Source organism: Astatotilapia calliptera, chromosome 5 (assembly GCF_964374335.1).
Source record: "Astatotilapia calliptera chromosome 5, fAstCal68.1, whole genome shotgun sequence".
NCBI lineage: Eukaryota > Metazoa > Chordata > Actinopteri > Cichliformes > Cichlidae > Astatotilapia > Astatotilapia calliptera.
The window spans coordinates 17555992-17612462 of record NC_137426.1 but is presented as its reverse complement, the minus strand read 5'-3'; the positions used below and the strand labels follow the sequence as shown (position 1 = coordinate 17612462).

The window sequence follows — 56471 nt, the reverse complement described above, 5'->3', positions numbered from 1 at the left end:
TGTTCTGTGGTTCTGACCAATAAAATTGTAAAAATGTGACGATTGTTTGGGCTAAGAAGAAGAGGGACCATCCACAGGGCTGACTTCACATTTTCCAAGCCAGCAAATCTGATTGTGTGAGTAACTTTCACATCTGTGAGGGTACCATTTCTACTACATATACATACTTTTACACCTTCCTTTTGAAGAAGCTCTTGCTTACTTCACCAAGATACTGCCAAACAACAGTCTGCATGTATTCATACAGCATGACCCAGTAGTATGAGAGTATAAGCGCAAACCTGGCCTGTCTGAGGTCCAGACCTGAAACCCTTTCTCACACTTTCACAGTTTTTTTGGAACTTTTTTCTTCTATACTTTTTCTCGTGGAAACCTGATTGTCTGTTACATCAATTAACCATATTTGAATTTACTTCTCTATCTGTATATATCTATCTATTAAGTAGTGTGTGGAAAGCTTTGTGATTTGATGACAGGATGATAGAGAACTTTACCTTATCTTGACCCTGCTGCTGGTATCGCTTGAGTGCTGTGAACACAGAAAGAGAAAAAAAACTTTCCCATCTGGTTTGCCATCACTCCAACTGCTGCTGTTATACGAGTGGGAACTTACAGTGGTCTCCACTGGACACAGAAAATGAAGAAAGGAGGAGGAATAATTGGAAAGAGGGACGGATTCAGTTGAAAGATCCAGCTGCTGGGCCATCTGAAGCCTGGGAAAGTCTGATATTGTTTTTAATGTATGTGTGATCACCTCACATCAGTCTGACTTACAAAGCCTCCCTAAAAAATGTAGGGAACAGGTGGAGCGGGAAGTTGGCAAAGAGTGAAAAAGAATGCTGGGTCACTTGTGCCAACATTATGTGCTGCGCTGAGCCCTATTTTTCCTCCTGCAATGCAGTAAATCACATTTATCTGCTTAATTTTCCCACAGTCTCCCATTAAAATGCAATCTTTTGAAAATAATTTCCCGACATTTTATCAGTGTCTTATATTTAGTAGTTTGTTTCAGTTTAAGCAGGTAAATGTGAGAAGAGAAGAAGAGAAGAAAACTTGTTCTATAGCATTAATGTGGTGCAATGCGGGTGCCGACTGTACAGATTTGTGTATACTGACTTCTCTGTTTTTGTAATGTTTCATTGAATAAAACAAACAGCCAGCCCCACAATCCAGTTTTATCCATAACCTCTGAAATGAGACTTTATGTTTCATACAAACTGCATCTCGGTTACATCAATAATCCTGCAAATGAAATCGATTTCCCCTCCCGCTCTTCCAATTCTGATCACAGCTGGGTTCCCCATATGGAGTATTAATGGGGTGGAGCACCCTGAGCCTGATCTAAAGCTGGAGAATTCTGGGCACACCACAACATCAAATCCCACTGTAATTACCTTCATGCAAACACAGGGGCCCTCTCCAACACAATATGGGTTGGAGAAATGGGATTTATGTGCATTGTTTTTGACGCTGGAATTGATCTTGAAAATTGTTTGGTGCAATTTACCGAGATGCTTAAGAAAATTGCAGAGCACCGAGTGCGTGCCATACAAATGTCATTTTGCAATGAGCTCAATATACCAGCTCTGCATTGCTCATCTACATTTTTGACAGCAATGACTCCGGTACAATGCAACAATAGCTAATCATTGTGTTTTTCCCCATAAATTCACATTACTGAGATGATGGATCTTGACAATCGTCACTCATCTTTTTCAGTTAACGAGAAATTTTCCAAATGGAAGATGAAACCAATTTTAGCCATGCAGATGGCTAAGTCTCCGTTTCTCCTCAATTAGCTTACACATGTATTCGAGCCCACAGGAAATAAAATGCCATTTTGTCATGAGATTATACTATCTGACATAAGGCTATTGTCTTAATTCCCTTAGGCTGTGGTGTTGAGAAATCACTAAACATATAGAGGGCCAGGCTATATCCTGTCTTACAGACGTCCCTATCCCATCATGCACACCCCAGCCTTCTCTCTCCAGCAGGTGGGGGTGGTCATGCACCACGCAACACAGTTATGGGTTTAAGTCTGAAATCTACATACTGAAATGACTTCAGCTCCCTCTCACAATGCCAAACTTGCTGGAAGTCTGATGAGTTTATTTCATCAATTTCAGAAATGCTGCAGAGAGAGAGAGATAGAGAGAGTGAAGGAGAGATGCACAGAGTGAGGGGAGAGAGTCTATTTCTATATACAATAGCCTGTGTCCATCATCCTCAGAGTATGTGTGTGCATGCGCTCTCATACCCCTCTGCATACATATATGTGTGGAAGTAAGTTTGATGTGAATCCTCTCTGCCCTCTGAGTAGCACAGTGACTGCTGTCCATCTGCTCCAGGGTCTCAGGTGTGTGTTATCTATTCCCATGCCCCTGGGAACTTTCAACAGATATGCCAGTCAGCCCGGGCCGAACTGCTCTTGTAAATTACTCACTAAACAGCCCTGCCCTGGATTCTGCATTCGGGGGAAAATCAATTATTTGACCCCCCCTTACATTTCACAGTCCATTTTCAGCATGCTGGGGCCAATTACACCCAGCAGAAAGACTACTCTTTATGTCATTCCCACGATGACCTCCATCTTGCAGCTCCACACGGAGCACTGTTAATGCACCAACTACAAGCACTTGTGCCACGAAGGAGCGTGCTAATGCACTGGTTACCCACACTTTAGCCACACCAAGCACACAAATACAGCAGCTGAGAGGCAGCACTACAGCTGCACACAGTCAGCTGTAGTGTCTCCCAACTGGGAGGTGATCATCCCGTGTCCAGTGCACTGAGCGAATGCCACTGACGGTTTGACAGCCCTAATGAAAGCTGATTACCAGGAGGCATCTATTAATTTGTCCTTAATCATGACAAAGAGAGTCTGTGGCTAACAGCTGTGAAATGGCAGCCGCCGCGCGGAAATGAGGCTCAGGGAAAGGCCGGGGACAAGGGGTTAGGCCTTGTGCTGTCATTAACTGCCTGCCATTGTGTGTGCTCGCTCAGAGCTTAGCTACAGGTAACTCAATAAGATAACACGGAGTGTCGCTCAGCCCTGGTCTTTGTGAAGAGCTACTGCTGCGAATCCTGGGCGGCTGTGCAAAGAATAGGAGGATATTGGTTTGCATGCTCCGAGCAGGAGTTCTTATGATCCAGGTGAGAAGCTGACAGTAACAGGTTTAAGCTCTCTTCCTTTATCTGCTGTGGGGTTGCTGAGGGAAAAGTCAATCACTGAGAGAACAGGCCTGCTGAATGAGGAACTGAGCTGGCTATTCAAAGTAACACTATAACAGATGTATGCTCAATTAAGGCCTGATTTTAGATTTCTAGAACGTGAGCAAATAAATGACAGCTCTGCTTTGTGATTGTGGCTGACATTTAAAATAAAGACAAACAACCAACTCCAGTAATCCACAGATTTCATGCAGCGAGGGCACATCGTAATGAAATCATCATATTTTAATATTTACAGCTGTGTCAAATCCTGGATGTAGCTACTTTGGCGGATTGCTGTAGTGATGTTCAGAGGAGGAGGTCCTCGTTGAACGATCTGCCAGCCTAGAGTGGCTAATGTGGTTTATAGGACCCTTGGGAAGCATTGGGAGGGGAGATAATTGTGGTGGCTGTCACAGGGTCTGTGATATAACAACACCACTGAGTGTTTAACCCGTACAATGATTTACCATGAGGCTAATTGATCTCTGTGTTTCTATTGTGTTTGCAACACAAACACACACCCCAATGGCACACGTGTAGCCTGTGATAGGTGTTTTTAGGAGCGTGCTTTACAGGCTGATTAGAGCCCATGTTCAGATTACAAGCCATGTTTCTGTCAAGTACAAGTACAGCTCAGAACACTTGGCACATTTTAGCAGTACAAGGACACAGTTTGTCCAGTCTTAAAGAGAAACACGATTAACCAAATTGCCACTTCATCTCTTCGGCTTTCAAGTGGAAGTTTCTGTTGTACCGGCCTGTTGTTGTATAAGTCAGTTTTCACAGGAAGCCACAGTTATAGCTGTGTCCAATCCAGAGAACATTCGGCACAAATGTTCATGTCCGATCCACCCTCCCACTCCGAGTTTCTCCTTGACTACTGATCAAACTTAACAATAGGAGCTTGATTCATCTCCCTTGTAGCAGAAATGCAGGTGAATCATGTGGTTAGTCTACATTGTCTTACCACTTTGACCACTAGAGCCTTTAAATGATCTATGCTAATATTTAATAGTTTAATAATTTGATGCACATTATCTGTGTTATCTATGTATCTAAACTAGGCTGAAGCCAAGACGCACCTGTTCTGCATGCAAGTGTGTATAATATGCTTTGTGATGTTTCACTACTCTTTCTTTTTTCATCGCAAGTAGCAACGAGTCTTGTTTAGTGTTTACAGGTAAATCGTTTCACTTCTTGAGATCTTTTCATTTGCCTTACAATTTTACAGCCTGGGGTGTATTTGATGATATGCATCCTCACATATAACAGTGGAGCATGTAGATGCTACTGCTGTAAACTTCATGAAATATTATGTAGGGATATTTGTTATACATTATCCTGACAGTATACTAGATTGTTTAATTGTTAATAATAGAACAAATAATTCAAAAAATAAAAATTTTTGTGGGGAAAAACTGCATAACTTCTTGCAATCTAAGTATCACTCTTATGTATACATATATATATGTGTATATATATATATGTGTATATATATATATATGTGTATATATATATATATATATATATATATATATATATATATATATATATATATATATATATATATATATATATATATATATATATGACTTTCCATTGCTTTTGCTCTCCCCCTAAATACATTCATTCTGATAAGGGACTGACTGCAGGAACACTGCAGGGCTTGGATTTAACATGATAAACAAGGCAGAACATTTTGTTTGGCTTCGTATGAATTAATCAGTGGAAATGGGCAGACATGTTGAGCAAACAGTCATTTAAGACTCTGCTGAGACACTGATGGAAGTCATGATTCAATTAGACCCTGAGCTCTTGAAGATGCAACAAGTATTTCAGCTTGGGAGAAATAACACAGCCACAGCTGACTGACGCTGGTGTTTCTGCAAAGCTCCCAAGAGCTGGTTAAAGCATTTGATTGATGAGAAATGATAAAAGTTTAAAAATTTAAATAAGATGGGTTAGGGATTAGTATATTCCTAAGTTATTCTGTACAACAATAAATACTTTGGGAAATAATGAAATTGTTTGTACTGTTGGGTTTATCATATAGCAAATCCAGGTGGAGTAGACCTCAGACACACATCAAAGTCTGTGTGCATTAAAAACATGTGGACCCCCCCCCCCCCTTAGATTTCACATTTTGTATCTCTAAAGATTAAGTCGTAGCTCATTTGCACTGCATCAAAGAGCTGCATTAAATCTGTACAAAGAAAACCTTATCTCTTTAATTATCTGTAACATCACATTTTCGTACAACATAGTTAACATCTATCCAGCTAACGATATAATCTGTTTGGACCAGGGCAGCTGTTGTCTCGTCCTGCAGAAAGGATCTTTTTTTTTTTGATTACGTGTCCTTAATCACAAAAATAACGACAGAATTCTTAACTCTGTAAATATGAGAGCCATAACTGAAGAGTCGGTTTAACTCTGACATTTGTTTTTATATGCATTTAGTATTTGCAACTTCTTAGAACTCAGTTCATCAATTAATCTGTTTATTTTCCCCAATGTTATCTCCAGATGTGCAAAATAGTCTACCTAATGAATGCATGCACAATCCTGCAGAGCCAAATGTACTACATCCCAGAAACAGCTGCTGTTTGATTTTGATTCTTTGAACTATCGCAAGTGTCATAATATTTTTAAAGATAATAAAGGTGAAAATGCTTTTTTAAAAAATCCGTTTTTAAATAATATAGCAAGCTCAAGATTTCAGGGAAATGAATGGGTGATGCTTTTGCAGGAATAGAGCTGAGATGTCATCAAAGACAGTTTGTTACTGTGGGAGCTTTAGCTTCTTCATCCAGACCTCCTCCTGTCAGTCAAGCTTTATGTCTGCATTTGCTGACATTAATCAGATGAATACAAAAGCATTCTGTCTAGTTACTGGTTAAATGCTGCCATCAGGCTTATTTGCATAGTCTATGAACCTAGGGCTGGTGATCCGGTGACACATTATGAGTGTCAAAAGAGAAGTCACGTCTCAAGTGAAACACAGTGTAACCTTAAGGTGAATAAAAGGCACTCAGGGTGTCTTTTATTAGCATTTTTATTATTACAGCATTTACATGGAGGAGACTTAATGATGGCATGCATCATGGAGAGATTTCACTGTATTTTTGTTTAGCATTTAGTTGGCCGTTGTCAGTTTAGGGTTTGGGGCAGCAGGGGAGTCGAGAAGGACCCCGCACCTCATGCTGAGTCTCCCGGTGCTGCCCCCTCTCATCTATGTGAAGAGTCTCTTCTCCCCTGCTAAGTTTGCAAAGTCCAATTTTCAGCTAATATGAAGGTCGCAACAGCAGGCGCAGAGGGCGTAGTAGGACATAATGGCTATGGGATTGTAAATATTGGTTTTAGAGAGACACAATTGGAGGGCAAGCGGAGAGAAATTTCCATAGAGTATGTGCTAGCGCCATTGGAGGCCTTGGTGCAGCAGAATAGATTTTCCATTCTAGTGTGTCACATTAGATTTTCGGAGGTGCTCAGTGGCAGGTACATGTCATTAGTAACACTTTAGCACAGTAATGAACCTTTTTATTTATCCGGTGCTTCTCTCATGAATGAATAAGGAGCTGCTCCCCAACTGTGCCTAGCCGTGAGAAGCAGACAGAAGAGGCAAAGGGAGAGAGAGAGGGAGAGCGAGAGAGAGCGAGAGCCTGGAGCACTATGAAGTCGAAAGGGGAACGTGGAGCCCTGGGGAATGCTGAGGAGGGTTAAATGATCATTATTGTGACACTCACATGCACACTCGCTAACACACACATGCACCGCCGAACAAAAGAGCATACACATGCACAGACACACATGCACGCTCCCCACCTCCACTCCCTGGGGTCCTGATCTGACACTCTATTTACACACACATTTACACAGTCTACTCCCTCCTTTATAAAGCTGACAGGTACTTAAGCGGTACATTACTCTGAGGAGCTCAAGCCTCATGGCGGTGTAACCAAACTGTCCATTCACTGCTAGCCTTGTCTCAGTGTTCATTCAATAATGGCTTCTGAGAAATCTACCGGTAATGAGTGCTTGTAACTGGGCGGGCAGGCCGGGAGTCTGACGGCAAACATCAGGGCGAGCATCGGGGCCCGGGCTCATTGGTGGAAAAGAACAATATGCTGGGGTTCAGTAGCTCGTACGACTGTGACAACAGAGAGTTCTCGTAGGAATTTCAGATGCATAGGAGCTCATCTCTCCAGTTCTGGAGATGCTAGTGGAGTTACTTCATGTGCGTCTTCTTCTGTCGTCTGACTAGTTCCTTCGTTGCACCAGAAATCAACAGTGCAACTAAGTTTTATCGCTGCTGAGAAAAAAGAAAAACAATCGGTGCATATCTAGTCTAGGTCGGTGGCTTCGCCTATTGTTATACAGGTGGCAAACCTCAATCTCAGCACCTCTTCTTGGACTCACCTCAGATTCCAGCCCGGTGCAGTGAAGCGGTTAGAGTGGCAATGGCCAAAGTGGTCAGGGCCCCATGTCACCCCCCACCCCACCCCAGCATCCTCAGTGTTCATTTCCCTTTCATCTTGAGTGTGAAATCGCTGCCGGTGCAGCACTGACCTCAGCATTAAGAGGTCAACTATTGAAATCTGATGTGCGCCTCTCTGGCTGAGGGACTTCAACAGATGGAGGGCAAAAGAGGGAATGGAAGAAATGGAAGGAAAAAAGAGGCATTTAAGATTAGTAAACTGTATAATAGCTCTGAGTCTTGTACTTACATTGCTTTGCTTAGGGAATGAGCATATATATTGGTGTAGTAGTTTAAAATGTTCGCTCCCTACTGCACATGTTGTTAAGTGTTTCTAAGGGGAGGTGAACATGTTTTGAAGCCCTGCAAAAAGATTGCCATTGGACTATTTTAGATTGTAGTGGACAAAAGAAACCCACTGCTAGTATTAGACACTTTTTAACTGCATTTCTGTACCACCGCATTAAAAATTTGCTTTCCTGTGATTCCTCCTAGTTAAGGGCATTAATATCTGCGAGAAGAGAAACTCCCCAAAACTCCAAACTTAGCAGCTTTTGGCAGCTTTCTACAAAATACCTGCCAGAACTTCCTGTCTCCATGTGTTTCCAGCATAAGGTTCTGCATTTAAAGTCAATTCGACACCTCATCTCAGTATGAATCCCCTCTGAAAGCATATGTGATATGAAGAGTAAGAGAAGTTTGAGGTCTTGTCTCATATTTCCCATCGGCTACACTTTCATCCCTCTCTCTGCAGCAGACCACCCCCAGCAACCCTGCCCAAATAAGGTGTTCTGCCTTCAATACTCTCCTCTCTGAAGAATCTCAGGAGTTCAGAATCTGCGAAAACTTTGGATCTCAAACACAAACATCTTTTATTCAAAGGGTGTCTGTAATCACAAATAAATAGCTTTTCTGGCGATGAGCACAAGGCACAAGAGAGAGAGAGGAGCCTATCTCAGGAGCAGATAACTAGTAGATATGATTCCTTAGATAAGTAGCAGTAATTTGGCTTTTAGAGATAGCTCCAGGGGCGCTGTGCCGAGTTGCGCTGATTTACTGTGTGTATGGGAGGTTGTTTTTTTTTTCCCCCTACATTTTTATCTCTCCTGTTGAAGAGCTTTTCATCTCTGATGATTTTCTCTCTTTTTTATGTATTTCCCCCAGAAGGTGAGATCACAAACCCACAGAAGGCAGAGTGGCATGTTTTAAAGCGATGGACAAAATACAAATATTTGAAAATGTATTTCATGGTAATTATGTCAGGTTTCATGGCCTTGGCACAGTACTGAGGCACAGCCTGGATGCCTTAATTTGTATAGAAATTGTAATCATTTGTTCATTTCAAGGTGAAAATTGCATTTTTTAATTTAAATTGTATCCTGCGTGATAGGCTATTATCTAGAAAAATTGTCTCTGTGTATGGCGGTCTATGCCCTGCCGTCACGCCTGTTTAGAGCCCACTTCTCCTGAGAAAGGGCTTGTATATGAATCTCCTGACTGAATGCACCCAGTTTGTTCTTCACTTATGGGCCTCCACTGCACTCATTTCCATTTTTGTTATTAATATTAATTAGTTTGAGAACACAGCTCAGATTTTAAATGTAAATCAAGCTTGGCTTCACAGTGATTTTTATCTAGCTCCGATTTCTTAGATTTACAACTTTACTTGGACTTTTTTTTGTCTTTGTTTAAAAAAAATGAATTAAGGGAGGTGTGCATGGATGTGCATATATGTGCACATGTGCATTTCAAGTATTGCAATCTGAATTGGTTCTATATGAATAAAATGTAATGAATTGAAGATTGATCTTACTTAGCTGATTAAATGTAATATAGCTGGTGAAAGATTCTATAATTTTGGTTCCTGGTAAATCAGACAATCCCCTATTTGAGCTCCTGATTTTTTCTTTTTTTTTTTTTACTTATACATGACAGATTATCTATCTATAATACCTGAGAGGGGTAACCATGAAATTCAAAATACCTAAAATGTTCTGAAAATAAGATTTTCTCCCTATGCAAAATACATGGTTGGGAAGGAGATATGTGCATGGCAAGCTGTGCGTCTGTGTCTGTGTCAGTGGGATCCTTGAGGTGACGAGCACAAAGCTGAGGCTCAGGTACACAGCGTATGCTGGCATAATTACAGGATTTGGGGGATTATTATACTGTAAGTGCTTTCATGGCGACAGCTGGGAGCTTTTTTACTCCCTATGACACATAATCTCAAAGAATAAAACCAAGACCCCAGAGCATCTCTTAATCATTTCTTAGCATACCTGCACACGGATCTGAACTCTTTCTGAAGACAAATTTGAAAAATTAGAATATAATTATCATATCTGGTTTAAATCATTCTAAAGTCATATTTTCAAACACACATTTTCTTTAAATCTGAGACTTTTTGGCTTGTTGTTGTTTTTTTTTTCCTAACTGGCTGTTTGCGTTCTTCCTCTTCACGGCTTTCCTGAGTCTTCAGCAGAAGGTTATTTATCACAGCATGGCCAGGTTCAGGAGCTGGGTCCTAAATAAGATCTGAATCAGAGCCTCTATTCCATGGCTCATTTTGAAAGTATGACCAGGCTGACGCTGTGAATTCTCTATCACTGCTGCATGAGTGATAGGGCCTCCTGGTCTCTACAGCAAGGCTCAGGAGTTTCATTTCCATCCCTGTGATCTAAACAACCCCATTACTGGCAGCCATTTATGCACAGGGGCAGTAGGCAAGCACTGGGCCTGAGGACACAGCCCACAGCTAAGCTACCATGGCATAGAGCTACCTTCAATGGCCGTATGTCCATATAGAGGAGGGGAGAGGAGGAATGGAGCGCTCGGGCCTCTACACTTTATCTAAACCACTCCAGAGAGGCGAGTGGAATCGGCTCTTGTGGGCTCTGTTTATCCTCTGCTCCTGTAGTCAATCAATTAGGGGATCAAAGCAGGAGATGAGGGAAATGTCATAAAGCTCTCCCACACACCACTGCCTGAGCTGCCACCTCGTCCAGTCTGAGTGACAGCAGACCCGAGGGAGACAAAACTCCCAGGCCGGCACCTCAGGAGACAAGCTGGAGCAAAGGGGACAACCGTAGCACATGCCAAGGTCTAATCTGGACAACCAGAACACAAACTTTTAGAGGAATATATGAAGGATGACACGCAGCAGGCAAAGAGCCACAATGCATATTTGATATGTTCAGAGGATCCATTGAAAGCCCCCCAGTCTCCTCAGAATGACCTCATATCAAAAACTTGCTTTGAAATCGATTAACTAATTGACCTGCCTCATTGGCATGCTAATCCAGCACCCAAGAACACTATTTTTCCCCCCCACAATATATGTTTTGTAATTAGATATTCAAGAGAATTAACATTTGCATCAAATTTAACTGAGCCTTGATGATATAACGTGGCGATAACGCTGCATTTCAGTGCTGATTTGAATCTGTGAAGGGAATCCTAAACGTTATGTATCAGTTTATACTCACTGAGTATGAAAATATGAAATAGGAATGATAGGTACCCCTTGATAACACAAGCAGTACTGACTTCATTTAGCTTCAGATTTATCTGCTAATACAATTTGATGGTGATGATGTTAATAATTTTGATTAGTGATGCCTTTAATTAGTTCACATTTAATTGCAAATAAAATGCAAAGTATTTGTTGTCAATTTGTGGCGTACAGAAAGTAAATATACATCTCTCACGGTGCATCTTGGCATGATTTACTAGTTTAGACAAGACTATGTACGAAGATTTTCTTGCTGCGGCGACTGCACACATATCCAGCATGTTTGAGATTTGTTAAATGAATGAATGAACGTACCTAAGGCGGGTTTGACATACCTCCAGCAGTGCCTGATGGCTACAAGTGAATGAGCTCCACTGTTTTGACGTGTAATATAAAGCACAGCGGATGCTTCCACACTACACCGGTTAGTTCCCCTACATTCACACCATACCGCAGAGATTTGCAGACTGCATTCCCCGGCAAGCGGAGGGAGAGGCGAGCGCTGCTGGTCAGCGGGTAGAATGAATTACTTCCTACAGCTGCAGCTAGACACACTTTCAGTCTGCGTCTCCTCGTCTGGGACATTTGAGCTCTCATCACTCTCTAATCATATCGCTGGAACAGTCACTGGTGACCCCCGCAAATGTGCTTGAACTTACATGCTCAGACTACAAGCATGCGGTTAGGGCTGATTTAAGATTTTGCAGATGCACACAGATTTACACCAGGCCTGTAATTAATCTGTCTGAAATATATTTTCCATCAATTTATTTTTATTTTATTAGCCCTTTTAAATCTTAGAAAATACTAAAAAGGCTTGCCACAATTTCCAAGAGCCCAAGGTCACAATTTAAATGGCTTGTCTTACCTAATCAAAGTCAGTCAGTCAGTCCAAAATTATATAAATGGGAGAAAGGCTGGAAAAACCAGATAGTTGATTGGCTGGATAAAATGGTTATTGTCTATACTGAATATGTATGTACATATGTAGTACATGTAAAAACTGAAAGAAGCAATGGATAAATAAAAAGGCTCATTACTGACTCGTCTCATAATAAACGTTAAAATAACCTGCACAGGACAGAAATAAGAGACAAAAGGCTCAACTCTGTTTTGGATCTTTAATTGATAACAGTTACGCCAGTGTTACAGTAAACACACCAACAGGCTGAAGGTAGTAAATACCAATACAAGTTTCCCACTACTCTAATACTTCATACAGCAGAATAAATTATACCATGATAATATACACACATGCGGAACAGAAAAAGGAGTAAAGCAAAGCACAGATGTCAAAAAGCAACTAAACAGGTTAAGGGTCAAACAGACGGGAGGAGGAAGGGGGAGGGCTGGGAGGGAAGGAGTTGTATGCCTTAAATACCCGAATGTTTATTGATGCGAGTGTTAGAAATGGGTTTGATACACTAAAGACAATTCTAAAACTCTTCCTTTTTAAAATATACACATGAGTGAGGCGTCTAAGTGAAGCAGTTGGAGCAGCAACTGCTGCGGTTCAGTGCGGAGTCAGCATTACTTTGACGTTTTCTCCTGAAGTCTTATTGGTCCACAAATCCAACAAATTCCCAGAGTAGAAAGCCTGTTGTCTCTGGCATTATTATCATCATCATCATTATCATCATCATCACGCTGGTCCATTGGCAGAGTCACACACCGAAGGCTCAGGTGTGTTAGGTCCTTGGTCCAGTGATAGCTGGCCTGCTTTTATACTCAGTCTGTAAAACAGGCGGTCAAAAACACCCTGAAGATGTTTAATTCAGCCAACTTTTAAATATACAGCGGTCCTGTGGTTCAGGGGGAGTCTGTCTGTGACACCAAGCTTTCATTTTCCTTCAAGCTCAGTTTTACCCTCTTAAATGTCATTTTAATTGGAACATTTTCAGTGGAATTTATATTTTACTAATTTATACAAATCAATTCTTACCTGGGTCAGAAAAAAAAACAGACTCAAAACTTTTGGTTGAAACAAGTAAACCAATTAAATACATTAAAAAGGAAACAGAAAAAGAAAACCAAAACATTTCCTTCCACAGATCCCTTGCTTACCTACCACTCAACATAGTGTTGTTTTAGTATAAAACATACTCTTTATAAAGAAACGATACACAATCTGCTCCAGCTACTGTACATTTTTTCAGATTTTAAAGGCGACGAAGGACCAGATCCTTTCTTGAGCATTAACTGTCATAATAATCACACTGATGTCAATGAAAAATATCACATTCATCTCAAGGGAACAGCTGGTCCTGGATCAAGTCAACAACGCGTGCTACACAAATGTCTCATATCCACTATTATTAAACTTTTTTTTTCGTCTTTTTTGTACATTTGGGTGAGTATGTGAAAGTGGAGGATTAGACGTGGCTCTGGTCCAAACCAGAGAAGGGGGCCAATCAGCGGAGTTACCTGTGCCCTTTCACAACTGACTGGATTATATGATTTTCCAGAGTGCATGTGAATGGCACAGCTTGTCTACTTTTTAATCTCATAACAGAGAATGCTGGAATGCCTATAGTATGTTGGAGATGGAGGCTGAGGAATGTTCTGAAGGAATTTAGTCGAAAGGTGGAAAGCCAACACAGTGTGCATTTACAAAATGTGCTAATTATGCTATAAAAAAAACTGAAATACTGGCTAGTGATGAGAAGGGTCACTGTGAATTAGCTTTGACATTATATTCGTGTGATTTAATCTGCTTCACACTGTTTAAGTCACACAGGATTCCCTGGCAGATGGGATTTGGGAGGAATGGGGAGGTGTGTGTGTGTGTGTGTGTGTGTGTGTGTGTGTGTGTGTGTGTGTGTGTGTGTGTGTTCGTATGAGGGGGTGGTTGAGCTTGGCAAGGTCCATATTTCAAAATACATTAATTTCCCCAATCCTGTTTTTGCAAACAATGCCCTCCTCCCTATGGACCACCACTAAGGATGGGATGGAGGTTACAAGGGGAAAGCTATTGGCCGCCAAAACGCTGCTTTAATTCCCTGCAGAATCCAGCCAGCCAGACTTCCCACAGTATGGCCAAGTTCTTTAGGAATGTCAAGACGAATATGAAAGTGGGAAGGTCAAATCGCTCACGAATATTTGAGCTCAGGGAACAGGCAGAGGAACAGCAGCTTGGAAAACAATCATCCTCTTTTGTGTGACTGTGTGTCGACACGCAAACATGCATCGCTCCCAGATCATCTCAGTCATTCTCTGTGTTTTACACACCGACATCTAACGGAGAAAAGAGATACGAATGGAATCAAAGAACAACAGAAATCACATTAACCATAATCATATAACAGCAACAATAGTCTTAACAATATCAAAAAAGAACAAGAAGAAGAGTCGTTCAAATGATATTGGCTTTGTTAACTACTATGAACAGCAAGGTCAAAAGTACATGTTGTTGATGGCTCTAAATGTGTGCTGGACTGCAGCCATGAAAAGGAGGAATCTGGGCCAATGAAGTTGACCATCCTTTGGTCATCTGGGGGTCCTTTTTGGCCCACTGAGTAAAACAAACAGGTCTGAGGCTGGGACATGAGTACAAGGAGCGGGCAATTATGCCCAAAGGGTGGGGAGAAAGGGTGCAGAGCCGCCTGGTGGTGTGAAAAGTTTAGCTCCATTCCCAAAAAGGGACTTTTCACTCTCTCACAAGCGTCACTTTCTCTGGTACAGAGTGAGGGTGCGCGTCTGTTCACTGATGTCATGGCCGAGCTGCAGATAGACGAGCTGGAGTTGCAGTCCAGACTTGATGGAGCATGGAGGAGGGTGGCAGAGGGCGAAATAGAGAGAGGTGCAGGGTTTGTCCCGAGTGGCTTCAGTAAGCCTGTCCCGTCTCCACCTGCAGCAGCCCCAGTACTGCCGAGTGGTCTCCAAGCTTCATCCTCCTCTGGGTGGACAAGCTCACATTTTTAGCCAGGTAGTCTACAGCAGCTATACACACAGACAAACAAACAAAAGAATACAGAAAGGAAAAACAAACAAACATTAGACAGGTGGTAGATTCCTGGGACATATGTCCTATTCACTCTCATTTCATTCCTCTGATTAAGGCTGAAACAAGTTGTGGCAGAAGAGAATGAGTCAAATGAAAAACAATTCACACAGAGAGAGTGAAAGATAAAAACCCCTCCCCTGTCCCTTGTCTGAGGTTGGCATGCTGCTGGCACAGAGCATGTGCATCCTGGTAAAGTCTCCATGCTGTCACTCAGACAGTTCCCCGTGTGTGTTCTGTGTGCCAGTCTTCATTACACTTGGCATCTCTGATTTCATGCCCTCCACACTCCACATGGCCGATCATTTTCATCCTCAGACAGCAGCTCCTCTCCTCTCTCTTCCATTCATTACCCATCCACTGTGCTCAATCACCATCTTAATTAACCTCACATCAGCTCACATCCGCACTGCCATCAGTTTCTTGCTGCTGACAAAAACACTGGTGCGCACACATAAAAACGTGACAGATTGGCACGCGCTCGCCCGCACTCACGCATAACACAAACACATTTCGGAAAAGAAAATCACCAGATGCACAAAAGCATCAGATCACCACCAGAACCTGAAAATAAATACAAACAAATGTCAGCTAGCCAATGCTGCATTGGTTTGTTCAGGAAGTGGGCTTCATTTTACCTCTTGTGAATGGCTGTGACAGCATCAGTCAATTATGCTAATCTAATAAAGCAAACTCTTTCCTGCCCTGAGGGTGTGTGCATGTGTGATCAAAATAGGAGAAAGAGGGAAAGAGAGGTGGGCAAGAGGACACTGTGGCCCCTGAGGGTGTGCCGTTCTTTGAAGTGGCCCTCTTCTCTTTCCCATCCAAGTGGAGTGGGGTGTGACTAAGGCAGCTCTGTAAATGGATGGTTGTGGTGTGGAGGTGGTGGTGGGGTCTTTATCAAGAGCACGTGTCTGCCTCCACCGACCAGGGTGCAAAGGTCAGGAGGCTCTCCTGCCTGGGAACTGGGCATCACTTCATAGGCTTTTTAAATTTAGTCAGCTTAAGAGGGGGTCGGAGAAGAACGACCAGCTTTTGTCACAAAAACATGAAAGTATTTGCTTATGCAACAACAACAGTATACACATAAACGGTCTACTTACTCTGGCCATACTGGCTATACTGGTAGCCTGCAGTGACGGGGTCCACACTGTAGCTGGTGGCGCTGTATGTAGGAGGGCAGTATGACTGCGAGGAAGCCAGGCTGTCCACACTCTTGATGGTGTCAGAGCGCTGGCTGCAGCTGGCTGAGATGGGGTTGGAGCTCTCCAGGCTGCTGTGCAGGGGGGAAATGGAAAAGTCGTGCTGGGGCTGGGAGGGTACAGCACTAGGGTTACTCAGGATACTCATCACCTGGAGGGGAGGGGGGGGGGGGGAAAGGATGTTAGAAACTTGGAAAATTGAGGATCAAAGCATTGACAGAGTTGAGGGAAAGTACTTTTTTTTTTTGCAAGTATAGTGCCATCCCAGCACTTCACGGTAAAGATGCCAATAGAAATACACCATTTCAACTTTGAAATAGGAAAGGGGAGAAACTTCCCCATCTTTTTTTAAAGAGCAGAGGGGAGGGAGGATACCAGGAGGGTGATGAGGTTAAAAAAAGGAGAAAGGGAACAAGAGACACAGTTTCCATTAGCTGGCGCTGCCAGTAAGTGTTCTGCTGTGGGACAGACGGGTCCCAGGGTGATAATAGACCCACCATCCTTGCCAGACAGCCCCTGTCCTGGAGCCTGAGGCCTGAGCCCGAGCCTACAGCACAACAAGCACCAAGGGAGTCCCTAATCCCTCGCCCCTAGCCTACCCATCTCATGAATAGTAATGGGGTTGGAACTGGTAAACGATCCCCTCAGATCCCCACACAAAGTAGGCTCCACAAACCATACTGAGCGGGCCGCTGATAGTGCAGGTTGAGGCTTGCCTGAATATTACAGTGTGTATATTATTCACAGTGCATAAAGGCTTCCAATTCAATATTCTAGATTAATGTAATAGCATGTGACATTCGTCAGAAGAAGGCCTCACAATATGTTAAAATGTAAGAGATTACTTCTGGTGCTCCTCTAGTCTGAAGCACAGTGGCCCAGAACGCTGTGAAAAATTTTGTTTTCGCATGCTGTGAGTTTCGTTAAGTGAAAAAGCCTAAGTGTAGAGTGTGCGTGTGTGGTAAAAAAAAAAAAAAAAGCAATTGTCCCACACATGCTTCCCTCCTATAGCAGCGAAGCCTTCCTTTCAACATCAGGTTCATGTTAAGTTTTGCTATGCTGCACTGGCCTTTGGCCCCTTGGCTGCTAAACCAATTAGCCCATCATAGAGGTGGTTACACAGGGGTGATACAGAGGCAGACATATGTTTGCATGCATGCACAAACGGACGCATGCATACACATTTGTAGCAACCACACACCCAACGCAGGAGCTAGCCAAAACAGTCCACAAATGATGCTGCACGCCAGGATTATCCCTCAGAGGGAAAATTAACTATATTCTGCAAATTAATCATATCTTTAGAAAGGGGCCTCCCTAGAAATACGAAACACTCGAAGCACATTAGAAACATAAAGGCTGGTTAGTCATTTCCACATGTTAATTCTATCAGTAAGGAAACCCCCACCGTCCCCTCCACATCTGCGAACAAAGCATGTGACATGTATCCATAAGAGGGAGATTCATAGCCCTCTTCATGCTGGACACATGTGATGCTCCCTCCCATATGGAGATGAAGTGCACAATGTGAGGAAGATGAAGGGTTATGTTTGGATGGGTTCCTTAAAGTAAAAGGAAAAAAAAGGGAGCTAGTAAAATGTCCTGAGAGAGACAGCTGGAGGGCATGAGCCCATTTTAGTTATTGGTTAATTGAAGCTTGATTACATTGCTTCCTTATGAAATAGGACAGCCAACAACTGGCTCTATTATTATTCACGCTCATAAAAGCTCTTCAAAAGGAAATGACTTCTTATCGCGACACGTTGCGGCATTGCTATTTTAGCAGGATATTTTAGATGGGTCGGCCACTTTAGAGGCTGACAAGTGTTGGCATCTGTGAGGATCTCAAGCACAGTTTTCAGTTATAATTTAAGTGTTCTTAGTGGGGAAAGGTATGTTCAGAGTGGCTTCTTCCACCCACACCTACAGCATTTTATGTGACACACGGTTCAGTTTTAATTGGTGGGTTTTGCTACTTTGATGTTCCCATAAAGTTTTTTCCCCCCTAAGTGTTCAAGTGTTAAACGATACTTTGTCACATAAACTCGTAAATGCCATTTGTGGCTGGATACATTGACATATTTCTGTTTCTGTGTGGCTCGTGAAACAGCCTCTGCAGATATTAAGTTCTAGCCAATGAATGAACTCTAAGAAAGCGGGGGGATCTGCTTTTTGTCTTGAATTAAAAAAACAAAAAAAAAAAGGCAGGAAGCTGATGGTTGTCACTAAACACGTGGGCGTATTAATAAAGAGTTGAAAAGGACTTTGGATTCCTGTCAAATTTTAGAGTTGAGGAAAGGCCATTATATTTATCATCCATACATACAGCATGCTCTTGCAGAGCAGAGTTTCTCCCTGTTTCTCTGCACCCGCCCCCCCCCCCCCCCCCCCAACTCCCTGTTTCGCCTTGCATACGGCGTCCTCAGCAGCCCAGAGTTCGTTTGTTGTTTAATGTTGTGTGAGTGCTGGTTTGGGAGATAATGTGAGCCAGGACCCAGTTTAAAGGACAATGCTCCAGGGCGTTCCCTGCCTCTTGCGCACAACACCCCTCCCTTCACACCCGCCCCCCTCCTTTTCTGCTCTCTCTCTACAGATAGATTACTTTATAAATAATAATAAAAAAGTAATTAATTCTCTCAACTTCTGAGCCCTCCAGCCTGTGGCAAAGTGAGTGCGGGAAGTGTAAATGGATACAATGTGCATCCTTTCAGATAAATAAATAGCACACTTGAGACAAAAAGAGGCCCTTTCAAACCCCCCTCCCCTCCCCTAATTTCTTCAACAGCCAAATTACATTTTTTTGTAACATTTTTTTGTTTGCGCGAATGTTTGACGAGTTGTTCTTTGTTGGATTTCACTCTGGAATAAAACAACGTGACAGAGACGGAGCTGAAACACTGCAAGTGATACAAGAAAAAAACACAATGAGAGAAAAGAAACACAGTAAAGAAAGAGAATGGGAATGTGCCGGAAGAGCTGAGTTTTCTTTCAGCCATTATAATCATTACGAGATCATAAAAGTCAACATTATTCCACTTCGACTATTTAATTTTTTACATTGTGTTAGGCAGTGAAATGGAGCTCATTCGTGTCTCCTTATAGGAGCAGTCGTCCCTGCTGCACCTGATAATAAGAAGAATGCACCCTTGCACTGGATTAAAACAACACCAATTCACAAGTGTAAAGTGAGGAAATGGAGTGCTGAGAATATGATAGCCTATAGAAAGAAGGCGAGGGGGGCAGCAGAGAGAGTGATATAGCGTGAGCGAGAGGAGAGTGGAGGCTTTGGGAAGTACAAAGACTCCTGTAGGACTGCACTGGCCTGAGGGCTAGCCTGCCTGGAGAGCTGATAGGAGCCCCTTCTGTTCCATTCCCAGCGCCAGCGCCAACACACCCCGCTCCACAAATACTCTTAATCTGCGCAATACTGGATTAGTTCCTCTGTCACCGATACCTCCCCGTTCTGCCCAAATCAAAATGCCCCCAAGATGTACCTTTAAGTTAGGCAGAGGTCACTGGGGCAGACAGGGAAAAATGAGCACTCCAAATGTCTGTAAGTTATCTGAGTAGTGCAGAATAACATTGTGCACCTTAGCAGATCTGCCTGGCTGATACTCGCTCCAGCAAAGAACGATTAAAGATCCACAGTGATGACACTGAATTTCAGATCAATATTTGAAGGCCAGTCCTCGGGGTGTGATTACAGGAAGAGAATAGTGTTTATTTCTGTAGCCCAGAAGTCTGGAAAGTGTCTGACTTTGGAAACAGTCATAATATGAAATAAAACCTTAACTATATAGAAATGTGTGTATTTAATACATAGAAAGACACAAAGAACAGACAGACTTCTTATGTTAGGTCATTAAATGTTACATGAAAACTTGATTTAAATCTTTTAAAATCCTAATCAAACACTTAACATGAAACCAAACAAAAAAAATGAAGGAAATAAATAACAAATGAAAATATCAGTGACTCCCCCCTCCAAGTCAGACGACTCCTGCTCACACAGCGTCCCGCCCTTCCCCCCATCCCTCACATGAGAAGGCCGGCCCAGCGGGCAGTAAGGCCCCTCATCTGAGCAGACAAAATGACTATTTAAAAATAACAGTGATTGCATAAATTGAATTAAAGCGTTTTGGTCACGGTGGAGGTGGCGCGAGGGGTGGTGTGGGGCCGCAGCAGAAAGCCAGGATGGTGGCAGGCAGCAGATGACGGGCTCAGGCCTGCATGCCACTGCGTTAATTGGCCGCGGCACATTCATAAAAACTGAAAAGTGTCTTCCACTAGTGCCACAGGATGAAGAGACAGAAGCAGAGTGAGAGGTAGAATGGTGGTGGTGGTGGTGGGGGGGTTGGTGCTGGAGGGAGAGAAATGGGCCTTTGAAGAATGTAATGCAAATGGGGGGTTGTGGTGGGGTGCTAATTGTGTTCAATTAAGTGGCTGATTGGCACTGACAGAATGTGGGCATTGACATGTCAGGCACAGATGAGGACGATTAGCGGGCACTGGAACAAGCTGTCACTCCTCACAACATGTTAGCCATTCTGCGCCTGTGCGTCTCCCCTCTGCGCTCCATGAAGCTGTTCACACGTACCAAAGGAAGCTTAAATGAGCGGAAGTGGAATAAAATTCATATTTATTTTAAAGGCTAGACACGCTCCCTCTCTGTTACTGCAAATTTCCATTAAGCTAAATGCTCATAGCGGCCTTAGCGTTCCAGAAAGCACAGCTGCTCAAGTTGGAAAAAGGACCCCCATCCCACTCCCCTCTTAAACATCCCACAGCATAAGCTATAAACTTGGCCCCGCACTAACCAGAGGTTAATATACCGTCTATTGGGCTGCAATTGGAGAACGTGTGGGGAGCAATCCTCTATTCTCTGCTAGTGATATGCTTGAGTAACTATGGGATGGATTCAGCCACTGGGAACAAGAGAGGCCCCTTCTAAGCGGGCACACACATGCACACCGACTTCAGCTCGCCGCACCTTGCTCCAACGCCTCTTCTAAATTAAACGGCAGATTTTCTGATTCCAGGAGAGTGGTTTCAGCAAGGCAGGGCCTGGTGTGTGTGTGTGTGAGAGAAGCAAGAAGCAAGGCTGATCGAGGGAGAAAGGAGAAAAACGAAGAGGGAGGAAGAAGAAGAGGAGGGGGGAGGAGTGGGGGTTGTTTGCTGAAAACAGCAGGGGCCAGGTCTAGTGAAAAATGTCAGGTCAAATTGTTCTTGACAGTGTTAATATCTGCACCTCATAGCCATAATTACATGTAAATAAATAGTGAAATAGCTCTCAGCTGGAGACTGGAAGGGGCGAGCTGCTGCATGAGACAACCAGCTGAGGACCCAACTACCTCCCATATTCTCATCTTATTGTCTGGATGTAGAAGGGAGTGAGAGACAGAGATGCACACGCAATGAAGCTTATTTTTAGTAAGTTTTTCCTTTTCTTTGCGATCCCCCCTTGTGAAAGCTGGAAGCACGGTATAAACTCTGCAAAGGGGTCACGAGAATGAGCCCACGACGATGAAGGTTAGAGGACAGAGAGAGAGAGTGAGAGAGAGCCAATAAACCAATGAGGGACAGGGAGAAAGAAACAGAAAGAAGGACGGACAGAATGGGTGAGAGGGAAAAAAAAGTCAGCTAGTATTAATCACAGCCATGCACCTGTCAGAGTGGCATCTGGAACTAAAAGGAACCACATGCAGCTAGACAACATCCCAAACCTCTGGCTAGCGGGGCAGGTTCACAGCAAACTAGCCTTCCTTCTTCTCAAGCCATCCCATGACCCCCTGAACCCTGACCCTTCACCCCGAAGAGACAGGTCACCCAGCATATGCCTCACAGACACTTCACCTGTGAAGCAGGCTGTTACTGCAGACATTATTACATTATGACTATTATTATCATTATGATGATACAAGTAACCTTCAAATTGTCTGTGTATGAGGAAGGAAATCCCCGCCAGATGAGCATGTGACACTGCGTACACCCGTGTGCAATAGCTATTTTAGATAGGATCGATATTTGTGCCTATACTTTCATAAAGGCAGTGCCGCTCTCCACCTTATAGGCATTTCAACTGCGTGGGACACACAGCATGTGAATCAGTCTCAGTCATTTTTCCTCCTTAAATCCCCATCTTCTAGGATTTACTGAAATTCATATTGGCTGCCTCTGCAAGATAAATGTAAATCACATTCCCTTATATTTACTATTTATCAGGATGCAGCAGCTCACTTTCAGCAGGAAATATCTCTCACCCGCACACAAACACCCTTGCATTTAAATAGCATTTTTATTGTCCGCCATAGCCTTTCATCTGGGCATAGGGAGAAGAGCTGCCTCTCCAGGGGAGAGAGTTGGAGCAAGAGCGGAAGGTGGGGAGAGAGAAAGAGAGAGGGAGAGGGAGAGAGCAAAGCACTATTGGCAAGGCATCGTTGGATGACAAAAAGCCAAGCGGAGAGAAGGAAGGTTGGTAGGTGAAAAATAGATTATGAATACACCAAGCTCCAACCAAAGATATTTTGGAACGTAAGAGAAAATGGCAGCACATGGCTGCTCAAGAGACTGAAAGATGGAGAGAGCAACAAATGGCTCAGATAAACAGGGGCTAGAGAGCTAAAGCACTGTCTCTGCTGCAAGGGGGAAAAAAACGAGGTTTGCATGCATGCTGCAAAGGTGGCTCCTTATACAGCATTTTTTTTTTTTTGTCACAAAGCATCAAGTTTAAGCTGAGCAAGAAAATTATTAGTCACGTCACACTCGTCTGCAAGCGGCGAAAACAAAAACAAGATGTATTGTCACAAAGCAGAAGGCCAGCGCACGCAGAGGTACGTCTTCGGTGTCGCAGACAGAAAATCTTTCCTCAGAGTTCAAAAGTGTTGCAAAACAACAGCAAACACTAATAATCTGTGCAGAAACAGTATAGCCAGTGGATATGATTTACAGTCCCTGGATTTTCTTGGCAACTGCCGACAGCAGGTCTCTTTTTTCTGAAAGCCTCTTACATCTTTTTTTATACTTGCCAAATTGAAACAGTATTTGTTTTAATGGGAGTTCTAATTAACCAGTATGTATTCCCCCACTTGCTCTGCGAGTGGCTGAGCTATGAATGCAGGCTATGTGCTCATCCCCTTTGATTTGTTGTCAGTGGAGCCTGCCAGCTGACACAGTGCCCGGTGAGAGGCTTAATGCCCAAGTTTTAATAATGTGGGGGACTACATGAATCTCCCCCTCTCATTGGTATTCAGGTGCAGAATGTCTTGTTAGAAGTCAGGGAGGGAGGCGGAATGAAGCCAGAGCTCCAGATTGTTCCGTACATTTTCCCCTCTCCATTTTTTTTTTTTTTGGCAACGGCAGAGCTTGCTTCTTAAAAATAATTCATCCCATTTTTAAAAGAAGCGTCTGCGCTAGCTAATGGAAGAGCAGCAGCACAGTTTGGAGTCTCCCCTGGCTTATCTCTCTCAGACAGTTGTGGGGAGTCGCTGGTGAGCATGGTGTCAGCGTGCGTGGTACGGTGCAGCGCCGCGCGGGCAGGCAGGCCTGGGGACACAGATCAAAGGGAGGCAGGGGTGAGAGCCGCTCTGCCTCTGATCCCATGTACGTGTGTGTGTGCGTGTGTGGAGGCCCGGCCCACTCACACAGCCCAAAGGCCCTCAAATACACACAGACACACATCCTTGTCATTCCAAAACACACAACACTTTCATAAAACTGCAAAACAGAAAAAAAAAGTTCCTCACAAAACTTTGTGAACTTCCTTCATCAAAACAGCAATAAAATCTCTATCCACCATACCTATCCAGCTCACAGACTTCCCACTTTCCCTATCACGTCTCCTTATCATAAGGACACCCTACAACAGAACCTGCATGCATTTCCCACTTTGATTCAACAAGAGAAATGCTTCCCGTTCCCCTTTTTCCCCCTCCTCCTCTATATTTCTAGAAATTCTGCCACTGAGCTCCTTTCGCTGGGCTTCAGCAAGTGCCGTTGTTTTCTTTCCTCTCCCAGCAGGTGTCCCTGTCATGCAATAATGAGGAATTCAGCCCAAATGGTTTCACGCAAATGCAATGGCCATGAATGCTGCTTCAAAGAATCATTTGAAAAGTATCTTGCAGCATCATATTACTGGGATTTGTTGAAAATGTGCTGCGTGCTTGAGAGATGATTGCCTGTTAAAGTGCACCTCTTCAGCTGAAAGAATGCCAATTTGCTCGTTTGTTTGTTTTTTACATGTGCAAAATTCATCGTGGCGATGAAAGGTCAAGAGGTCTACTTCAAATGGAATATTAAAAATGAAAAAAAGACCAGAGAGAAAAAGCAGGCGTCAAGCTTAAATCTTCAGGTAAGGATGGCTGAAATGCCTAACCTCGATGCCCTTGCCTGTACCTTTTTCCAACACCTGCTGTGCTGCTAAATGAAACAAGGCCAACAACAAAACACACTTCTGGTTTCATACCTATTGCCCAGCCATGCACAGCTTCACTCCCATGACCCCTAAATATACTGCCTCCCTCAACCAGCCAAACACGCTGTATATCCCACAATGACAGCAACCAGTTTGAGTGTGGATGGCTTTTCCACTGCCTGTAATGGGAAAATGTGTGCTGTCGGGATAGGTTATGGGATTGGGATGGACGCGAGCTCCTGTCGGGACTGCTGAACGCTGCAGGATTCCATTACAGACTTGGCACCTCGCCACCGCAGCCCATTTACTGCGAATCAGAGAATTTTTGTCAATCTTTACAGCAACCGCGAGGCCATCAATGCCAGGCACTTGAAGAAATAGCTTGCACATTCCAATGCACAAGCATATCTCGAGCAAACAGATGCCGTGTGTAACTTACAATATCATATTCTCATTTCCATCTCGATAGAGAGTCTCTTTGTGTTGATTTTTTTTTTTCAATTACAGGAAAGGAGGAGAAAAAACAGGGGAATAAAAAAAAATAACACGAAAAATAAACAGCGAGGTGTGGAACACGTGCCGATAATTTCCAAAGATGAAACCCAGCCGTCGTTTGATTGAAATTCGGTTAAATGCAAGGAGAAGACAAAGCCCTCTCCGACTCTGAGATGTTAAAGTGGTTGTTTGTTCTGTGAATTTTCTGTGTCGTGAGTTTTCTGTGACGAGCTTGCGAAGTGAGAGGGGGGACAGATAGGAGCTGCCCAGCACAGCGGGATGCTGCACCAGGGAGTGAACTCTGATTCTGCTGTCAGTGGGAGCATTCATGTCCACGCTGAGAGACTGATAGGAATGCCACACATCATTCTTCAGTGTGGTGCAAACTACTGCGCAGCCAAAACATCCACACCATATACATATGGAAACTCCCCCACACATGAAAGCTGAAAACGCACACAGTTTAACTTCAAAAATAATGAAATAAATCTAAAAAAAAAGGACAATAAACAAATAAAGTTTATTTTAGGTTGTTTTATACAAAGACTTTTGTCAAACCATGTCGATAGAGTAATTGAATACTGAAAATCCAGGCTGCACAGTTGCCCAAAGGCTCCTGTCCTAATCCTCACTATGACAGGAAATGTTTAATATCCCAACACATTCTGGAATGTCTACGAAGAGAGAAAGCGGCAGTGTACCCCACGCCAGTATTAGAGAGCCATTAATGAAAAAAAAAAAAAGACTCCATGTTCCTGGTGTTTTTCTGCAGGTTTGCAGTGAGAGCATTAGCAGTTAAAGCCTCTGTGCCACGATTAACAATCAAACACGCTGTGAGCCTCCATGTTATCCTCCGTCGCTCCAGAAGGAGAGAAAATCTCTTTTTTGTCACAAAATCCTTAATTCTTTCTTCTCTGAAGAAAGAGGGTAATACCAAGAATGTTTCCAATCTGCTTTGAGAAATATTTGAAGAAAAAAAAACGAAAAAAAAAAAACTCCCAATAAAACACGTGTGAACGACGGGGTAATTGTGGACAAATGCAGCATTGAAATTCATTTTCAACTCTTTACACACCATTTCAATCTTATTTTCTGCCTGTTAACCACATCTTGTTGGTGAGGGTGGGCAAGACTGGCCAGTATTGATGGGTAATTGTGTATAATTCACTCCGTACACACGATTTGCATCAATACAAATCATTTTTCATTCTCTGCTACTTAAAGCTCAACCCTTACCACAGAGTCCTATTTAAACGCTCATTAATGGAGGAGTCCAAAGAGGTTAAACATCTGAAATCCAGCAATTTAGAGAGAAGAAGGCAAACAAATGTGCACATATAGCCGCGTGCTTTGAGATGGCAAAAGGAGAATGGGTGGGGATGGTCCTTTTTTATTTCAAAGGGAAACCCAAGGTGGTCCCCGTAATATTAAAAAAGGAGGTAAAGTGAGCAGCAAGGTGAACTTACAGGGAAGCATGTGCAACCCTGCTCAGAGATGCTTGTAAATCGCGTCGTAAAGACATGAACAAAATCACACATAGCACTGGAGTCCTCCAGCTGCAGACAATTACGTGAAGAAGATTATGGGTATACATTTATAAGCTTTAGCTAATTATTTCATCTGCATGTGTTCTCTCTCTGTGCTGTGCAGGATTTAGATGTCCCAGGAAAGTCGAAACCGCTGTTTGGAGCAGCTTGAGTACTTGCGGTGCTATCAAGATGAATTTTAATTTGTTGATGTTAATCCAATTGTTTTACAAATGTAGCAATTTAGAGTAGCTAAAATAAATCCAGGGCTTTGGAACATGAACATAAAAGCCCACACTGGCAGTTATTTTGCTGAACATGCTGTTTCTGAATTTTAATTTGCAGTCAAATACAATTACACATTCTGAAGTGTGAGAAGAGGAGGGGGAGGAGGGACTTTGGTACACTAAAGAGTGTGAACACCACCTATGTGGGAATATGCAGACAAGTGATGAAAGTTCAGTGGACTGACCTGCGGGGAGAGCCCGTTGCCAACGGGGTTCATGTGGTTGCTGGATGCTGAGGGGCTCATGAATGTGTCAGAGTAGCTGGAGAAGCTGTGGCGATTGGACGACAGACCGTAAGCAGAGCTGCTGTCAGCACTCAGACCTCCCTGATGCATGGAGGATGGAGGCAAGGGTTGGGGCCTGTGCAATGTACTGCTGCCCTCTGACATAAAAAACAACAACACATGAGCACAGGTGAGAACAAATCAGGGAAATTTCTTAAAAGTTTCTTAAAATCTGGGCTGAGGCCCACCGGGAATCCTCACAGAGGCCTCACAGTTTGAGCTCAGTCAGTCATAAGTCACACATTAGGTGTCCTGCCAGTGTATTCTTTGGCACGTAGAAATGCAGCTTTACAAAGGAAAAGCGTAAAGGACAGAAATGACCTTTGCTCATAATACAACCCTTATTTTTGTCCCACTGTGACAAAGATGTGATTGTAAAGATAACTGCTCGCTGCATGGTTCTTATATGCTGCACATGATTCAGACATAATTTATGACACTATTACCACAAAAAATATGGATGGCATACCACAAATAAGCAGGACTAATGCAATATTTACCTAAATTTGATTACACTCCGAGAACAGAACATAGAGTATATTTTGGCTGGATGCTGTGTCAACCTCACCCTGTGATAGTGTGGTGCTGGGGTAGCTGGACTCTGGTAGCTGGTATGTGGGTAAAGTTGGCATCCCCGTGGGTGGGAATCCTCCAGGAAGAAGGTGGTTGAAGGCAGCTAGCTGATTGGCCCCGGCCTGTTTGCGCCACCGAGCCCGCCTGTTGCTGAACCAGACCTGCGGGAATAAACCAGATATTGTAAAAGGCATGAATCCAAATGGCTCACAGGATTTGATTTGATTCATTTTCAGCTGTTGTTTTCAGCGTCGTCTGTTTTTAACGAGAGTCTGTTTAGACTCTCAGTGGAGTCTGCCGGCTCCTGCCACCTGCAATTAATCTGCTGGTTGGCGTGAGTGTTGTTGCTGGTGCTGTAGGAGCTCAGTAGTGTGGTCCCTGTCTTTCTTAAGTGGTTGAGGCTGTGATCTATGTAAACAGGCTGCCCTAAGTCCACTTCAGAAGGAAGGAGTCGTTTAAAGGTCAGAGGTAGGTCACTAAGCTCCGCATCACACACCTCGAGTATGTTTGCGAAGCTGCTGCATGCTTTGAGGGAGGCCCATTTTCCCCATTTCTGGAAGCACAGTTAACTTGTTCATAGCTATTGTTCTGTTTCAGTGTGGCTGTGTGGTTGTTTTTAAAGGGGAAAAAAAACAGGTTTTAACTTCAGAGTCGAAACGCGAAGTTCTAAGGCTACAAACAGCAAAAATGCTCGCAAAATGAGCAGCGCTACTGAAGCGCAGACAGACAATGTCACTTCCCTGAATGAAAGGGGGGGAAAAATTGGACCCTCTGGAACGGCAAAGATTTACACACTTTAAAAAGGCTTCTGCTTCAACAAAACATGAATATAATCAAGCCCTTTTGAAAAGATCCTGCAACCTGTTCCATTTAACCAAGACAAGGCCCGGGTTTCACTGTGTGCTAAGGGTTGAAGGACATTGATCTATGCCTCGCACAGGCAATTCATCAGAGTTTAATACACTGTCAGCGCAGTTCATCTACTGTTGTGTTTCAAACGGCCAGGGCTATTGTGAGAGCACATGAAAGAAGGGGACAAAAGCCCCTCCATACGCCACAGAGAACAGTGGACACAAAGAGGGGGCGTCCCTTTTAAACAGGTCTTAAAGAGGGACACTTTCAAGGGGACTTACACAGCGACATACTCACTGCTTTTTGGGGGCTGCCTCTTTTTGTACACACAAACATACATATAAACTTGTAGAGGCTACAAGGGATCTCAGCCCGTCGGAGATCTTAATTTGAATGTGCTTCTTTTCAAACACATTCACTGCCTCTGGTGTTTTTCTTTTCTTTTCCTTTCTTTTATTTTGACTATTACTCAGTTTAGTAGCGAGTGCTTAGGAGAAAGAAAATAAGATGCAACAGGCGATGACTGTGTCGGTACTTGAGAAAAGGGCAAACCTCAATTATGCAGGTGGAAAACCAACAGGAAATCTTTATCTCAAGCCCGATTGCTCCTGAAGACTACGTCTGAATCCCTCAATCAGCTATTCCAAAACAAATGTGGTGTGTGTGGCTTTCGGGAAATTTCTGCTATTGGGATGTAGTGGAGCGTGGTCCAAAGTCTGAACTAAGCTCCAACTGGGCCAGACAAACAGCTGCCTAGGCTCAGGGGAGGAGGACACGGGGGGGTACACCCCTTCCTTCCACACACTCCCGTTCACCCCACCCCGCAGTGCCACTTCACCTCCGACCTCATCGACTCACCCCACTCGTCTTTTATGTTCACTTTAACTTCCTTCTCCCTTTGTCATCTGAGCTTAGGAAGGAGCTGTTCCATCATGGTAGCCACAAAAACGCTTAAAACACTGAAGTCACTTTTTGCTTTCACCATTTTCCTTTTTCACAGATACATATTCACAGCCTCCTATTGTTAACTTTGCCTATATATTTATATATTTTACTTCAAACTACTTTTTTTTTAATTAAACCTATTTTGTCCTAATTGTGAACACTTGTTGAAAACATCTGACATACAAAGTTTGTGCAAATTTAGTTTAGTGCAAATGTTCAGTTAAATAATTTAGTATATACATTTCATCTATCATGCTACTATGGAAAAGCTATTTCTGCGGCACAGGGGTCTGATCTCAATCATTTCTCATCTTGTTCCAGCTGCTGGAAAGTCTCACACAGAGAAAACTCTGGAATATCATCATGATTTATTGAAATCTGCAGTACTCTGAGAATTTCAACAGTGAAAGTTTTGCAGACTACCATACAGGCTGCAGCTCTGTCAACATGCACAAACAGTGGATGCAATGTTTAACATATTGGACGGAAGATGAGCATGCATCACAGACTGAATGGCTTTCTCCAGCAATCACTGGGCTCTTAGCACAGACTGGGATAAACATGTATTCAAGAGCCTGTACACTATCACACACATGCATACATTACTTGCACAGTCTTATACATGCACACATCCACTCTCACACTGACTAACACACAGCCTGAAGCTGAGGATTTGAGGCTGCGCTCTGGAACCTGATCACAAAGTCACCTTGGACCACAGATTCTCCTCTGCTATCCCCAATCCGGTTTAATTCTCTGCAGTACAGAGAGCTGCAGCACTTCTCCATGACTCCCTATCTACCTACAAATGTGCAGTTGAATTCCAATGGCTCACTTGTGCTTTGTTTTTCATGTACTAAACTGTTTTTTGCATCTAGTGCACTTGGATAGGCCTGCACAGCAGCTCTGGATCTTTATGGAGGAAGTTTTGGGAGGAAGGGCGAAAAGAGGAGATCTAAAACTCAACATTGGGAGTGAAGATTGTTGTCGAGTGCAACCAGAGTAGAGGCCGTAGATGCAAACCTGAAACATCTCAAACAAAAAACAAAAAACCCCTGCAAATACGACAAGGAGCAGGACAGTTTAAGTCTCGTGTCTGTGTTTAGCTGCATGCATCTCTTCGCTGCATGTAATCTTCCATTCACCCTCAGCCAGCAGAATCGACTCCCAGCGATCAAGTGGCATTTGGCGTTTTCTTATCGCCGATCGGTGATGACACACGCGCGCACACACTCACACTAACACTGTAAAGGCGTGACACTGCACTGCAGTAAAAACCTGTCAGTGTTGTTTCTCTTAAATAGGATCACTCATATTTCAGGATTCTCCATTTATACAATCCTCCATGAATTATTTTGTCAAAGACAAGTACTGAATGTGTGACGCCTTTCAGGAGCCAATTTGCACCATTCGGTAGATGAATACCAAGAGCCGAGATAATGACAAAACAAAATGTGCTGCTGACTTCATATCCACAGAAAACACAGAGGGGTGATGCAACCAGCTTCAACACACAAATCCTCTTCTGTCTCACACCACGCAATACCCCCCTCACCTCCTCCCTCACACCTCCCCTCCTCTCGCCTTCCCCTCTTCTTCTTCTTTACCCCCCACTCCCCACTTCCCTCTCTCTGATTCCCTCCCTGCCTGCCTTCCAGACTGGCACTATGCTAATTAAAGTAGCTAGGAGTGTGAATTTGTGAGGAGAGTGGGATTAGCTTGATAAGTATCAGGAGTACAGAAGCACTGTACCAAAGTCATTTAAATTCTAATAATAAGAAACTGTTAGAACATTCACACTGATGCATTGCAACAATTTCTCCCGTACAATCTACACAAATCCTATTTATTCCTTTATGAAAAATAAACCCGTACTGGCGGGAATGTAGTTGCCCGTTGGATTTTGTGGCAACAATCGATCCATCGTGCCTTTTCTGCTGAAACTCAATGACGACCTAAAAGTCAGGGAACTGTGTATCACCTTTTGACATTAAGATTATATTTTCACCAGCTATTTGGAACGTTTGAATCAGCATTAGTCTGAATTCAGCTACACTGCTCTGTGACGTACAGATGCAGAGGCCGGCCCGGCAAACAGACTCCACCGAGGCCTGTTTCCCTGTTGCTCGCTGCATGCACCAACAGGTCAGCGCGAGCCACAGATAGAGAGAGAAACTTTTTACCAAATTGATTTGCACACTTCGTAAAAGCAATGCTTATACCTTATTAGATTCCACTACCTATAATAGCTACATGCAGAATGTTTATTGGTAATGAAAGGGGACCTATGTGACAGATTCGGGAAAGCTAGCCAGCAGCCGCACGCTGAGATGATGAGCCTCAGCCGACACTCTGGAGTCAGTCTCTTTGGAAACTTCAGTCTAAATAGAGGGGAATGTAATTTGCTTCATTTGCTAGAGCTGATTTACGGAGGCTTGCGCAGCTCTCCCCATCCTGGTCCACTCCTCAACACAGGGAGCAAACACAAGCGCTGCTCTCCTGGAATGGCTTTGTTGCCTGCTCCTGTTAAAACTGAGGGGTTATCAGATGGAAAGTGGCAGAGCATACTGCATCAGTGGAGGATATAGTGAAGGTAGACTTGGCAGTGTCCCCTCCTACTGAGACAGGCTGGAACTAATTGCTGAGAGATATGGATCATATCCCACAATTTGTCAGTTGGGGTGATAAAACCACTGCAGGGCTCGGGGTGGTAAGGGAGTGCTGGTAGCTCTGCTGAAAGGGACAGCGAGGTTGATAAAGATAGATGGTGAAGGGGTCTTAAAATGGCAGGCGAGGGCAGACACAAGGGAGTTAGCTCTGTTTACGAGTTTGGGTTGTGAGTCAGCGCTAAGCCAAACACTCATCACTTCAGCGAGAATCAAGCGGTTTAATTTACAACACGGCTTTGAGCTCTGGCTGCTGAGCGCCAGCGCGGCCATGTTTGCAGAGGTGCTTGCCGCACGAGTGCTTTTACCTCTGCACCGAACCTAAAAACTGCTTTTCACATTATCGCTGTGTTTAATGACAAATGGATAACAGCGAGCCGTGACAGCTGACACACATACGAGTTAAAATATGAGTCTATGAGCCTCCTCCAACACCCCCCTTCCTACGGACAGTTTCTCAGCCCCAAACACCGGTTAAGTCTCTGAACGACATCTGGAAGATACGTCATTGCAGCTGTGCTGGAGAGGCTTTTCTCTCAGGCCAAAGGGTCTCCTCTCTTCTGCCCTGTGATGGGCCATTTGGGCACCTATATGTAAGCCCAGCTGGTGGAAATTTCCCAAACCAAGTGATACAAATAGCACTCACATGCACAAGCTGGCAAATTTACATTTAAACAACATCCTTTCATATTTAGCTTCTATTCTCTCTCACTGTTTAAATACTGAAATGTTTATGTGGCATCTCCAGTAGTCATTAAGCACAAACCCCGAGATATATTTGGGGAAACACAGAGATAAAACTATCAGAAAATTCTTAGAACCACAATCCTTGAAACATGCTCGTCACACTGTAGGGCAACTTTGGGCATTAATATAGTTTGGCTACCAGAGTCCCTTTCTTTGTAACCTTCTCAGAAAATTAAGTTTAAGTTGACCTTTTGAGACTTTCAAAGCCTTAAAGAATTAGATTACGAGCAAAACAGCATTAACAAATTATAGCCATGTCTCAAATTCCTCAGGTTTTCACATGACATCATTTAAGTCTATTATCTAACAGCAGAGAGGCAGCAGTCGCTTCATGTTCTTTTTCTCCTGCTCTCATGTTTACATGAGATACACATTAAGTCACGCTTGAATTTTTCTTTTAAACCCAAAGAGGGACCACGCTCCCTGATGACTTTGAAGTGCACTACAAAGATGTATATACTTATATCACCTCTGTCATAAGGTTTGCTTAGTTTGTGTGGCTATATTTGTCCGATCAAAATGCAAAATTGAATGCTATTTTTAAATCAATAAAATAACTATCTTGTCTTGACTCGCTTCTTACACTTTTAAAAGAAACCCCCCTCAAATATATTGCCTTGTAACAGCGGTGAGATACATTTCTCTTTCCCTGAGTGAGGCATTACACACTCAGACATATTGGACATCCTTGTTGGGGGGTTTCAAGATGGACAAAGACATGTGTGGAATCAGTTACCCAATTGCATGTTTGGAGTGTGATGCACAGTTAGCATGCAGTGAGGAGTTGGAGGGGTTAGGGTAGTGTGAATGACTGTGGTAAGAGGAGAGGGGTGCCCCAGACCCTTTTTCTTTTTTACTAGCAGTTGATTGATTAATGTTGTTGTCGGAGCATAGGGTCCCCAGAGAGGCTGAAGAGCCCTGTGTGATATGTGGTGGGTTTTACAAGCAGCGGCGAGCTTGAAAGTGATGGGATGAGATCCTGGCCAAAGGCCGAAATGAGAAATCCATCAGGAATGCATTCCCTTTCTCTCCTCTCCCTTTTTTTCTCTCTCCCTCAGTCTTTGGTAGAACAGCTGCTGCTATAACTCTACTGTACATATCTTTCTTCAAGCTTACATACAACTGCAGGGCACTCAGGCTGTAGGACAGGTCCCCGGATCTGAGGTGCGAAGGAGGGGAGTATCTCTGTCAAAGTACTTGAACATGAAAGATAATGGTAGACAGCAAGCTTCCTTACATGCAACAGTGAAGTATGACAAAAAGGGGCAATATAGCCCTGATGGATGTGTACACCAGTACCATGGGTAAAAGAAGGCAAATGTTAGGTTTTGGGAAAAAGATATTGCTCTTTGCAGTATCTTTAGTTGTTGCTTTAGTTAGATGTTAGCATTTATGCAACACAGAATCCCTTAAGTCTTCTGTATGAGCTAGGCCTCAGTGATTTTCAGCACTGATGGGTTTTTTGCACAAAGCATAGCTAAACCTCAATTACACATGCGCTTCTTAAAGGAGTAATGTACCTAAATTACAAATAAACTACTGAGCACTGTGCTGCTAATTTTTCATGTAAATTAACCTTTAAGATTTCATAGGTGGATGTTTGCAGCATCAAAAATCACTGGAACTCTTTCATTTTTTTTTTTTTTTTACTAAACACAGTGTAACAAGGTTTGCTGCATGTTCTCAGAGTTAACTGGAAAGCGATGTTTGCTGTGTACTGATGTCTCAGACAAAGGGGTCTCAAAATGATCCAAACTTCACAGCCGAGCACCAGCGGAAATGCGTTTTCATGCAGTCTGACTACATCACAGTGTGCATGCTTATCAGTCCGAGTACTGGCACTGCTTGTCTAACCTGTACTCTGGCCTCTGTAAGTTTCGTCCTCTGAGCCAGCTCCTCTCTGGTGTAGATGTCAGGATAATGCGTCCTTTCGAAAGCCTTCTCCAGCTCTTCCAGCTGCTCGGCGGTGAAAGTGGTGCGGCTGCGCCTCTGCTTCCTTTTAAGAGGCAAGTCGGGCTCAGAATCGACATCTGAACCATCATCTGTCCGGTTACCTGAGGGGAAAAGGAAAGGACAGAGGGCCACTAAATGAAAACAAGCTAAGAAGCCTTTTATGTGAATATACTGACTAGTGAGGGGGGGAAATAGCCGCAAATATGGGTTGAAACTTATCATAAACTCAGCATTAAATGGATTCTAAAAGAGCCTCTTTTGTAGTCTCAAGAGTGGGGGACTGGCAACACAGTGGATTCAAATGACAGCTACTTTTCTCTCAGTATACAACTGGGAGAATATTATCTTAATCTGTGGATATTTATTTAATATAGAAGAGCCCCTGATATACAATCCTGCCTCTGAGAGGGGCCCCAGAGGCTGTGAATGCAGAGAGCTGAGGGGGAGTGGGGTGTTGGTGGGTAGAGGGGTTAATCTGCACAGGCCACCTTGCTGCTCCTCACCCTGCTTTTCTCTGTCATTGGCCCAGGGCACACTGCTCATACACAGTGCAGCCAAAACGTATAAAATAGAACACAATATCACACCAAAACCATTCAGTCCCATGTGTTTCCATCTGCTGTCATTAAATGAATTAGAACACATTTTACATTACTTTTTAGGCATTCAACTAAGCTGAATTTTTGCTCGAGGAATATAGATACAGCACAAAGCCGTACAATCCAGGCCGACAGGGAAATTTTTGACAGCAAATATGCATTACCATTGCACATTACCATTATAACTGAATTTAGAAAATTGCATCATTTTCACCTCCTCTGCATGTCTATTCAAACTACATGGCCCTTTTCATTTCATGTCATAAAATTCATATTTTCATAATTTCCTCATTGAGACATTGACAAGGCTGCGTGATGTGCCAGTGTTGCTCCAGGCCTAGTTGGATTGCATCACGCACAGTCCAGAAAGTGTGGGAGAGGGAAAATAAAGAGAGATACTGAAGAAGAGGGTGCATGAAGAGATTTCCGCCTCTGACAGAGGCCCTTTGCCATTCAGCTCGAATAAAAAACTATGCTGCTCACCTGAGTGTCTCGCCTGCGACTGATTTGTTGTTTTACAGCTCCAATCTCCGCTCGTAGCTCACTCTAGTCAAATCTTTCAACATAAGTGGACAAAAGAATACTCAGACCTGGCCTCCAAATAACAACTGTGAGAACAAAAGAGCAACAGAGCTGGCGGAGTCTCAAGGCCAGCTCCAGAGTTTAATTAAACAAGGAATTATGGGATTATATGGAGACTATCATTACAGGCCACTCTATGAGTCTTCTACGAACATTTTTTGTCCCCCTGAGCTCATGCTCAATGATTCTCTGCGGATTACATGTGTCCGCAGGACATGAGGCCGCATTCATTAAATCAATTCTTCAGTCTTATCCTTTTTAATAAAGATTGATTCTTGAAGCACAAGCTCACTCCGCTGCAGAACACCCTTGAACATACAAAGTTGAATATGTACATACACCACATATCCCTTTGTTGGTTTTCATGAGGATGCGTACATCCATTTGGGCAATAACTTGCCATGACGACACTTGAGACCAGCCCAGCGGTCTGCGGATCACTTTCCAAAGTCACCTCTGTGTCCTACAGGGAGACGCCGGGGCCACAGCCGACACATTCTCAAGGGGTTCGGAAAAAGACACCAAAGTCTTCTCCTCCTCAACCGATTTTCTTGTCCTCCCCTTTGTTCGAGGTGGGGGTTTTTTTCACTGACTTTATTTTGTCGCTAAGCTGATGTGGCAATCTTTGTCACATTTAGCACCCATTAGCAGGCAAATGACGCCTAAGCACCTCAGCAGACAATAGCTTGTACTTCTGCTTGTCATTAAGCCCCGCAGAGCCAACACATCTGCTCTCGTACATGAACCAGAAGCACGAGGTCAGCGGCCCTGCCTGTAATGAGTAAGGAAAAATGGAACACGGCACACGCTGTATGGAGCCAACTGGGAACGGGGTTGGATGTGAAACTCATCTATATGCTGACTATATTTGGGTGAGAGAGAGCCCGCCGCTGATTGCAGCGGAGTTGCAATAAAGGACAAGTCTATCCAAAGAGCGGAGGAATTAAAACGTGGTCTGAATATATGCCAGTTAAACACAAGCACGCATGCACGCACACACACACAAGTACATACAGAGAAAACAGCCACGTCTTCAGCTGTCTTCGATACAAAACACTTTAAAATCAAAATTTCATGTCTCCTTTTTCTCCTCACTTATTTGCCAAGGTGAACAGACAAAGACAAAATACGACTGAACAAAATCCCTGCAGGGCTGTCAAGGTCAATTCCTTAATGGTCTGTTCGGCACAAAAAAGGTACATTCTGATTAGACCTTTATATAATACGACTGCTGTAATTTCCATTCAAATGTTCGTGGGATATTGATAAACCACTCATGCCTTGTCTCATTGCTTATTGTGCAATTAGAATCTAATTATGTGGCATCCAGTGGGCACGATTAGTGTCGTGTACTCTCCTCCAGGGGCCCTCTGAGGTTTTCCCTCAACATTGATTTAAAATTGTGCCCCATAATAAACAGGAATTAATCAGGTTTGCACTCTGCTTTGTCAAAGTAAATACCTGATAAAGATTCAAATTAGCACTGGTTAAACGAGATGGTTATTGCACAGACGGGTTTAAGGACCGACTTGAAGATAATACAACACTGATCTACAATATTACAAGTTACAGTCCCAAAATATGACTGATCTGATAAGTTTAAGAAGGCAAAAAGTCAGTGATACAAGTAAACACATCCTTACTACTGTGCAGATCAGCTGCATACATTTTATATACACCTATTTCTATTATTCTGTTTTGCAGTTAGTATTTTACCAACTGGGAAAATTAATCAGATTTTATTTATGATATTTTTAAGATTTATTTAAGATGTATTTATTTTGAAAAGCCATCAAAAAACACATATTTGTATTTTTTTTCTTGAGATGTTTCACATCCATGTCTATATCATTCAATAGGAGGTCTATTTAGAACAAACATATTTATTATATTTAGTATTTAGCAATTTTTCGTTAAGGTTTTAATGTGGGTTTGTTGCTTTGTAGAGTTTTGCTTTTATTATACGAACTATTGTTGGTATAGTGAAATAAGTGATGGGTGGTGATGGGTGGGGGTGGGGTCTATAGTACACGTGAAGCTTACAGATGTGAAGAACCACATCCTTTCACCTCAGCGTGACTTTGCGTCAGCGATGCTTTAATTCTGAGCAGACCTTTTAGATAGCACATTCCTCTTGGTCTTGAAGGACTCGAGCTGCTAGTTAATAGTTTTAAGGTTACTGTGAGGTTTAAAGCCTGCTCTCTTGCTTGATGCTCCTCTGCTGACCTTGCAGACAGAACACAGGCAGATGGGATCCTCATCACCCCGTTTCCTCAAAACTCGTCCTCATGTCGACCCCCTCCCCACCTACTCCTCCAGGGCTCCTCGCATTCTCCCTCCAAACCCTCGGACTCCTCCGGTCCTCCACCTTTACCCCCGAGACACTGAAGTAATCCTGATTAAACGGACAGCTGTCCAATCAATCCGCACAATTAACCACATGATCTGCGGGGTTACAGGTTTACGATACGTCATCCTACCAATAAACTTCACGCCCGCCCGGCATTTAAAAATCCTGGCCAAATTTGTGCATCTGATACGTTTAGTTGGTGCTAAAAAGCACAAGAAAAAGATAGCTCGGGACTGATAAATAAAACTATTTTAGAGCTTTTATGTAGAAGTAAAATATATAAATAAAATAATACTTTGGGGAAGGAATTACAATGCAAAAACAAAAGACCATTTTACCAGAAGATTAAAACTTTACTTTCAAAATCATAAAAAAAGGAAAAAAAATCATGGTTTTGCAGCAGTGCAGGTGCTTTATCCCCTATCTCACCTGTCAGCAGTATTAGCATCAAGTAAAGTGGCACTCATCCTAGTCAGGCTGTCTCTGATATCATAACCCATGGCCTCAATATCAGCCATACCTTTGCAAACTATCCAAGACAGAGGGACAAAAACAGACAGGGCTTTGGCAGTGCAGCATTAGCTCATAATGGCTCATTTTGAAAAGCATATTAGTTCCAGCATAATTACAATCAGGCCTCACGCTCTCTGTTTTGCAGGCATTCACAGGACCAGCCTGTGAGCACCGAGTCACACCAGTTGACTGTGACTGACAGCAGATTTAGTTAAAAATGGTGTTTTTTCCTCCCTCTTTTTTCCCACAGGACAAAAATAACACCACATCTTTTCTCCCTATTTATGTTGACTTGTTTATTTTGTGCCTACCTTTTGTCGTACTTGATACCGCAATTATACTTTTTGTCAGTCAGAGGGGGTGAATATCAAAAGGCCTAATTATGCAAACAGGCCTGTGATAAGAGGCATCTGCCTGAGATGGGATCTGCTATCTCTGACATGCATCTGTCTCTGTGCTGTCTTTGCTGCTCCAGGCCTGCATATAAACAGCCCTGCCTGTCCTCAGGACTGCATGCGATTCAACCACCAACACTGGAGTGGAGGGATGTTTCGGGGGCGGGGGGTGGATCGTGCAGCAACATCAAATAACTAACAACTTCCCAATTTGCATTTTTTGGAGAATGGTGCGGCATCTCTGCTTAATGCACTTGCCTGTTCATCCTAAAGGGGTTGCCAAGTTAAAGGAGGCATATGATTCAAGGCATTTACTGCAGGATGTATCTGAGATAGGAACCTCGTGTGAATACAAGATAGACGACAGCGATAACCAGAATGGTTTATAGACAGACGCTCTATGAATAATCTTTTATTCCCCCTGTAGTTATCTCCCCGCATGTGAAAAACAAATTCAAAACTCTGAAAGCAACGCATAACCTCGGAACAGCTCGAGTTTACTCGTTTGTATGGTAATAAAATAGTCAGATCAACACACCAAATAATTTATCAAAAGGCTGCATGTGTGGCAAAACCAGGTTAACTGCTCACTTGGTCGTCTGGTAATAGGCCAGAAAGCGTTATCACTTTTCTCCTTGTTGACAAGGACCTTCTCTGGGCAGTATTTTGACATTTAGGTAAAATTGAATCTGGATAAGATGTGTAAGTATACATAAGGACATGAAAATCCACCAGATATCTAAAATAAAATCATTCTTAGATCACCTTTATGGACAGATATCAGCGGTTTCTGTTTTGTCTCATGCATATCATACTGATTACTAGTTTGTAGCAAGTGGCTGAGGCCCATTGGCACTTGCCCCAAAATCTATTTCTAGTGGTAAGATAGCAAAGTGAGACCGGAAACAGAGCTCTAAGGTCTATAACGTTCCATAAAGTTATCTATTACTTTATAAAAACTTCAAGTGAACCCGAAGACTGTCCCGTTGTTGCTGCCAAGCGCAAAATCTCCTCCTGTCACTGTCAGGAGATTTAGGCTCTCTTACGTTGGCATTCCTCAGGAAAATTCCCAAACTTTTTCCTCTTGTCTCTCTGACAGAATCGCGCTCTTTAGGAGGCGCTTGAAAAAAAGAAGAGGAGAAAAAGGCAAAGGAGGAAGAAAGATGGAGGCTCTATAATCTTTGGCTCCCACAACAAACAATTAGCCCCCTTCTCTCTTTTAGAGGTGGGCAGGGGGGGGGGGGGAGGGGGGGAGGGGGCAAAAGAGAAAGCAGAGGAGACAGAGAGGGAGAAGCAGCGAGAGCGCTGCTCTTTTATGGCTCTTGTCATATGGATGAAGGCGCAGCGCGTCCATGAGAGCGCATGCTCACCTTCAACAACAGGGCGTCCACTGGGCCTCACGGCCTTTTCAGCCCGGAGAGACGAGCTCCTCAGGGGGCCATTAGAGCATGAATAGGGGCCTGACAGCCTTGTGCAGCTCTGCAGGGCATCCATAAACGCTGACATATTGACTCCCCATGCCTCTGCGCTGCCTGAGTGTGAAAGCGTGAAGGGCTTGAAGGGTGGGATTCTTTTTCTTTAATATACTGCTGACTAAAACTTGGATATTAGCTACAATATAAATGTTTGCTTATGACTTTAAGACATTCTGTTTCCACAACAGGAAAGTCTTATAACAGATAATTTCTTCTTTAGTAACCCTTTTAATGGGTAATTATTTGGGGAAAATGTGCTTTAAACACTGTGAGTAGTAAGTTTTCCTTATTCACACATCCAAATGCATTTGCTTATTTTCAAAATTTTCATTATTTTTCCTCCTGTGTCACTTTTAAGGAACAAAGTCAGATTACAGAGCCACGTGGACCCTTAAAGACTTTAAGCAGACAAAATGTGAACCCGGGCTCCTGCCACCTCTCCCTAGCCCACTAAAACTGAGCTTTGCACCAGATTTTATTTTCTGTCGAGCAGAATGTCACCGCCTGATCTCAAGTCTTTACTAATTGAGGTCACAGCAAAAGTAATGAAATTAAACGAGAGCACAAGAACATAAAAAAGAGGAGCCCATGGGGGTCTCAGCCAAATGGCACTAGAGCCAGAGCCCCGTTCCCCCAGCAAAAAGCTCGAAAGAAAAAAAAAAAAACTTCGCACGAAATCAAACAGTTACGTCTCAGGGCTATGAGCCAAGGTCTCCTGGAGGAACAAATCATTTTCTCAACAAAGCCAAAGAGAGATTACTGGGCACAGTATAGGAATGCACAGCGGACATTTTTATGCGCCCAAGGGAAGTTTCCTAATTTTCTGGACAAGGATGGGGAGCAAATATTGCGGAAAAGTTTGTGTGGCACAGAGGACATCAGGAAGGAAAGAAGAGTTGGTGAAAGAGAGGAAGATGGAAACTTTAACAAAAGCTCAAAGAATATTTCAAAAAGAAAATAAAAGTTGTTAAATTGCCACAGGAACATCTACATTTCTTTATAATGCCTGTCTGGCTGCTGATGTAGAATTGAAATATTATTTTAGAGTGAAAACTAATAAAAAGCTGTTTGATCCAAAAACCTTGGAGAATATATTATTAAAAAGGCAGTCGTGCTGTTCTCCACTAACATTTAGCAGGCTGCAAATAAACAAACCGTTACCAAAGAGCTCCTTTATATACAAGAACTTAATGAATATTTCCTGTAGAGAGCTTATTCTCTGGCCACAGTAAAGCATTACAGTGCTTGGCATTAATTTCCGAGAGCCCGCCATATTGAGGGGTTGTAATGTGCACAGTAGAAAAGCTTTTTATACTGAGACTACATATTCCCCAAGGAGAGAATGACTGACGATGCAGAAATAAGCCCATTAGTTGAAAATAGGGGACAACATTTGAAGTTGTTATTTTGACGGCTAGGACAGGAGCTCCACCCCACTGTTTGGACAACTGCTTTCACAGTTTAACTTAGTAGGGAAAAAAAAACACATTTCTGATTTGCAACACTTAGGGAACATGCTTATTGTCTTTGTGGTTATGAAAAAAACATGCACAATTAAAACAAATGAATATTTCAGTGGCGAAGCACATCAAGAGCATAAAATGTGAAATGTTCTGGCCCTAAGTAGCATAGGCTAATGGCGATTTTTAAACTAGCAGACCATGGTCAATGCTTCTCATTCATCACTGAGGGAGAGCGCGGGTGCACTGTGCTAAACATAATTACTGTTGCACATTATGTGGGCTATTCCTGCATTGTAATAAAATTAGCCAGAAATGCTTTTTGTCTTTTCTAATGCAGCTCCATGGTAACCAGTGGATGGCCATAATGCGAAACACTGTCCCCGATCCGTGCCAGCTGTCAGAGTTTGACAACCTTAGCTGGCAAGGTGAATTGGAGGAAACTAGATTTCTTTCAATAAATTATGTGGCTCCGACCTGCTCATCCAGTGCACAATTTTACATGGACATAATAAAGTCCGAGATGTCCTGATGTACTGAACACTCATGTTTGCGATCCTTCATTGTTTAGCACAATGACAATGGCTTAATCACCCAGACAAAGATCTATTTCTGCCAAAGGTCCTGCTTATTATTGCACCGTTCATCTTAAAATTTCTACTTCAGACAGGCAGAAAATTCAAGCGGACAACAGAGTTTTTTGTTCTGGGTTCCTCACAGAAAAGTGGCCTAACATAAAATTCAAATGCTGCGACAACATGATTTTTTTTAAGCTTTTTAAATTATATTCAATCCTTATAATAAATATTTCTAAAACACAATGGGCAAAATAAAGGTAAAGCTATAAAAATGTCACTATAATTGTAGTGTGTGTCTAACACGTGTAAAAATGCCGCAGAAAACGGCTTTCTCAGGCTTGAAAAGCTAACACAAAGGAAACGGCAACAGTTTCGTTTTTAAAATGGCTCAAACTCTAAGCGAAGCATTTCATCTGCTGACTGATATTTCCTGCGTAAGTATAATGCACAATTACCGGTGAAACTTCCACGATTTCAAAGGCCTTTGTCATTTAGCGACATTATCTGTGAGCCAGTTACAACATTTATGTTGTCTGGTAGATAACTTATTAAGCAAGCTGACTACAATTTATGAAATTACATGGTTAATTATGTAGTGCCTAGAGCTGGAATGACAATAAACTATCTGTCTCCTTTGGCAGTCACCCTGCCAAGACAAAACAAAAACACATTTTTTTTTACCTGCAGGAGAAATTTACAATAACATCAGTGTTTGTTTGTGACGTTTGGAGCTTTTTTTTGTCCTGTAAGTGGCGTGATGTCCAGATGCCATTAACGCTCACGGTGACTTTACTGTTCACTACCCTTGTTTATGGTACTGAAATGACACCAGCTACTCCAGCGATGTGTAGAAAAAACAACTGCACCAACCAGTGTTTTTATTCTTTTTCTTTCTTTTTTTCTTCTTCTGGAGGCCAGGTGGAAAGACACCAACAGCACATCTCAAAGCAATTAAATGAGATTTCTCTCCCATAACAAATACAATAGGTTTTCCCATTAAAACCTTTGAAACGAATCTCCCCTGCTGAGAACACTTGTCTCTCCTTGTGGCATGGCTACGAATCAGCACTGAAAGATAAATAAATAGCCTTTATAAAAAAAACATTGGCCTTCTTGTCAGGACACATACCCACTCAACACTAGCAGCAGTCCACATGTCAACTCATTCCCTTCCCATTTCCTCTGCTCTCCTCGCAAAGACACTCCTGTCTAATGAAGTAGAGGGACTGCAATCCCACAGGGCTAAACACAGCTCTGTCATCCCTGAGTGTTGTTTCCCCTCTGGACAGCCCAGTCATTGTCCACTATGGAAGGTAATACTCACCATTCAGGATTCATTACAACACCAAATCTCTGAATGAGCTGCCCACTGCAAACACACAACTGCCCGCGAGAAGAAATAGGCCTCCTAGGGACCCCCTGCCAAACTTAATTGGATTGCCAATATGGCCCACAGACGTTTGAGAAGTCGAGAAAAACAATGGAGCAGAAAATAAATACTCCAAAGCCACAAAGATGACTCCACTTGGTAAACTAACACAGTATTGATCTTCTTCTTCTTCTTTTTTTTGTTTGTTTAGAAAAGCCTCATCCCTGCTAATAGCTGTCTGAGAGTGTAATCTCCCCCTTGTCCTCCCCCTCCTCTCCTCCCCTCCACATTCCCTATTATGTGGCTCCTTTCAGAGAGCCCCAAATAGTTTAGGTTCAGTGTTGCACTGGGGTATGGGGCATGGGACTGGGGACCAATTGTTTGCTAATGTTGACACCTGCCAGAGCAGGCTTGGTCTATTTGGGGCCCGCCAAGCTGTAAACTGGATGCTCCCCCTCTTTAGCGAGATTAAGTGTGGGTTGCTGGGGTCACAAATCACTGGACTCCCTCTGATGTTGTGAGGCACAGAGCCAGAGACTAAGAGGGCTAAAAGAGAAAGCTGAGGAGGGAGGGACAGAGGAGGGAAGAAGGATAAAGAGTGACAGTCTATTGTTTACTGAAAAGGAAGGGAATAATGTATCTTCTTGAGTGTGCGTAACCACTGTGCCCCATTCAAAAAAAATATATATCAACGGTGAATCCACGTCAGCCTGCTAAGGCACTGAACAGATTTCTGCCTTGTGTTTTTGTGCCCCTTTTTTTGCGGTGCATTGTTGGTCAGAAGCTTTTTGTCTGAAATTGTCTCAGTTTATGCATTTTCTGCCCAAAAAATACAGCATTAGTACTAAAAGAAAAAACGTACTGTTTGAACATAAATACAGATGATATGCTTTGTAATATACTTTTGTTTCTATTGCAATTGGATTCAGGGAATCTAAGAATATGTTAATAGGTATTTCCATATATATATATATATATACATATATATATATATATATATATATATATATATATATATATGTATGTGTGTGTGTGTGTGTGTGTGTGTGTGTGTGTGTGTGTGTGTGTGTGTGTGTGTGTGTGTGTTCTTAAAAAAACAACAACCCCCACACACATATTATACAAAGACACAGAGAAAACCATTGGCTATGACAGACAGTGCCCAGCTCCTCCTCCTCCTCCCTTCCTTTGCAGATGTACATTAATGCAAAAAAAAGGCAGAGATCTGAGCTGCAGCAGAAGCACCCTGTCTCCCTTTAAAACTGCTGCTGTCCAGCCTGATCGTGTCAGTTTGAAGGCCCCTATTCAAAAGTATTCATGCATCTGCCTTTGAGGCACAATAGCAGCTAGTTTATAAACTGTCTGCCCAGGCACCCAAAGGCTTTAGTTCTTATTGTTTTCACCCCCTTAATAAACTTTTTGGAGGAGTTCATCAACTTGGCTGAATAGCCTATGCAGCAAGTCTCAAGACAGAAAATAACAGACGGGCCTTTTCTCCTCCCTCTTCTTTCTCTCTTCCTTTTCTAGTGGCTGTTCATTTAACAATGGTGAGAGTAGGCTGTCAGACATCACAGAGCTTTTAACCAATACAAGAAAAAAAAGATTTTTTTTAAAAAAAAGAAATAAAATGCAGTCTCTTAGAATGGAGATGGAAGACAATTGCATTTTTCCATTCCAGTCAGCTCCAACAACACAATAAGATAAAATGTTATATGTAAAGAGTATATGTGTGTGCGCTCTTGAAAGAGCAAAAATTGTGCTACTTTTTTTTTTTTTAAATGAGAAACTCCGCTTTAAGCTTTAAATGCACGTCCGTGTTTCTACAAACAGCGCATATAACTCCATCAAAAAAATATTAATTAACTTTCAGTATCTCTAAATTTGCCTGACACCTGTTAGACAGCCAGCACAGAAATTATGGGATGCAATAAAATGTAATTTTGGGTGTAAGCCATTAATCCACTGTTATACCTTTAAACTCTGTCGAAAAAAAATTAGCCAAACTTAAAAGTCTTTAATAGATGTCTGCTCTAATTAATTTCATACCTAATTAAAACAAGGCTAGAGTCCATGCACGCTGGCCTGTTTAGCCCGCTGGATGGCCATAATTGAAGTAATAGCGGAAAAAAGGGGGTGCTGCTTAGAAATAAAAGCCCGCAGCGGTCCAATTCAGCAACATCCCCATCCAACCACGCTGCCCACCCCTCCTCCCCCTCCCACCATCTGACCCAAAAAGGCCTTATTGGCTGCCCCGGACCAACCACCTACTGTTTCCCACCGATGCTCTCGGTGCGTTTTAACACCCTAATTAGATGTGACAAGTTCAACGAGCTGGTTTCAGAGGAGGAAAAGCTGGTCAGGTTATGATTTCCGAGTCAGACTCACAGGGGACTCTGCGGACAGCTGATTCCTGTCAGCCTCATTCATCTTCTTCCAGCCAATTAAACATTAATGCTAACAAAGCGCTGGCAATTTGGAGAATACGTCAAGCCCCTAAAGTGGAAATGTAAATGTTTTTGAGGCGATGTCAGGCGGGCTGCTGCTGACAGCAACGATACTTTCAATGTAGTAATAATAATAATAATAATAATAATAATAATAATAATAATAATAATAATAATAATAATAATAATAATAAGTCGGTGAAATTTGTCACATTCTAAACGGGTAATTTTTAAAAAGTGCGCTTTTTGCAGTTGCTTCCGTGAAAATACCACAATGTAACCCTAAAGCGCCTCAAATGTCATGAAATCCATCACTCCTGCATTATTATTATATAAAGTTCTGGCAAATTGACATTTTAAAACGACAACAGTTGTTTAAAACCGGCTCTAAACCTGCATCCGTTCGAGCTAAGAAAAATTATTAAACCACAATCAAAAAAGGAAGTCAAGTGCATCAAAAAGAAACCCCGGAGCTGTACGAAAGAATGGAAATTCTTCCTCGGAGTTTTTAAACACCTCCACCTGTTGACGTGACCGTGTGATGCACGTGGTAGAGAGACAGAGAGAGGGGGGGGAGGAAATGAGGACAAGAGAGAGGAAGAGAAAGAAGGCAAACTTGAGCAAAAAGAGATGATGAAAAATTGAGACTCTATTTATTTTGGACCAGAGCCCCGCGGGCACTGCGCAGGTTCTCGGAGCCCCATAGTGAAAATTGGCGGAATAAAACACAGACAGAAATGAGAGACGCGCTGAAGCACCCTACTGTTGTGACAGGATACCTGGAGGGCAACGCTTCCTCTTTAATTTGTCTCGTATGGCTCGAGACCCCCAACCAGACATTCAATCCTCAGAGTCAGCGTAAGCCTACTGAATTTAATTCTCGATGGTGAAATTATATGCTATAATTAAATATCATATCATTTAAAAAAATGCTCTGTGGCATAGAGGCATCTTATCGAATTGGTCTTCCTCGGCTTCCTCGTTGTTATCACATTAATAGTAACAACATCTAAAATGGGCCTATCAGCATTTGCGGGGGAAATTGCGGGCTAAACAAAGGGCACCTATGGGCTTACAGCTTATATTCTGATATTTTCGAGCAGGAAATGTTAACCTTGAAATGCTGCTATCTGCGCCTAACAATGTGTGATCATAACCCCATAAATGAGGGGAGAAATTGAATCCTTTTAAGTTATTAAGCAGGAAAGGATTATAAACTCGTCTTTATAAATGAGCTAGAAATCCCCATGTCTTCCTCTGTACACTTTTAAATTTCCCACAAGAAGCTGGAGAGGAAAGATTGCCCCTTTTCAAGAGCCCCACAAGAGATGGAAAAACCATTTTTGTACCCAGATAGGAAGTCGTCCCACATGGTAAGCGCCACTTTAATTAATAGACAGCCTTGAGAGGTATCACTGTCAGCTTGGATAATGGTGACAGAGCTAGTGTTTGTGCTTCCATGAATATTTCTCATGTGATCAAAGTCAAATGTCAGCAGAGAATGAATTTAAGCCTACTCGATTTTTTTTTCTTATTTGCAGCCTAATGCTTTGGACACTTAAAGCTCCTGACACCGAAATGTCTCGCCGGTTTGGTAGGCCTACAAGCTTAAACTGAACTCCCCTAAAAAAAATGATGCAGCGCTCAAATATCCGCTCATACGCAGCGCAGTTTGCTGTTATTATGTTGCACGGTTTGCTCACGTTACCTCGCTGGAACCAATAGACCAATTTGTAACAGTGTTTGTAGCGCTTGTCATCAAGTCTCGCGATATGTCATTAAATAACAAATTACACCATAATCTTTGAAGGAAAAAAGGCTGATTTTTTTTAAAGAAGGGAGGGGTGGGGAGTGCATTGAAATAGTGACGGAAATGCGGAAATGTTTCTCTTTTTTTGTACGCTGTTAATTTTAATTTCTAAATCTACAATTTTAGCACATTGCTGATACCGAAATGGAAATTTGTCACACTAATGACAAAATGACGGCGAGACGTCGTTAACAATAATGGATTTACATCATGACCAAGCTATGGGCTAAATGTGCTCATCGTTCATCTATCTAAGGTGTCGATATTATTATTATTATTATTATTATTATTATTATTATTATTATTATTATTATTATTATTATTATAGTTTATAAACAGTCACTGAAACCTGTTAACCTACCACTATTTGGACTACTGCAGTCTCGAAAGAAAGGTTAGAAAGGTACTTATGTGTATTTTTAAATTTTCTTTTTGTGTAAAAAACAAACAAAACAACAACAACAACAACAACAAAAAACCCAGAGGTGTCCGGGTGTCCGGACATCTTAAAAACAATTCACAATGTATATTTTCTAAAGAAATGTTAAAATTACCAAATAAAACTTATACAGCGTGTGTTAATTATTGTCAAAATAATTACTCTTTATGATATTTGCTTTCTTACCTTTTCTTTTATTAAGCTAAAAATGGAAAAATGAAATTGAAATATCATTACTTTTATTTTTGTACTGGAAATAAAAATAAAAATAATAAGAATAATAATGATGATGATGATGATACTACTACTACTACTACTAATAATATCGACGATGTCATGTCTTTCAGCTCCTGCCCCCTTTATAAGAGATGTAGGCCTACCGATGTAAATTCCAGTGAAATGTGGCTTGAGTGGCTGCGGGGACAGGGGAGGTTAATCCGAGTTTAATGCAGTGAAGCACAGCGCAGGGTCTGGGCTATGATGGGTATGTTATCTCTCCCCAACATTTGGGTCTCCCTCAATTTCCACCCAGCCAAATAGCTGCGAGAAAGTGCAGATGGAGTCACTCTCAATGCCTGAGGAAAAAACGTTATTAATAGCTAAATAACTTCCCCATACTTTCACTGAATCTCTCTCACACACTGTTCCAGATGGATTTGTTTGAAGTGGTCTCTCGCTTCATTCCCCTGTCCTTCTCATTCAGCACGGCTTTAGACCCGAAATATAGCTACATTATATTACCATACACTTAGAGACTGGGTGTGCGTGCACGAGGGCGCGCTTCCCTGTGCGCGCGCGCACACACGTGCGTTTGTGATGTGGAAAGCGCAGAGAGGGCAGCTTTTCACATTTTCATCACCATGCAGGCAGAAACTATTTTTCCCCTTGTTGTTTGTTTGTTTCTGTAGCAGATCACATGCAGGGTACCTGGCATTGAGGGGTAAACCTGAAGAAAACATGTTTCCGTCGTAATTAATGAAACATGCCGACTTATAACTGAAGCTGAAAAGGAAAAGAGACAATACGATCCACATACTTTTGAAGGAATGCAGTATGCGACTTACATTCACTGGATTCCGAATTGTATTTCACTGAATATGGATCTATAGTAACAGTTAGAGCCTCCTCTTTCCCAGTCCCACCTGGCTGTTTGGGCTGGTCTGGCTTCCTCACACCTCTCCTCTGCTCTGTCACTTTCCCTCCCCACTGCCTTGAAATAATCCCTTCTGACATCTGTTTAATTACACCGAGGACCTCAGGTAATCCTGCGATTTGCTGAAATGTCCATCGCGTGTCTGCAGCGCATCTAACGGTCAGTTTGGATGCATCAGTGTGGCAGATTGACGCCAGGCAGCTGATTCGCCTTCTGATTCTCACCGGGGTGGCGCAAAACATAACGATACCCACGTTTGCGCACAGCGGTCTTTAAGCACCTTCTTGCGCGCAATTAAAACCCTGGGACTGATTTTAATAGCCGTGCGTGACAACTGAAGTGCGCACCTTGGACTGGAAATTTGTTTCTGCACAAATTGTGGGATGGACCAGGATCACCACTCCAAACAGTTATCAACGACAAAAGGCCCTAAAAGCGAGACTTTTCCGGCGGTTATGCGCTGAGGTTTGATTGGTTTATTTTCAACTACAACCTTATGAAAACAAACAAACAGCTGTCTTCATGCAGCAAATAAAATCTACATTATTGTCATGTGGTTAGGACTTTAAATACACGTTTAATAAAGCTAGATTAAAGCTGGGATAAATCCGTGATGTAACCTCTGAGAAAATCAAATGCGCAGACCTAATAAACAAATAGATAAATAAATAAAGTCTTAAAATCTGGATAAGTAAACGAATAAAAAAAAAATCTCATGAATTTTGTGCCCAGGGCGAGCCACTGTGAGCTCCGCTCTGAGATGAAAGTGAAAAGAAATAAAAGGCTCTATTTAATCTGCTTTAAAACCCCTCTCCACATAAGGGCTGTGCTTCAACTCGGAGAGTGAGGGGCTGATTGGGGATAAATACATTTCTTACCATGCCTGCGAGCTATTACACCCGGCACGAACACAGCCACCTATTCAGCAACCATCGTTTCCAGTGCTTACTCTAATAAGTATTAACATTATTAAATGCCATCCGGTTGCTGGTAGTCTAAACTGCATTACGCAGAGGGTGCGTCTCTTTTTATAGCAACGTAAATCAACCCCAATTTAAAACACGAGCAGCGGTAAGGAGAAAAAATAGAAGCAGGAGAATTATGTCTATATTGTGCACCATCAAAAAAAAGAAAAAAGAAAAAAGTAAATAGTCAATAATTACGCGAGGATTTTGCAGGTAAGAACTTCAAAATGCAAAACGTGTGCATCAGTTGTGCGCATTTTTTTTTTTTATCGTTGTAATGATAATAAAAATTATTACTATGGTCATTTTGAGACTGCACGTTTTGCGGCTCATCTATATGAACATTGGACATTTTTGCAAGAAAAAGGTTGTTTTTTTCCCTAACATTAGCGCGTGGTGTGAAAGAAAAAGAGACCGTTTTCACGCTATCACTTGATTCTTCTCCAACGGACCATTATATAAAATTACAAAACTATCTACCAGCGGGGCGTACTGAATAATTCATCTCCTTTTATGTCTCTTCTTGCCCTTTGTCCAAAGTTTTCGCTCTCTCTCCCTCTCTCTTTTTTTAAACCAGGTTTTTGAATAAGAATGGACGGACCCATACTCTCCTTTTCGCTGCCCTGCTTTCCAGGATTTGCTTTTGTACATCGGACCCTTCACTTTATAAACCGCATCAATAGAGGGGAGGGCTTTTTTTGCTCGTAAAGTTCATCTTCAAGTTTGAAAAATTCTTCTTGGCCGTCCCTTTTTTTCTTTTTCTTTTGTGATAAAAAAAAATCTATTTAAACCCTTTCAGACGTTTGATTCAGACACTGTGCATTTCTCCCGCTTTCATAGCCAAGCGTAAAGAAATAATAGCAAAAAATAAAATATGATAAAATCAGAAGATCATGTTAAAAAAATACCTGAAATTAAAAGAAATTTCCCCATGATTCCATGGTCTAACAATTTCATAATTAATATACATAAAACAAGCTACAAAAACGAACGTATCCTATATAACAGGATATACCCAAAATCCTTCGAAGTGCCTCATAAATACGGAAGGCGCTGACAGCAAATACCTGCATCGCTTTATTTCCCCTCCTAGCAGCATCAGAGCAAATAATAATATGAACACTGATTTCCACTTTAACTGACAAGTGGTGAAATGTCGGTGAACTGACATCGATTGTGAAATGGGTCAACTGTCAGCTGTCGTTTAGAGGTCGTTAAATGAGTGAATGAATGAGGAGGAATTTGCTACACAAATTAATTTTCTGCAGTTAAATACCTTCTGCCAAGGCTCTCATAAATAATTGAGTGAATGAACAACTGCTGGCTCGGAGTTAAAAGCAGGAATAAATTCACTCCGTTTAGCTGCAGCTCGGGTGTGGGACAATTTCCCAAGAGGACGTGAAGTAGGAAGTCTATTTAAAACACTTGCTTCCTGATTACAAGGTTGAAATTTACTCTAAATAATATAAATAATAATAATTTCTTATTTCAGACATATACAAAAGGGCCATATATTTTCTGCTGTTAACTTACATTTATCACCGAGGATGCCATCGATGCTATGCTTTGTTTTCTTTTCTCCATCTTCATCCTTCTTATCACAGTCATCCTCGTCATCTTTTTTGCCAAATCGGGCCCTCAAAACGCGGCTGATGGAGCTCACTAATGGCAACAAAAAGGTAAACGGGTGATTAGCCCTAAAACCCATAAAAGAACCATAGTAATCCTATCATACATTTTTAGAAGGCTATACCACACAAAAATAGCACAGCAAAAAAAATAAAATAAAATAAAATAAAATAAAGTTTTACATGAAGCAGCAGAAGCGCTAGGAAAATATTTTAAAAGTGTTTTTCTGTATTAAAGGTAAGTAAAATTACACTGTAATACAATGATGGGAATTTACTATGGAGCACTGAAGCCACATTTCAACGGGATGAGTTTTTTTCTGGGTCAAACAGCTGAAGGTGCGCCCTTTATTATCAGTAACTGAAGCTTAAAACGTGGGATTCAAAGTGATGTTCATTCAGAAGTGATGCTGCAGTGTTCGCTGGTAGTAGGGAAAAAAAGTGCAGCTTACCAGATGAAGCCTCACCTGAAGGAACTGTGCTTCTGTCGCACACCCCGTCCTTCAGCAGCTTATCCCGGATCTCCCAGCTGAACATGCCCGGGTTTTCTCTCTTGTACTCTTCGATCCGCTTCTCCACGTCAGGCGTTGCCACCTGCTTTAGGTTTGAAAAGGTGTAAAAAGGAGAGGGGGAAGACAAACGAGGGGAAAAGAAGGAATTTCAGTTTTAACCGAGATGTGAAGATATTTTTGTTTTAGTCCACGAAAGATCAACGAAAAGATAATACGAACGAAATCTAAAACGAAACTCTAAATTATGCTAAATAACTCTAAATTATATTATTAATAATTTTAAAATGTAGGATTATTTTTTAGTCGGGATATAGGCTTATGCAGGCAAAGAAACAGAAAACTGGCTAATCAGTGAGACATTTTTACGTCACCCTATTCACAATTTTATAAAGCTAATAACCAAATATAAGAAAAGAAAAAGGTATGAAATACACCACAAATATATTGTGGTTAATCAGTATTATATAATTATATCATTATAAAAAAATAAATGTTTGCTTCTCAATTTTTTTCTTTTAGCTTTTATTTTGTGTCATTTTAAAATTAATATTTGTATTTCTTTTAGATCTTCATGAACCCTATAAAAATGTTGCAGGTGTGTTACCCACCTTGAGAAAATTATTATTATAATATTGCACTTCATCTACAATAACAACACAAACATCAGGTTTGAGTTCACTCAGGTGTCATGCGCTTTTTGCCACTTCACCTCCCCACCCCTCCCCACCCTCTCTCCCATCCTCTTGCTACTGTGACCCATTTCCTGGACCGTGGACCCCCACTCACCCTGGGCTTGCTGCCTCCTATGGCCCCGGGACGGATCGAGCCGGTCTCTTGGTACCGGCAGAGGATCTTGGAGACACAACCGTGAGAAACTCGCAGTTGTCGCGAGATTACGCAAGGTCGGATGCCGTGGTGGGCCATCTCCACTATCTTGTGTCGGATGTGATTTGGCAGGGGCCTCCCGTTGATGAACACTCCGCCAAGCTGGTTCACCCTACCCTGGCCCAGAGGCGTGGATACTGCGCCACAACAATAAACAATAAAAGTCTCAACAAACAACACAAACAACACAAACTACACATCACGTTTCCTGTGGAGCTTTTGCTCTCTTCAGAGTACACCAGGCTAAAATTTTACTATAGTCAAACAGCTGCATATTTGTCATGTTCCTGACTTTTAATGGGACGTAGTTTACACACATTATCATATTATACATTTTCAAGAAAGCATCGTGCCAAATTCGTCCAGCCTCAGTCTGGCTGACAGGATGCTTGCAAGGCCACTTCAGGATCCAATTTCACATTCAAGAGACACTAAAGAGGGTGACACTTCTCACCTTGATTATTCCTAGTCATGCTGTACAAATATTGATGTGATCCTTTGAGCCATCTCTTTGCTGTGTGTATTATTGCCATTTCCAGCAGCCAGATACTTGAACAAATCCCGGAGCTCGAGTAACTTGCGAGCTACGTGGTTTTTGTACATTTCAGTCCAGAGCACTTGAGCACGAACTGGTTGTAAGGGGAAAACTGTTTCCATAAATGCATGCAAATACAAAATGATCTCCTTTTTTGTTTCCTCCCTCCCTTTCCCCCGCCATATGTTCAGACGACTTGAGTGTGCTGGGCATCGCAGTTAAAATAAATAAATAAATTACCAATTAGATTGCTTTGCGTGTGTGTGTTTGTGTGTGTACGTGTGTGTGCAGCCATAAAAGTTAGAGCACTAAAAATGCTAAAAAAAAATACAATAAAGTAGCTTAAATTAAAAAGAAACTCTACATTTAATAGTAAATTTAGAATATTTTTTATTTTAATGGAAGTGAAAAAATAAAACAAAAGAAAAACGGATGCATTTGTCATTATAACAAATATTTCATCCACCATAAACAACATTAGCAAGAAAGATAATACGTTTGAAAATAGATTCAATATAGAAGAAATATAGTGTCATACAAAACACACACTTCAGAGTGACTCAACGCAGGAACATGAGGCTGGAGTACCGTTGACCATGACTTCGGGTTAACTTTCATCAGCACTGACTGGAGGCTCGTATTTGTCCACCCATCTTTTTCTTCCCAGCATGCCGCCGATAACAAACTGTGCTCTGTGTCACTACCACGGTGGAAGCTGACAGAGCGAACAGCCGACGATCTTTATCAGCTCGAGTTCAGATGTTTTACACGTTTGGTCATTTTTCTTACCTTCCAGGGGGAAGCCGGTTCGGGGGTAGTTCTGGCCTGGCGCAGGGCGCACCATCCGAGGCACTGTTCCTGGTAAAGTAGCCATCATGTAGCTACACAGACAAACACAAAACCGGGGTCTGCTCGAAACTGCTACTCTTAGAAAGTCCAAGCCAAAAAAATAAAAAATAAAATAAGATAAAAAAAACCCGGAATGTATTAAAAATGCTGAAAACAAGATGCTCTGCTGCTGTCAAATCCCAATCCCAGGCGGAGAAACTGGACTAGCCCTTCTTCCACCGGGGGAAAAAATAAAAGTGATGCTTTCCTCTGCTGCGATAGATATGCCAAAGAGAGAGAGAGAGAGAATAAAGAAAGCATCAAATAAAATCTAAAAAATCTCTACAAAGGAAAGTTTGCAAAATGGATGATTTGCACCCAAAGTATCTGCGGTAGATAAAATGCAGTGTTATTCTTTTTCCCTTGGTGTAGTTTGGATTCAGTGTAATGTCTGCTGGCTGGTTGGAAGTAGTTTAAGTGGCCAACTTTCGTGCATGGCGTAGGAGGAGACAGCCGAGCGCTCCCATAGGCTCACTGCCCTTTCTTTTATGGATGAAAGAGAGTGGGTTTAGCCAGGAGCCGGTCGACCAATCAGAACAACACATTCCACTTTTAATCCACTGCTGCCTCTCTCATAAGAGCCCGTACACCCAAACCAGTTCAAAATGTTAATATATCTAAATGTTATTGTAAAGCAATCTTTTCAAAGTGTGGGGCTGCCTTCATCACACCCAGCTGTCTAACCCTGTGGAATATTAATATTTTTTTAAATTACAACTTTCTTTCTTTCTTTCTTTCTTTCTTTCT

At 42.4% G+C, this 56471-nt stretch overlaps 1 protein-coding gene across 2 annotated transcripts; it reads right to left on the bottom strand.

Moving 5' to 3' along the window:
• Positions 1 to 13934: 13934 nt before the first annotated feature.
• On the bottom strand, positions 13935 to 56180 carry pax7a (paired box 7a). Of its 2 annotated transcripts, none has more exons than XM_026167672.2 (9): positions 55626 to 56180; positions 54203 to 54438; positions 53357 to 53501; positions 52810 to 52938; positions 35046 to 35245; positions 27977 to 28142; positions 27310 to 27506; positions 16308 to 16557; positions 13935 to 15143 (listed from the first exon to the last, which is right to left on the bottom strand). In XM_026167672.2, the coding sequence occupies exons 1-9, from the start codon at positions 55711 to 55713 to the stop codon at positions 15028 to 15030; spliced, it is 1527 nt and encodes a 508-aa protein (XP_026023457.1). In that variant the 5' UTR covers positions 55714 to 56180; the 3' UTR covers positions 13935 to 15027. The 2 variants fall into 2 exon arrangements, with proteins under 2 accessions (XP_026023457.1, XP_026023458.1); XM_026167673.2 differs by having other exon boundaries at positions 53372 to 53501.
• Between the last annotated feature and the right edge of the window lie 291 nt (positions 56181 to 56471).

Excerpts from the sequence above, each read along its gene's own strand:
- pax7a (XM_026167672.2), bottom strand. The coding sequence starts at position 55,713 with ATGATGGCTACTTTACCAGGAACAGTGCCTCGGATGGTGCGCCCTGCG. Across the intron at positions 52,939-53,356 it reads TTCAGGTGAGGCTTCATCTG|TGAGCTCCATCAGCCGCGTT; the intron begins GTAAGCTGCACT and ends TGTTGCCATTAG. Across the intron at positions 28,143-35,045 it reads TTACAGAGGCCAGAGTACAG|GTCTGGTTCAGCAACAGGCG; the intron begins GTTAGACAAGCA and ends TTATTCCCGCAG.